Consider the following 72,089-nt stretch of genomic DNA (forward strand, 5'->3'; position numbering starts at 1 on the left):
GGTTGAAAAAGCACAAATGCATATGGAAGCTTAAAAACAATTTAGTGCTTTTACCTTTCACATATTATCAGACTGATAAATGTGAACTCGAACAAAAGAAAGAAAAAAAATGTAACTTACCTCCAATAAATAGAAGAAAAGCTTCGTAAAAACCGCCGTTAGTGTACTTTACACTATATTTCTTTCCTATTTCAAGTTTTTCTCCTTTAAATTTGAAACCTTTTCTCATACAACTGTGTAAGACTTCATCCTCTTCATATTTTACCAAAAAAAAAGGTGGACGTTTTCCGACCTGACAAGTAGAATAAAGTTTTATTTTGCACAGATCCAAGAGAAAGAACTATGAAACCGGGGACTAGAAATGAGATGTGGCAAAAATGCACAAAACTTATTCCTAGTGTTGCTCTTAATGCCTAGATACATTGCCGAATTCACCCCTATTTTTTCTACATTTCCTCATGCATCGCCGCCCATTTGGCAATAATAACAACCCAGTGGAAATTAAAATAGGCTCTCCAGACGAACTCAGGTCGCAATTACTGAATTACAAAATGGCGACAATCAAAACGCAGATAATTATTTCAAATTCTACTAAATAAGATAAGGCCTTCCCGAGTAAAATTTTCCAAACCAAGAGTAACATGCATAAGGTGCCAACTCGTAGGACAAAGAGTTAATTCCATATAAGGATTTTAAAGAAATCGACCGAAAGTAAGACACGGCACTACTCAATAACTTTTGCAATGGGCTTATTAATTTCGAAAATGAAGGAATACTTTAACGATCAAGTCTTAGTATTAACACAATCTCTTAAGAAGTATTTCACAATCCTACACTCTCCCTTAAACCAATACTTCATCCCACTTATTGTGTAGGCCGGTCCCCGAGTAAATACAACTTGATTAGTTAGGAATAAGTTTATTCATCCATCGTCAAACCGAGACTGACTAAGCGAGATTACAGACTTGCTAATATAGATCTTACGTTATCTTTCCAGTTATGTTGACTGTCTATTTTAGGCCTATCTACATGTCATACTATAACACCACTTACAGTCTAGAGCTCCATTAAAACACTACTTCATCTTACCTACACGCTCCCTAAAAACAATAATCACCCCACCTAAACTTTCACCCCACCTATAATATCCCTTCAAACAATACCGCATCCACCTACACTCTTCCTCGAAACAATACCACACCCTACGTCTAAACATCCTTTGATATATTTTGCACTCTCCCTTTAATTTATTCTGCACTCTCCCTCTAATTTATTCTCCACACTCCCTCTAATTTATTCTGCACTCTCCCTTTAATTTATTCTGCACTCTCCCTTTAATTTATTCAGCACTCTCCCTTTAATTTATTCAGCACTCCCTCTAATTTATTCTGCACTCTCCCTCTAATTTATTCTGCACTCTCCCTCTAATTTATTCAGCACTCTCAATTAATTTATTCAGCACTTTCAAATTAATTTATTCTGCACTCTCCCTTTAATTTATTCAGCACTCCCTCTAATTTATCCTGCACTCTCCCTCTAATTTATTCTGCACTCTCCCTCTAATTTATTCAGCACTCTCAAATTAATTTATTCAGCACTCTCAATTTAATTTATTCAGCACTCTCAATTTAATTTATTCAGCACTCTCAATTTAATTTATTCAGCACTCTCAATTTAATTTATTCAGCACTCTCAATTTAATTTATTCTGCACTCTCAATTTCATTTATTCTGCACTCTCCCTCTAATTTATTCTGCACTCTCCCTCTAATTTATTCAGCACTCTCAAATTAATTTATTCAGCACTGTCAAATTAATTTATTCAGCACTCTCAATTTAATTTATTCAGCACTCTCAATTTAATTTATTCAGCACTCTCAATTTAATTTATTCTGCACTCTCAATTTAATTTATTCAGCACTCTCAATTAATTTATTCAGCACTTTCAAATTAATTTATTCTGCACTCTCCCTTTAATTTATTCAGCACTCCCTCTAATTTATTCTGCACTCTCCCTCTAATTTATTCAGCACTCTCAAATTAATTTGTTCAGCACTGTCAAATTAATTTATTCAGCACTCTCAATTTAATTTATTCAGCACTCTCAATTTAATTTATTCAGCACTCTCAATTTAATTTATTCTGCACTCTCAATTTAATTTATTCAGCACTCTCAATTTCATTTATTCTGCACTCTCATTTTAATTTATTCTACACTCTCATTTTAATTTATTCTGCACTCTCATTTTAATTTATTCTACACTCTCATTTTAATTTATTCTGCACTCTCATTTTAATTTATTCTGCACTCTCATTTTAATTTATTCAGCACTCTCATTTTAATTTATTCAGCACTCTCATTTTAATTTATTCAGCACTCTCATTTTAATTTATTCAGCACTCTCATTTTAATTTATTCAGCACTCTCATTTTAATTTATTCAGCACTCTCAATTTCATTTATTCAGCACTCTCAATTTAATTTATTCAGCACTCTCATTTTAATTTATTCAGCACTCTCATTTTAATTTATTCTGCACTCTCATTTTAATTTATTCTGCACTCTCATTTTAATTAATTCTGCACTCTCATTTTAATTAATTCTGCACTCTCATTTTAATTAATTCTGCACTCTCATTTTAATTAATTCTGCACTCTCATTTTAATTAATTCTGCACTCTCAATTTAATTTATTCAGCACTCTCAATTTAATTTATTCAGCACTCTCAATTTAATTTATTCAGCACTCTCAATTTCATTTATTCAGCACTCTCAATTTCATTGATTCAGCACTCTCAATTTAATTGATTTTGCACTCTCATTTTAATTTATTTTGCACTCTCATTTTAATTTATTCTGCACTCTCATTTTAATTTATTCTGCACTCTCATTTTAATTTATTCTGCACTCTCATTTTAATTTATTCTGCACTCTCATTTTATTTTATTCTGCACTCTCATTTTAATTTAATCTGCACTCTCATTTTAATTTAATCTGCACTCTCATTTTAATTTATTCTGCACTCTCATTTTAATTTATTCTGCACTCTCAATTTAATTTATTCTGCACTCTCATTTTAATTTATTCTGCACTCTCATTTTAATTTATTCTGCACTCTCGTTTTACATATGGTTAAACATGTTCCTACATACCAATCTAATAATTACAGAGATAGTTCGGGTATTTACTAAAAGTATCATATGTCCCCTAACTACAGTTCAAAACTAAAACACTGTTTCCCAGGACGAAAGTCCTAGAAACTTTGTTTAAGACGTGATAAATTTATTTGGTAAACTGCTCTCAATACCCCTGAATATGAGAAAACAAAGAGAATATATTTTGATTAATACCTGAATACGAAACCTATTAAATTTTAAATGTTTCTCTTCAAGCCGTGAAAAAAAAGAAAATGTCCTAGAGTGTACTCAAAATTTTAAATTAATTTGTTCAGTTGTGTGCATTAGCTATAAATCTTCCAAATATGAAACCGAATCCTGAACAAGCAAAAAAAACTTCCAATCAAAATTCCCTTTAAAAAATTAGAATTTAAACCAAAAGGGTGCGGTGGCGAAATTAGCCATGGATTATTTTGTCCCCGTTTCCGTGCCTAATTAGGCAACTTTCAAAAGCAGGCTATTTTGGCCAGGAAAGTGGGCCAAACGGTTGCCGCTAAGGCTGCCTGCAAGCAGGGCAAAAATAGTCTATGGCTAATTTCGCCCGGAAACCGGACCTAAATAGACACTTGGTTTTTATTCCCTAAAATATCTTTGAGCTTAAAACAATTGATTTTGACTATACTACGTTATCAAGTAAAACGTACCACTTCCCCTAAGTAACATGAAACACCCACATACCACCTATAACTTAAGTTTCAATTATTCTATTTCCGGTATAATATTTACGAAAAGTTGTCTTTCTATAAGACCTACGCTTAAATGTAAGTGATGAAACGCAGCGACTAATTCACTATCTTTGACTCGCTTTGAAAGAAAAATAATTGTCCTACAGGCTTTAAACGTAAAAAATTAACAACTCACCATTATCTTCATTTGAATTCATAGAATCCATCATTTATCTCTATATCACAAAGAGCAAACCCATTAGAACTGCGCGAAAAAACTTTAAAATATTAGAACTCAATGCATCGACTTATAACTAGAAGCGACACGAATTGAATGGGCATTTTCCCGTTTTTTTCTCTCTCATGCCATAGCCCACTCGTTCACGCGCATCACGACGCAAGCTGCTGCCGCTATAAAAGCAAGCGCGTGGGCTATATACGATATCTAGATAAATCGCATTATTTTCACTAGAAGCAAAAAAACTTGAAAAACCGTTGGCTCAAAGGTCCCCGTAAAGGGTTTAAAAATCCAAAATTAGACACAAAATGGTGTGAATTATAAATTTCAAGTAAAATGTTTTTTTTTTTGAATAATTTTAGACACGACAACCTTCGAAGTTAACTTTTATTCATCCATATGATAGATAGTAAAACAACGTTGGGAATGGGGTCCCCATAGCGGATGTAGTAATTCAAATTTACACACAAAATGTTATTTATTACAAATTTCAATTTAACAGAAAGACATCAAAAACACGAAGATATTTCTACTTCGTTATACGATATCTAGATAAATCGCATTATTTTCACCAAAAGCAAAAAACATGAAAAACCGTTGGCTCAAAGGTCTGTTGGAAGAAATAATATAAAAGTAAGGAATGGAAACTTTTTCTGATCCCTGCCTATCGCAGTATAAAAAAAACACCTGAAGACCCAAAAGGAATCAAGAATTAAGAGTTTTTACCTCTCCGAGTGACGTATGTCACGGAGAGGTTCTAATTTCGACGTGTGTGTCTGTCTGTCTGTCTGTCTGTCTGGCTGTTGTTATTGACTTACACCCCATGGGACCGCGTTCGCAGTTTCCGAATCGAAGCAAATGTGTTCGCTATTTCCGGACCGCATTCACAGTTCCCGGAAAATTCAAAACTTGAGGCTATCCACAATTCAACTGACCACTATTACTTCATCTGACTAGTCAATTGTCCATTCCACATGGACACCAGTCTGTATACACTTGCTTCTAACACCACCATCTTCTGGTCTTTGTTTTTGTCCATCCCGCATGGACACCAGTCTGTACATACTGGCTTCTAATCACCACCATCCTCTGGTCTTCGTCCATTCCACATGGACACCAGTCTGTACATACTGGCTTCTAATCACCACCATCCTCTGGTCTTCGTCCATTCCACATGGACACCAGTCTGTACATACTGGCTTCTAATCACCACCATGTTCTGGTCTTTGTCCATCCCACTTGGACACCAGTCTGTACATACTGGCTTCTAATCACCACCATCTTCTGGTCTTCGTCCATTCCACTTGGACACCAGTCTGTACACCTGGCTTCTACTCCATCGTCATCGTTGGGTTTAAGACATTCGCGGCGATCAGCTAGGGTTACGAGAAACGTCTAGCCTCCCTAAGGTGGGATCACCACCAAAGGTTTTCGCAATTGCGGTTGTTCTTGCTTTTAGCTGTAGTTCGACACCGTTATATACTACCTATTTGAGTGAGGCGAAGCAACCGGCGTATGCTTCATTTCAAACGCCAATATTAGTCAAGTCTCTCAAGAATGTTTAATTGTTCTTTATCAACACGATGTAACGATCAATAAGGCGAATAACTAACGAAGAAAATGTTAAATATTAATTATATTTATTTTAATATTTAAGATAATCTTGTTTCTCAATTCAAAATTAATACGGAAAGAGTTAAAAAGCAGCCTATGTTTTTGTCTGTGTGTGTCCGTCCGTTGTTACAGTAGTGCGCTGCGTTAGAAGTTCGTTTTGTTTTGATGTGTAAAGAAATCCTACAGAACCATAATATTCCCTTTATTCTTAATATAAAGTGAATATGTGGAAATATTTTTCGTAATTATGATGCATTTAGTACTTTTGTAGCTTTAAAGCTCTATTTCATTTTGATATTCCAAAGATTTTTTTAAATATTATTATTTAAAATTGATGTTTATATATTACTTAAGCTATACTAGATCTGTTTATAGGATAATCCTTTCTAAAGTGAATACAAGCACAACGCTACTATGTTGGTCAAATGAACTTTTATTTGTCAATAGGCTTAGTGAACCAAAAAGTAAACGCTTGGTTTTCGTTTCTGTAATGCAGAGACATTAACGGTTCAGAGTGAGCCGAAAGTTAAATACACTTTTAAATAATTAGGCATAAATTTTATAATCATGGTGGAAATCTGGGCCGCGTTCAGCAGAGCCCAGCGCTATGAACAGTGTCCTACATAACGGGATTTTGTTTATGAATTTAGACGTCATGGTGCTCAGCGCTGAGCTAGCGCGGTCTTCAAAGAAAATGGTCGGCATTTTGGATAACGTGACGTAAAACGCGTAGTTCTCAGCTTGGCGAAAAAACCATGGAGGAATTAATACAAATAGCTTGATGATTCTGATGGGACTATAGCTATTTAATTGGCGTGAAATCAGTTGATCACGCGAGAATTTTAAGAGATATTACCTCTCCGAGTGACGTATGTCACGGAGAGGTTCTGTAACGATCGTGTGTGTCTGTTTGTTTGTTTGTTTGTGTGTGTGTTTGTTTGTGTGTGTGTTTGTGTGTCTGTTGTTACACCCACGTGACCGCGTTCGCAATTTCCAAATCGGAGCAAACGTGTTCGCCATTTCCGAACTGCATTCACAGTCACGGAAATAGCTCCTCTACTTGAGTTCTCACACCACCATCTTCTGGTCTTTGTCCATTCAACACGGACACCAAACTGTACATACTGCCTTCTAATCACCATTATCTTCTGGTCCTCGTCCATTCCACTTGGACACCAGTCTGTACATACTAGCTTCTAATCACCACCATCTTTTGGTCTTCGTCCATCCCACATGGACACCGGTCTGTACATACTGGCTTCTAATCACCACCATCTTCTGGTCTTTGTCCATCCCACTTGGACACCAGTCTGTACACCTGGCTTCTACACCACCATCTTCTGGTCTTGGTTTTTGTCCATCCCACATGGACACCAGTCTGTACACCTGGCTTCTACTCCATCGTCATCGTTGGGTTTAAGACATTCGCGGCGATCAGCTAGGGTTACGAGAAACGTCTAGCCTCCCTAGGGTGGGTTGTCCACCAAAGGTTTTCGCAATTGCGGTTGTTCTTGCTTTTAGCTGTAGTTCGACACCCTTATATACCACCTATTTGAGTAAGGCAAAGCAACCGGCGTATGCTTCATTTCAAACGCCAATATTAGTCAAGTCTCTCAAGAATGTTTAATTGTTCTTTTTTAAAACGATGTAACGTTCAATAAGGCGAATAACTAACGAAGAAAATATTAAATAATAATTATATTTATTTTAATATTTAAGATAATCTTGTTTCTCAATTCAAAATTAGTACGAAAAGGGTTGAAAAGCTGTCTATTTGATTGTCTGTGTGTGTCCGTCCGTTGTTACACTAGTGCGCCACGTTAGAAGTTCGTTTTGTTTTGATGTGTAAAGAAATCCTTCAGAACCATAATATTCCCTTTATCCTTAATATAAAGTGAATATGTGGAAATATTTTTCGTAATTATGATGCATTTAGTACTTTTGTAGCTTTAAAGCTCTGTTTCATTTTGATATTCCAAAGATTTATTTTAATAATATTATTTGAAATGGCTGTTTATATATTACTTAAGCTATACTACATCTGTATATAGAATAATTCTTGGTTTAGTGATTTCATGAAGGAAGCTAAGCCTTAAACTCCGGCGGGTATATCTAGCATTACCCTCAATAGGCTTAGTGAACTAAAGAGTAAATAATTGAGGCCTGAAGTGAAGCAAACTTTGGGTTTTGATTTTCGTGTCTGAAAGGAAGAGACAACAACGGTTCAGAGTGAGCCGAAAGTTAAATACACTCTTAAATAATCAGGTTAAGGTTTTATAATAGAAGAGAAGATCATGGTGGCAATTAGATTAGTAGGGCTAAGCTACAGAGCTTTTAATCTCTTTATGGTGCGCATTGACTAGCAGTGCGTCTAGCTACAATTTAGCTTTGGTATTATTTAACGTTAACACTCATGTTGGCAAACTAAGAATATTGTTGAGGTGAGACGAGACGATAGTGTTTACACTGCTAACCAGTTGTGAATGTAGTTATCAGAATATACGGTAAACAGCTGAAGCGTAGGCTTCATTTCCTGTTCTTTTCCCCATTGACTGATTTCCATGTGTCCAAGATTTACTCTTATTGGATGTAAAATGTCGTCTGCTTTACTGTATATTCGCTATGCTTGGAATACTGCTTCAATATTTCATAAATTTTACTTCAAAAAAGAGAAATAATTCCACATATAGGTAAATAACTTTGTAGTAGTAGACCTCTTTCCCAACTTGTGTTAGTTTCTAATTTTAATTATAAAAGGTGTTATCTATCTCTATAAATATGTTATCATAAAATTTTTGTAAAGCCTTGGTACCTTGCACGCTTTATTGCGCTAGCGTCATTTATAAAACGCGGATGACCGGAGAAAAGCTATGACGACAGAGCTCACCGGTAAACATTTCCAAAATCCGCTGTCGTTTTTGGTGAGCTCTGCTGAACGCAGCCCAGACCAGTGAAAGGTCTGATCGTAATCGGATTATAGCTTCGTGTTTTCATGCTTTTTATGATGCGCATTTACTTTCAGTGTGTTTAGCCACAAATAAGCTTTGGTGTTATGTAACGTTAACAATCATGTTGACAAAACTAAGAAAATCGTTGAGGTGAAACGAGAGGATAGTGTTTACATGGCAACCCTGTTGTGAATATGGCTTTGAACATAGAGGGCATACAGTTGAGGAGTAGAAAATTGGGCCTTTACAAACACGTAAAGGTAATATCCCTCCAAAGTTTTATCTCTTCATTTCCCGTTTTTCCCCCATCGGATGATTTTAATGTGTACAAGTATATCATAATTGGATGTAAAATGTCGTCTGATTTAGAGTATATTTGCTATGCTTTGTATACTGCTTTAATATTTCATAAATTTTAACTTAAGAAACATTTCCATATCTGGGTAAATAAGTTTGTAAGTAGTCGTCTTGACTCGGAGAGGTAATATTTTGGTTTTCCCAACTTGTTGGAAACTGTCTTCCAGTAAACAGTTGTTGCTACATTCCTACTGCTTTGTTAGCGCCACGTTTTCTTACTGGAAGTTGTTATCCAAACCAAACCCTGACCTACCGACTCCATTCCTTTCTTTTAACTTCTTTGGTTGGAAACTACGTACTACACATCGTGGGAAATATTTCAGAACAAAGTGATGCCGTTTTCTATTATAGATATACTAAAAACATAAAGCTCCATATTCACAGTGCTGGATTTTGCTTAACGAAAAAATGCGGGACAAATAGCAGCCACCCACTATTTTATGGTGTAGATCAGTATATATTATAATAAGTTTCAGATAATTTAATGACAATCGAAAACTGCATAAAGCCAATGCTACGGTACTTAACGAATATAGACCGATATCAAAAGGGGCGTCAAAGGGGGCCGCAGTCCTCAGTAGAATGATAGAGAGATAGATCCGGTGAGAAAGGGGGTAATACGTCAGCGGAAAGGGGTACACTGTCTGCTTAAACCCCCTTTTTAAATCGGTCTGTGGAAGATAAGTTTAAAACGTCGCGCTTGCGCAGAGAGAAACATAAACGAGCTTCAGTCTCAACTCAGAAGGTCGGGACGGGGGGGCGGAAGGGCTATAAACTCGTCTAGTTTGCTCACCGTAACGCGCGCCAGAGAAAAAATGAATTGTGGAATCTAAAAATTGGGAGTTTTCTCATGCAAAGATAAATATCAATCCAGCTTGAATCCCTTTTCACTCCCGCATTAATATTTAGAATTTTTTTATAGCCAAAAATAGAATTTTTGTGTATATTATATAACATAGCTTAATGGATTGATATCCAGAATCAAATTTGTACAGAACTATTTTTAAAAGAAAGGTTTTTTATGCATTTCCACAATAAAATAGGTTAGAGCACAGGGATTTTCTCTTTATGGTGAATCCGAAATCGTAATTTTAATCACTTTGAAGCTTAACATTACGAGGTGGATAGTTTTTGCGAGTTAGACGTTTTTGTTTTAAAATTTCGAATCATAGTGAATGCTTGAACTACGCAATTAAAACAAATTTGTCGTATTGATTAAACTTATATTCAAATTGTAATACAGTAATAATTTCTAAATTCTGCGCCTTTGTGGGTTTGAAAAAGTGTCGCCAAGGATTGTCTATATGTACAGTTTTTTTAATGACTACGAAGATAAACTCGTTTTTGAATAATATATTTCAATATTTAAAATCTAATACCCTCTAAAGAATGAAAAAGGTTAGATGGATATATTTACGAAAGGCATCGTTAATTAAACTTAAAATAGGGTTTTTAACAACTTGCTCTTATATTAAATTATTCAAAGAGCCCGTTTCAATGGTAATTTTTTACTTCCTTAAGAAAGTGCAAAGTGTTCCAATGGTTTGTTTTTCATATTTTTTTATTTAGGATGTAGCTAGATATTATATATTGCACTTATAAAATCATAAATTTGATAAATACCTGTTTAATTAATATTTAGAGTAAATTCTATTTTTTGTTTCTTTGATTTATTAAATCTATAATATTTTAATTCCAACAATTTTTGACTTATCTTGACTTACACTTTTTGCATCTCCTTAATTTATTCGAATTAAGAATAAATCCAAATCTTCATACCCGAGATGGGCATTGTATTACGTCTTTTTTCTTTTAATGAATATTAAAAACCTTCCGCAACTTAACGCAAAAAAAATGATTAGATATTTTGATATAAACCTGTTTAATAAAATCCCATATTATTGGGGTTTTAAGTAATTGAAAATAAAACTAGTTTAAAATATTACAACGTGATTTATTCAGTTCAACGGTGAGAAGCGAAGTGAGTTTTACAACGTAATTAGACTAAAAAGGTTATCTCGTATTCGGCTTAAAAAATATACATCTGTTTCATTTGCTAAGTGCGATAAAGAACATAGTATTAAAAAATATTGTCGTAAAAAATTCACTTTGTCAGTTCCAACACATATTGTGTCCAATTGTGACTATTTACACTTGTTTTACAGACCCTTCTTCCAATGGATTTTATGTTTTTGCTTTAGATAAAAATTGGATAATTTTCGAAGGTATCGTATTACACATTAAAAGAGCCTCAAAACTTGCAGAGGTTAACGGTAATAGTTAGTATAGGGCGCTGTAGGTTAGCTGTGGCAAAGGGGCTAGCCACCACCCCTCTATGCATTGTAAAGGGACCCACCTGTAAATAAGCCACAGGCTTAGTGTGGAAATCACTTCGTAGACAAAGCTTAGATTACTATTATTATTATCTACCTCTTTTATTGAAATGCATAATACATCTCATTTTTCTTTAACTTTAAACTTTTATTTCCGTCTTCAAACGGTTTTTCATTATTTTTCTTACTGATGAATATTAGTAGTCAGGGCCGGATTAAGGGGGGAGGCTTAGGGGCGAGCGCCCCGGAGTCTACCTATTCAACCGAATACCATTTGAACGAATCCCATTCGTCCGAAAATTTCTAGCCAGTATTTTAAAATCTAGCCCAATGGCGGTTTTCTATTAAATGGGAATATTTTCCCATTCAATCGAATCCTATTGGAACGAATTCCCTTCAACCGAAAGTTCCAAGCTAGTATATTAGTTTAATTTATTTCGAAGTGGTCTGCGTCCCACCGTGGTCTAGTTGTAAAGCGTCGGATCGTCACGCATAAAATCTTCTTTCGAATCTCCATCAGGAAGGTGAGTTTACTAAAATCGATTTACCAGTATAATTCTGAATAATTTATAATAATCGAATTTAATATCCTTGCAGGTGCTGAATTTAGAAGGCGAATTTAAAATTCAGCAGTATTAAGGATTTCTTAACGAGAAATATAGTATTGTTAGGTTGAGTTACACATTGGATGTTATAGCTGGGCTATTTTATTTTCTTTTTTTAGGTTAGGTTGGGTTATGTTAGGTTTGGTTTGGTTAAGTTAGGTTAGAAAAATTTTACAAATCATTTAACAATGTTACCCCTTTTCCAAAATATTGATGTTTAGCTTCATTGGTCTCTCAAATAATATGCCTTTTCCAAAATATTGATGTTTAGCTTCATTGGTTTCTCAAATAATATGCCTTTTCCAAAACATTACTGTTATGTTAGGTTGGGTTAGTAATATTTTATACATCATTTAACAATGTTACGCCTTTTCCAAAATATTGATGTTCAGCTTCATTCACTTCTCAAATAATATGCCTTTTCCCAAACATTACTGTTATGTTAGGATAGGTTAGTAATATTTAATATATAATTTAACAATGGTACGTGTTTACCAAAATATTGTTGTTTAGCTTCATTGACTTCTCAAATAATATGCCTTTTCCTAAACATTACTGTTATGTTAGGTTTTGTTTGGTTAGGAGAACGTCTCTTCCCCTTTGGAGCGGTTATACACTTCAAGTAAGTGTATCCTTTATGGAATGAAAATAAATAAATAAATAAAACCATCAAATTCTACTCTATTTGAGTCTTTTTGGGTATGCATTATATTGGGTTAATTAGAATAGGAGAACTGGAAATTGGGTGTTTTAAATTGGGTGAAATGGGGGGTAACTTTAATTAGTACCCAAAAAGTTATAAGTGTAATATGACCTTTAATTTTTCATATATTTACGTACAAAATATAGAAACATTAATTGGCTAAAACATTTTTATAAGAAGATAACTATAGAGGCTTTTTAGACCAAATTTCTGCAATAATTTAGCGCCAAATTTGACTACAATTCGGTCTAATGGAATTCTGTGGAATGAGTATCGGTCTAATGGGTTTCGGTCGAATGGGCCAGGAGCCTGGCCCCGGGCGCAAAGCTTGTTGGGGGTGCAATGAGTTTAACTATTCCCCCTTAGGGACATTTGCTGTTCCCTTTTTACCGACCCGGGTGCAAAATTGCTTAATCCGGCCCTTTTAGTAGTCTTTGTAAGTAAATAAAATCAATTTTCGATATATCCTTGTTGAATTGTAATTTTAATATCACCCATTTTACACTACTTTTCAGGTAAATAGTGAACTTCGTAAGGTGTCGTATCTAAAATTTTTAATATATACTTTTTTAATTGAAATTTATAATTTACACCATTTTGTGTCTAATTTTGGATTTTCACATCCTTTGTGGGGACCCTTGATCCAACGGTTTTTCATGTTTTTTGCTTTAAATGGAAATAATACCATTCCTTAAGTTTTCGTATAACGCAGTAGCAATAGCTTTGTATTTTTGATGTCTACCTCTTTAATTGAAATTTGTGATAAATAAAATTTGAGTTTAAAATTGACTTACTACATCCGCTGTGGGGACCCTTTTTCCAACGGTCCTTTATTATTTTCCTTGTGGATGAATAATAGTAAACTTCGTAAGGTATGGTGTCTAAAAGTATTGATATATACCTTTTTAATTGAATATTATAATTTACACCATTTTGTGTCTAATTTTGGATTTTAAGCCCTTTACGGGGACCTTTGACCCAACGGTTTTTCATGTTTTTTGACTAAGGTGAAAATAATGCGATTTTTTGAGATATCGTATAACGAAGTTGAAATAGCTTCGTATTTTTGATATCTTCCTGTTTAATTGATATTTGTGAAAAATAAAATTTTCTGTTTAAATTTGACTTACTACATCCGCTATGAGGACCTTTTTTAACGCTTTTTCATTATTTTTCTTTTGGTTGAATAATAGTAAACTTGGTTAGGTGTCGTAACTAAGATTTTTTATATATAATGCATTATATATGAGGACAGTGCGAGCCTTGATTTTTTGGTTTTCGAGCTACATGTTCAAAATCTGGTTTCGGGCTTTTATCGCGCCTTAAATTTCTAAGGCGAGCCTCAACGACTTTCAACTTTAGCTCTTAATTTTCAATGCTACTGTTCTATACATTCAATTACTTTCCTTAGGAAACAACACTATTAAGTCGTAAATATAACAGATAGACTTTTTTGACTATAAATACACTTGAATCCTATTATCACTTATTAAAAGTACTTACGTGAACTGACAGTCGCATTGATAATTCAATTAAATCGCATTTTTCTATACCCAAAACGGGCCAAAAGTAAAAGTAAAAATAAAACTCCAATTATATTAAATTTTTTTCTACGCACGAAAGTAGAAGTAATATTTACACCAGTCAAATGTGGGCTTGCAAAAAGGATACGAGCCTTACCAAAAAAAACCAGAATAGTTTTCTTCTTCGCTGCGCTTGGGCTATCAGGCAGTAATAGTGCAGCAATGAATCCAATATATATAAAAAACTGCAACTCGGTAACCAGCTGGCTAAAATAAAGCAGAATCGGGGTCAGCGCTGCCTCTGCTAATTGTAGTCCAGTTGAAGCCCTCTCACTGACTATTGCCCGTACGAAAATTTTCTATGAAATTTCCATAAAAATATATAAAATTCAATAGAGTGTAGTGCGTAAGGGGCTCTATTCCAATTGATATTTCTATTGACTTATCTATAAACTTTCTATATCTTCATTTTATAGATTTTATATAAAACAAAACCATGCGTTTTTCTGTAAGTGTTATGTTAATATTCTATAAGCATATTTTATTGAAATTTTATAAATTATTTTGACTTATTTTCCACAACTTTCTATACGATTTTTGCTAAGTTTCTATTAAAGTTTTAAGAAAATCTTGTAAAGGCGTTTGAATTGTGAATCTACTGTTTTCTACAATACCTTAATGGAAAGTCTATACAATGTGCATATTGTACAATTTATACAGTTTCTTAACATAAATTTATAATATGATTTACTTTTCTACTTAACGATCGCTCCAGCCCACTTTCAGTTCGCTACACACTGTAGAAACTAGATGTCTATAAATGGTTTCTTCATGGTTTAAACTAAAACATCATACCAGTAATAGTTTAAATTTAGGTGTATTATGGTTTGAAAATCGATTCAGTCAAAATTAACCATAAATGGTTTGTCCATAAAGCTAGATTAAACCAACAATGTTCTGGAATTATGTTCTACTATCAGACCCTTTAACTAATGTTCTGCTTTATAATAGAGGATATATCTCGTTTTGTGTTTTATTTGAATTTTTACGTTCGATGTGGGGATTTCACTTCCTACAGCTTTTTGCGGTCTTTGCTTTAGATGAAAATTATACATAATAATACATATACATACAAAACACGTATTTTTTCGCATCTTCCTAATTCATTAGACTTAAAAATCAATCCAATATGTTTTTGGTGTGAGTTTTTAAATTCGATTTTGGGATCCTTTTTCTTAATGACTTTGGAAGTTTTATGCGTTTGATGAAAACTCTTTTCCAAATGGAGATGTTCAGTTCTCTGCAGAAATTACTCAACAAACATTACTTCCTAGAGTCAATGATCGAAATTATGGAAAATTGGGAAAGAAAAATTGACAATATTACTATTAATGAGGAAGTTTATTGCTTATGTAGATTCCGAGGAACCACTTCAAATTAAGAGTGTAGTCCCACCCGAAGATGTTAAGGGATACATTTCTATCGAAACTTACAAACGCACGTCAAACGAGCCATCAAAGTTATAGGCAATCTCAGAATTGGACAAAAGGCTGACACTATGGTGCCCATTATAAAAATGATGGATGTTTTAAAGGTGACCAAGGACCAGGTTCAACTTAAACCTAAACAATGGGTTCGATTTAAAAGAATTATCTATAGACTCGAGTTTTTGATATATACCTTTATAATTGAAATGTATAATTCATTCCATATTGTATGTAATTTTCAATTTTTACATCTGCTATGTGGCCCCTCGTTCCAACGTTTTTCCATAATTTTTTTCGATTAAAATACGTGAGCTTCGAAAGGTTTAGGGTATCGCAAGTACGTTTAATTTTTGATATCTACCTATTTAATTAAAATTTACAATACATACAATTTTTTGTTTCATTTCGACTTTCTTCATCCGGTATTAGGACCTCTTTTCTAAGGGTTTCTCATTATATTTCTTATTAAGGTGTCGTACATCGCACTAAAATTTACCTATCATTTTTTGATATATACAATTTTCTTTGAAATAAATAGAAAATTCAATTTTGGCTTTTTAAATCCGCAGTGGCAATCTTAGTTCCAAAGATTTTTCATGTTCTTTCAGTTTCTATTATTCTAGATAATTTCTTAAGTTATCAAGTAATGCACTATGTAAGAATCGTAATCCAGATATACATCTGTTTTTCTAAAATGAGAATAAATCACACTTTGTGTTTTATTTTAGTTTTTACATTTGATATGGGAACCTTTTTTCCTACAGGTTTTCGTGGTCTTGCTTTAGATGAATATCACACTTAATCAAGCCAGGTATTTCTTCTATCTTCCAAATTCCTTAGACTTAAAAATCAATCGAAAATGTTTTTGGTGTTGAGGTTTTATATTCGATTTTGGGACCCTTTTCTTCATAATTTTTAAATTTTTTTGGAAAATCATTAAATCTCCTAAGGTACAACGCACTGAAAATAGCCTCGAATTTAATATATAAACATATTAAATTGAAATTTAAAATAATTCCATATGAAATGTTTTTTAGCATTTGGATGAAACTAGATAATTTCTTAAGCTTCTGAATCACGCAGTAAATTAGAATCATAATTTAGATATAATGTTTAATTGAAATCTAGAATAAATCTGGATCTGTTTTTAACTTTGACTTTTTACCTCCAGAATCAACGGTTTTTAGTTTTTTCATAATGCTATGCACAGAAATTTGAAATTTTGTTTCAAAGGTATAAAACATATAATATATTGTCTTGTATTTTCAATATCTTATTTACTTGAAATCCAGAAATGTTCCATCTCGTCTCTAACTGTTTACGTCCGTTATGCTGATCGTTGTTCCAAGGGTTTTCATATGTTTTAAGATTAACTAAATAGATGGCCAATGGTGTACTTAAAATAGGCTAAAATTTTTGATATATACCTCTATTTTTCAAATTGAGAATTAATCCCTTTTTGTGTTTAATTTTGACTGCTTATACGCGTTATGAGGACCCTTGTTATAACGGTTATACAATTTTTCGTCAAAAATTTCACGAGCTATCTCCTATTACACTTAAAACCGCTCGATTTTTTGAGGAATATCTAAAATTATTATTATTATTTATAAATCCAATTTTATGTTTAACAATTTTCATGTGGTTTTTTTCTCTGTTTAAAGGGAATTACAAAAGTGATAATAGGATTCAAGTGTATTTATAGTCTAAAAAGTATATCTGTTATATTTACGACTTAATAGTGTTCTTTCCTAAGGAAAGTAATTGAATGTATAAAACAGTAGCATTGAAAATTAAGAGCTAAAATTGAAAGTCGTTAAGGCTCGCCATAGAAATTTAAGGCGCGTTAAAAGCCCGAAACCAGATTTTGAACATGCAGCTAAAGGCTTGATGCTCGATAAGAAACTCGAGACTCGGCTCGAAGCTCGAAAACCGAAAAAAGAGAGGCGGGAGGCTCGACTCGAAACCAAAAAATCAAGACTCGCACAGCCCTTATATATAGTGCATTATATATCAAAAATCTTAGTTACGACACCTAACCAAGTTTACTATTATTCAACCAAAAGAAAAATAATGAAAAAGCGTTAAAAAAGGTCCTCATAGCGGATGTAGTAAGTCAAATTTAAACAGAAAATTTTATTTATCACAAATATCAATTAAACAGGAAGATATCAAAAATACGAAGCTATTTCAACTTCGTTATACGATATCTCAAGAAATCGCATTATTTTCACCTTAATCAAAAAACATGAAAAACCGTTGGGTCAAAGGTCCCCGTAAAGGGCTTAAAATCCAAAATTAGACACAAAATGGTGTAAATTATAATATTCAATTAAAAAGGTATATATCAAAACTTTTAGACATCATACCTTACGAAGTTTACTATTATTCATCCACAAGGAAAATGACAAAGAACCGTTGGAAAAAGGGTCTCCACAGCGAATGTAGTAAGTCAATTTTAAACTCAAATTTTATTTATCACAAATTTAAATTAAACAGGTAGATATCAAAAGTACAAAGCTCTTGCTACTGCGTTATACGAAACCTTAAGGAATGGTATTATTCCCACCTAAAGTAAAAAACATGAAAAACCGTTGGGTCAAGGGTCCCCACAAAGGCTGTGAAAATCCAAAATGAGACACAAAATGTTGCAAATTATAAATTTCAATTAAAAAAGTATATATTAAAAATTTTAGATACGACACCTTACGAAGTTTACTATTCACCTGAAAAATAATATAAAATGGGTGATATTAAAATTACAATTCAACGGGAATATATCGAAAATTGATTTTATTTACTTACAAAGACTACTAACTAGAAACATAATGAAAAACCGCATGAAAAAGGCTCCCCATGATGGATATAAGAGTTCAAATTGAACAAAAATGAGGTGTATTATGCATTTCAATGAAACAGGACCGGTTGATATCAAATATTCGAGGCTCTTTTAATGTGTTATACGATACCTTCGGAAATTATCCAGTTTTTATCTAAAGCAAAAACACAAAACCCATTGGAAGACGGGTCCATATAACAGGTGTAAATAGTAACAATTAGACACAATACTGGATTTTATTAACATTTCATTTAAACAGGTTTACATCAAAAATTGTAATCTTTTTTCATGCGTTTGGTTGAGGAAGTTTTTTAATATTCATTAAAAGAAAAAAGACGAAAAATCGCCATCTCGGGTATGAAAATTTCACAGTTAAACTCAAGATGAATCATAAATTCTTCAAATTTTCCTTTAAAGCAAAGAAAGTGAAAAATTGTTGTTACAAAAGTATTATAGATGTAATATGTCAAATGAAACACAAAATAGAATTTACTCACAATATCAACTAACTAAAATTTCGAAGAGATCCGTCTAATAGTTTATTTTATAAAAGGTCAAATTGCTAAGGGTGGTTTTCATTAACATAAAATTAATCAGCCTTTTTGGAAAAAACCCCGAAACTTCCCATTGAAATAACCTGGAATTTTTATAAAAAAAAGCCACATTCTGGACCGTATATTCCAAAACTTATAAATTCCTTAGGATTCAAAACGTTTTTAAATGAACATAAGATCTTTTTATTAGGACCTTTTCTACTTTTCATTCAGAAACTTTTATGTTAAGTATATTTAGTTTTAATTTTTCAAAAAATACCTCGATTTACGATTTTTTCAATGATGCCCTGTTTTATTAGAAACTGACAGCACGTTCGAAACTCGCATTTTTTAGCGTTTAGTGGTTGAAAACAATTGGAGTAATTCTATTTAAAGTTTTATGGATGAAATACTCTGTAGAAAGTTAAGTAAGCTTGAATCCAAGCGCTGTCTGTTCGCGAGTCGATAACCTCGGTTGAAATCTAATTAATTTTCTTTAAGAATACAGCTCTGCACAAGTCTATGGCATTAAAGTAACTTAACTAAGGAGTAACATTGATTTCTTACTGTTTAAGACAAACAACGAAATTCTGATCATAGGAACACGAACTGTAACCTCAAAGCCACCACGCTATCGGCAAAGGTAAGACAACCTCTCAAGACACTGGGGAATTTCATACAAATGATAACATCCCCGATCAGAATTATCCTAAACTCAACAAGTTTGATTGATCATATTTATGTAAATCACCCGGAACGAATCACAGATGTCATAGTAAAGGCATGTGGAGCATCTGACCATGACCTAACATGAATCATAAGGAAGAAAATGAGTATAAAACTGCATAAGAAAATTACCTCGAAATTCGTTCAAGAACTCCATACAAAATTAAACAAGGCTAAGGAATCCATTGACAGCCCAGAAAGGGGCCTACAGATGTTACAAAATGAAATAATTGACCGCCTGGACAAACATGCCGCGCTAAGAGAAAATATGTATCTACTAAAAGCGCCCCGTGGCTAACCTCAAATATAAAACATCAAATTCACATAAGAGACAAATTCAAGACAAAGACAAGAACAGTAAACCATGCTCATAAGGAAAAGTACCAAAATATGTACAGGAAACTGACAGACTTGGTCAACGCTCTTATCCATAAAGAGAAGACAAGATACTTCAAAATTAATATTGGAATCGGTAGTAATGAAACGACCAATATTTGGAAAACCATTAAGCCATACCTCAAGCAAAAGAATACCAAACTTATAACGGAGATGGAATACAAGGCCAATAAAAACAAAGATCCAGAAACTGTAGCAAACATGCTTAACGAATGCTTTGTGAACATAGCAGGGGAACTGCTAAACATGAAGAGTGTATCAAGATGATAGCTAAAGCGCAAAAATTGGACTCACTTACAGCTGCCAGCGCAAAAGCTAATATTACATCTCTGCAACATAATTACCACCTAGAAGTGCTGAAATTCATGTACAGAATAAAAATTAGTTATTACCCTGACTTTATTGAAGGATGGTTTCAAACAACAAATAATAACGTAAAAACTCGTGGCACAACAAATAACTTCTATACGGAAAACTTCTCCAGATATAGAAATAAAAGCTTGAAGCATAAGGGTATAGAGCTAGGGAACAGACTCCCAATGCACATCAAACAAAAACAATCTTATAAACTTGTTATAGATAAGATAAACAATTATATGAACAATCTTACTAGTCTTGAGTAATAGCAGAAAAATTAGAGCTTTTCTCTCTTTAATTTTAAAATCTTAACTTAAAAGCAGGACACTTTTGTAAATAAGAAAATTCTTAAAGGTAAATCCTAAATAAAAGCCTATTATTATTAATATTATTATTATTATCATTAAACTAGATTACTGATTAAAGGAAGTTAAGCTAGATTACCGATTGTAGAAAATCAAGCTAGATTACCGATGGCGGGTAATTAAGCTCGATTGCCGATTCGTAATAATTTCCAGTTAGTGTTTAAATTTCACTAACCACATCTGCTATGAGGATCCATTTTCCGACGTTTTTTTATAATCTTTCATATGGATGAATAATAGTAAACTTCGAAGGTTGTCGTGTCTGAAATTATTTAAAAAACCTTTGTAATTGAAATTTATAACTCACACCATTTTCCATCTAATTTTGTATTTTTAAATCCTTTACGTGGACCTTTGAGGCAACGGTTTTTCATGTTTTTTGCTTTTGGTGAAAATAATGCGATTAACCAAATAGAAAAATCTTCGTGTTTTTGATGTCTTTCTTTTAAATTGAAATTTATAATAAATCACATTTTGTGTTTAAATTTGAATTACTACATCCGCTATGGGGACCCCATTCCCAATGTTGTTTTATTATCTATCATATGGATGAATAAAAGTTAAGTTAACTTCGAAGGTTGTCGTGTATATTATTATTTAAAAAAAACCTTTTACTTGAAATTTATAATTTACACCATTCTGTGTCTAATTTTGGACTTTTAAACCCTTTACGGGGACCTTTGAGCCAACGGTTTTTCATGTTTTTTGCTTTTGGTGAAAATAATGCGATTTAATTACATATCGTATAACGAAGTAGAAATATCTTCGTGTTATTGATTTCTTTCTGTTAAATTGAAATCTGTAGTAAATCACATTTTGTGTTGAAATTTGAATTAATACATAAGTTATGGGGACCCCATTCCCAACATTTTTTATTATCATTCATATGGATGAATAAAAGTTAACTTCGAAGGTTTTCGTGTTTATTTAAAAAAAAACTTTTACTTGAAATTTATAATTTACACCATTTTGTGTCTAATTTTGGATTTTTAAATCCTTTACGGGGACCTTTGAGCCAACGGTTTTTCATGTTTTTTGCTTTTAGTGAAAATAATTCGATTTATCTAGATATTGTATAACGAAGTAGAAATATCTTCGTGTTTTTGATGTTTTACTGTTAAATTGAAATTTGTAATAAATCACATTTTGTGTTTAAATTTGAATTACTACATCCGCTATGGGGACCCCATTCCCAACGTTTTTTTATTATCTTTCAAAGAGATGAATAAAAGTTAACTTCGAAGGTTGTCGTGTATAAAATTATTTTAAAAAAACCTTTTTCTTGAAATTTATAATTTAAACCATTTTGTGTGTAATTTTGGATTTTTAAATCCTTTATGGGGACCTTTGAGCCAACGGTTTTTCATGTTTTTTGCTTTTGGTGAAAATAATGCGATTTAATTACATATCGTATAACGAAGTAGAAATATCTTCGTGTTTTTGATGTCTTTCTGTTAAATTGAAATTTGTAATAAATCACATTTTGTGTTTAAATTTGAATTATTACATCCGCTATGGGGACCCTTTTCTTAACCTTGAATTATTATTTTTCATATAAATGAATAATAGTAAACTTCGTAAGTTGTCGTATCTAATATTGTTTAGTCGTTTTATATAAGAGCTAGTTAAGATAGCAAGTATTCATGTGCTTATCTTCTCAAAATAAAGAAAACGGTGCGTTTGTGTTTAATTTTTATGATCATTGTTAAAATACCGCTTTTATGGGGCCTTCACTCATACCGGAAGTAGTAGTGTGTGCTTTTTAGTTCTTGCGAGGACCGATAAGGGGGCGCTATTATCAGTCCGTGTGTGACACAAAATCGGCAATGTGTAATTTACCACCTTTGTGGGGACCACTTTAAAAACTAATTTTAAGCAATTAAAATCAAAAAATAATTAATTTGAGCATATGTTTTTTTTGGGTTTAATGGGGACCGGGGTGTGCGTCCCCATAAGTGACTACGGTCCCCACAGGATTGGTGTGTTTTCTCGTCGCGGTCCTCATAAGTATAGTAATGTAAACGCAGACACGGTCAGTGTATTACCTCTCCGTGACGTCATCGTCACTCGGACAGGTAAAAATGAAAGCGTTAGCCAAAGAAGAAATAAAACTTGAAATGCTAAAACAAAAACAACGCCGTATTGTGATATAGATATTTAATGATTCTAAATACGTAATGTTCCTATAATACGTAATGTTTCTATAATACGTAATGTTCCTATAATACGTAATGTTTCTATAATACGTAATGTTCCTATAATACGTAATGTTTCTATAATACGTAATGTTCCTAAAATACTAATGCAATAAAGCTTCTGTGATTGTTTTAAAATGTTTTCTCGTGAAATGTCTCGCTTTCCTGAGTATTGGAACCCTCCATTGATTAAGTATTAATTTCCCTTCTTGCAGCGTTCGTAATGTTTGAGAACATCTTGAAAATAAATAAGAGTTAGGGCTTTGTCCTGCCTTGCACGATTGCCGAACCTTGCTTAATAGTTGTTCCAGTGGGTCTTGGTTGAAGTGAGCCGTTAAAACGAATGCTGCTCCCTTTTTATGAAGGAATGGGATTATTTCCAAAACACATTTGGCTATATTTAACAAGAAATTTTTTGTTAATAACATGTACCATTTATTTTACCAGTTCTAACTTTGAACTTACTTGTTTGGCGTAGTCCGGAAAGAGTCTCTTGGGAGAGTATCACTTTTTTCTTAATTGCTTTACTGAAAGGTTGAATTTGAACATACTCTTCCCATTCGTTGATATAAGGGAGGAAAACCCCTTCAAACCAATCTAGTCTTGGGTCAGTTGCGTCTCTGAAGGGATAGAGATTAGGATTGCAGGAATGGTAACCCTTAAGAAGATGGCCCACATTCATGATATCGAACCACTTGTTAAAATTTTCAATAAAGCGAATAGTCTCAGTGTATTCCCCAGGAAATTCGACTATTATGGGGTTTGCAACTGATTGACAAAGGATTTGAGTCGCTAATTACACTTTCATTCGATTCTCCAAATTAATGTGATCAGATGAAAATTTATGTAATTTCCTCAAGTTAGTAGCCTTTTCCATATCTCTCTTATAGACCGCCCTTATAGTATTCCAGGTTAACTTCTCCCCATGAATTTGCATCAACCGATATTTGCACCCTTCTGTACTGTTCGCAAGACAATTTCGTACAGTCTTTATTAGATGTGGTACGTCAAAGAGAAAATAAAGCGGGGTGACATCTGAGCTAAACGGATTATCTCGCTTGTATCCACCTTCTTCCGAGTTCATCTTAAAACATTTTCGGTTAGTAGTTGCACCGTCTCCTACCACAGCAATAATCTTAAATCCACACGCCTCAAGCTTAGCAATTCCTTCAAAAATTAACGAATCCAAAGTTTCAGCTGTAAGTGATGCTGTTCCGAAGTGTGCGAATGAATATTTAAATCACGTTATTAGTCCTCTGATCATGAACTGAAGCGCATGAGTGGCGATTGGCTTTGCTTTGTATGTAACAATTTTTATCTTTTCAATTTTTTCGAGATAGTTATTTAAACGTGTGTAACCGATAACATTTCCAGTTTCAACCCTATATACCAGATCTTCTTCGATTTTAATTTCATCTAACACAAGTACAAAATGTTCTGGCGGCCGAACCTGAGTTGGGTCTGCATTCTTAATTTTATTAAATTCATCTCGCCTTTTTTCAAATTGGCGTCCATGAAATCCCGGGCTTGTTCCAATATTTAAAGAATGACGTTTAAGGGTTGATTTTGAAGGCAGTTGCAAGATTTTGGATTTATGCAAAACAGCATACAAAAATCCTACCTTCCCATGCATGTACAGACACCATTGAACTATAACTGGATGCCACCTAATTCGGTTTGGGTGTTTGTTTTTGAGCATTTTTAGCTGTGTTTTCAAGAAGAGGGCCGGGAAATCTCTTATTTTATTTTCTATGTCTAAATTAACCTTCTTTTCTAATATATCCATCAGTTCTCCATGGTCATCAACGTCGACACTTATTCCTTCTTTCTTGATTAATTTCAGAAGTCTAAATTCTAGACGTTTCACTTTCGTCTTGAGTGTTGATTGAATTTTTTTGGTTTTTCTTAGACTAGCAATTAAAGTAGGCTTACTCAAGTTCTTAAAATGAGAAGTGTTAAACGCATTTTTCTTTCTTTCCTTGTACAATATAGTACGGAAACTAGCCCTCTGTTTGACACAGTAAAAACAGCGTAATTTTAGGACATTAGCTGGAATTATTAAACAACACTTTTCACTGTGAGCTGCCTTTGATATTGGATCTTGAAAACCAGTCGCAATCTGATGGTTTGTATATACATCTACAAAGTCTTTATCAGGATTTCCTTTACAAACTTGAAAATTATCCTCTATTTTTTTCAGGCATTTTTCTAGTGAATCTTGATCATATATATGTCGAGGTAATTTTGACAAAATAGAGCTTTCCGTAACAGATATCCCAAAAATTTCGAAGCATACGTTAAAAGAATTATCAATAATTACGCTTATCAGCACACAACCAACTTCTTCATCCATCTTTCGAACTTTCAAACAGTCATCTAGAATGGTTAAAGACCAACGGGATGAACACACGTTGAAGATGGTTTTAAAATTTTTTCTCGAGCTATTGTTAATATATCCTACTTGTGTTGAAGACGGGATGCTATCATTAGGAGGATTTATTTCTGTAATGTTGGATTGCAAATCAGTAGCTTGAAAAATATCTTGGGTATCCATTATTGCCGTAGCTGGAGCCTCAACGATATCCATTATTGGCGTAGCTGGAGCCTCAACAATATCCATTATTGGCGTAGCTGCATCTAGAGTGATATCTTGGGTATCCATTATTTATGTAGCTCCATCTAGAGTGATATCTTGGGTATCTATTATTGATGTAGCTGGAGCCTGATTCATAGCTTGCGAATCAATAGTATGTGTAGCTGGAGTGCCAATTGATTTTAGAATAGAAACATACTCCTGAAAAATATCCAAATTTAGTAAATACTTCATATTAACATACTTCTAACCTCGGAATTATACTTACTTTAGGACTGTGAATTGGGTTCGGGTATCGCGCAATTGGACCATGACCTCCAACAAAATGCTTTGCGCATAGATAGGTGTTTTTATTTACCCTTTCAATTGGGTAGTCTTTCCTATCTAACCATTCTATCCATTGTTTACACTTTTCGTAAGTACGCTTTGGCTTGGGAAAAACAATGAAATCAACACATTTCATGTATTCTTTATGTGCTTGTCGATTGTCACTTCTACAACCCTTATACACACATATCTTGTGTCTCACCATATTTATAAGAAACCTATTTGCGCATTAATCGCCCTATATTCTATAATAGTCAGATAATTATGAAATATCTGATTCCACAATAACTGTAAGTAGAAGTAAATGTCGATAACCTTATCTTAGCAGACGAACTTTAAGTCCAAGTCCAAGGCCAAGGTCCGTTAAATTAGTTTGAAAATGTTGTAGTAGGTGGCGCCGACAGCCTAATTTCTTTCCGTTTTGACTCACCAAATTCTTGTCGGGGGTCGGCTAAAATAAGGGGGAGTTGTCAACGAACGTTCTTCAGAGGCGATAATGTAAACTCTATGGCTGCGAACCGTCCCTAGCGTTAGTTGGTTCCATGTTAGAAAGAAATTAAAATACCGTTTTTTTTTAGAAAATTTGTGGCAATAAACAAGATAGTTAGCAATAATCAGGGGTAAAAACAAAGACAATTTTGGTAAAATTTTGGAAGAGGGGAAATAAAGTCAGTTGATAAAACTTGATAATTCCAAAAACAGATGAACATTTAGCCGCTCATAACAACCTAGCCTAACATAAGCTTAACCCTGTTTCTAAACCTTACATGATCTATCACATCATAAATCAAATGGGTCTTAGATTGCCTATTTATACTCTTGATGATCTATAAATATTCTTGATTATTATAATAATTTGCCCTAAATTGTTAAAGTTACAGTTTTGGAGACTTGGGAGACCACAAAAATCCGAAATTGCGTTCTAACATATGAATGCTCACTGAGAATAGCCAAAATAAAATTAATATATAATTAAAAAATAATGAAACCCTGTATACCTCATATGGAAGTGTTGAATTAATTGCGCTTACGTAAACACCACTGTCTTAACTGCCAAAGCGAAAACACATTAAACTTTTTGTCATCTTTCCGGTAGTATTTTAAAGTGTAAAAACCCAGCGGCAGGAACTTAGGATATGTTTCTAGCATGAAACGAAGCAGACTATATCAAATTCCAAAACGGAGCAGGAAATCAGCTTTTTTTATAATCTTAAAGGACGAAAGACGTTATAAAGAGTATTATTACACAGACTTACCAAAATTCAACTTAAGCCTTGGCCAAAACGAACGTCGAAAAATTACTTCAAAAGATATTAAAACCTCTATTAACTGTAATTATTTACCTGAATTACTTTTTAGACGAAAATTGGACCTGATAACAAAGTAGTGGTTATTAAGGGCGTTATACTTCATTATAAAATCCAAATAATGGTGTTCAAGCTCGGATGAAATATCAAAAAATTAATTAGCGTCGACGGCAGTAAGGCATCGCTAATTTAGCGATGCCTTACTGTCGTCTGCTTTGAAATAATCTTTCTTACTGTCGTCTGCTATGAAATAATCTTTCTTTCTGTCGTCTGCAATGAAATAGGGAATTCAAGGCATAATTAATTAGTTAAATTACAAAAATTAGACTTCATTTATTTAAAAACTAAACAGGTAAGTTTCTCATTTAGTAAATGCTTGTTAATTTGAAAGTATTCCGAAAACTAACTTCGCTGTAGTTTTTCCGTATCGCCTATGACAATTTCCCTAAAAAACCGGGTAAAATGTAATGCTTTTTCTACAGGACGCTAACCCTAAAAAGGTGATTTTTTCGTTTAGCATTACAAACGGGTATCAAGTCATATCTACAAGGGCCTACCGTTCCTGTAGAATTGAGTGTTTTCCGGGTATAGTTAAAGGATTTTTACACTGTATTGTTGGAGACAATTTAGGGTCCCACGGTGTTGGCGGCTTTAATGAAAGCTTTAAGAATGGATATTTGTGTCGATTTTGTGAAATATGTGTGCCAGATAATAATTTGTCAGAAATTAGCCAGCTTCGTACAAAAGAAACATGAAATTTCAGTTACTAGGCTTCAATTAGCCGCGAAAGTTAGCGATAAAGTGAAACATGCTTCAGTACATCAAAAAGCTTAACTGAAAAAAGGTGGTTCACATATCCACAAATAAAAGCGCTCTGTAACAAATTTATTCTCTATAGAGTAGATGCCACAAGCACACCTGCTCCATTTAAAGAAAATTCCATTAAACTGTCAGGAAACGCATCTCAAAATTGGTGTTTTATGCGACTTTTTACGGTTGTGGTTCATGATTATATCAAAAATGTTAACGACGAAGTTTGGACCTTAATACTTGCTCTTAAAGAGATATGTGAGTTAATATTTGCACCTATCATTTCTGAGGATCAGATTGCTATCTTAAATCATAAGATTTCTGATTATTTAGCCTTAAGAGTAGAACTATATAAGGACGTTTCATTAAGACCTAAGCACCACCAAATTTTGGAACATGGACCATTGATATGGCTATGGACTTTACGATTTGAAAGTTTTCATTTATATTTTAAGATAATAGCTAGAAAAACTGGTAATTCTAGAAATATTACGAAAAGTATGGCGACGCTACACCAATTGCTACAAGCTTATTATAGTACTGGTAACTTATTTGGAGAAGACATTAAAGTGGCCAATAACCATTGTTTTGATCCAAAAGGTTTAGGCTCTGAAATCCAGAAGTGTTTTAAAAAAATTTATAACTATGAAAGAGGAATGCCTACCTTTACCACAAAAATATCTATCAAGGGCACCAAATACGAGTAAGATCAGTTTCTTTTTATAAATGAAGATTATAATATTGGAATCTTTAACGTAGGTCAAATCCCTTTTGCTATTGTGTTAGACTCAAATGTGTATTTTGTTATGAAATTATTGAAGGCGACTCATATCCCCTATATTCATGCTAATGAGCTTACTGCTAATGTTGAGGTAGAATTTTGTTGCCTGGAATATAGAGAACTTCCTGATTACTACCCTCTTATTTCCTACAGAGCTGGGAAAATGATTGTGCTTAATTTAAAGCATTCAATTGCTTTTGTCTCATAAATAAAAATATCGGTAACGTTATTTTCTGGGTCTTTTTTGTTATTTATCTTTCCACATTCTCTGTTCTGTGTAATTACATGTTTAACGGATTGAGATCAATTGAGCCGACAATTGCACCTTTATTTCTGTTTTCCCTTTTCGTATCATCTATTATTTAAACTGGTTTACGTGTAATTTATTTTAGGCACTGAGTTATACAATGGAAGAACTTACCATAGAGGAGCACATCAAAAAAGTGTTACCAAATTATAGTGGGGACTTAGATGGCCTTCAGAACCTAGGAGTTGACTCACTCCATGATCTGAAAACTGAGGTTGTAGGATCGGATTTGAAAGAAATAATGAAGCCGATACACGCTCGAAAGCTCCTTTCAAGCTTAAAGAAACGTAATCATAGTGGCATTTTACAAAATATTTGAACTATTTTTAACTTTGAATGAGTGTTTCTCAAATACCATTTTTTGAAGCATGTTTACCTCCAAATACATTTGTTTACTTTAGAAGATAACAAGGCTGGAAATGCGGAATCTATGCAAAATTTGGATACGTCGATTTCATCAGACCAAAATAGAGACCATGAAAGCTACACTTCTCTCGTAACCTCGGGTTTGTCTTCGGCTTTTAAAGTTGGCGTAAAGTCTTCTAATGGCTCGAATATTGCAACATAAAACTTGGATTTATTGCAACTTCCTGTTGAAGTACAAAATGCCCTTCACCAGAAGATTTTTTTGAAAAACCAGAAAGATGTGCTCTAGTAAAGCACGTAGTCGAGAGAGTTATGAACATTTTGCCAAGACCACTGAGGGCCGATTTAAAATTCGTTGCTCAGAAAATAGTTTGCCAATATCCACATTCCCTTCGAGATGGAGCTGGTGATAAAGTGATCGGATCTGGATATGGAAGTTTTTTGAACCAATTAATTAATCGCACTGAAAATACTCTTAGAAGCATGAAATCAAGAGTTAGGCGTGTTGCAAAGTCATCTAGTGCTGTTACGAAACACATGGATGCTGATACCTCCGGGGTAACTATTCAAGTCAAACGTAGTGTTTCAACCCCCGACAGCTATGGATGTGTGGATTTTGCACCTACCTTTTCAATTCCTCAAAAAGAAGTTATGGTCGAAGACAATAAATTATTGAAAAGAATGTTCCGAGAGACTGCCTACAACGATGAAGTCTCCAAACTATTTAAGAAGAATTACGCTTTGCAGCGTCTTGATATTAACGATGGCAAAGGAACACTGTACTTGAACGATGAGCATCTCTATCTTTTCAAAGAGCAAGGGTTTTTTGAGCACGCCGAAGGACTTCTTGGATTCAATATTAAGCATCAACTAGTTGCCTCCTTGGAGAAGGAACTAGAAACCCACATTTCTTTCTTCAAGCAACAGAAAAAATCTACTTCGTTGAAAAATATTATAACTTTATTGTCTCAATCTTCAGATGTTGAATCTGAAACTAGAATTCTCTTTTGTTTCATCGTTGAGTATTTCAAGGAAGATTTTTCCAAGCTATTTCTCATAATCCCGGTGAGTAAATAAAACATTAATATGACTTCTAGATTGTTAAATGCAAGGTAAAGAAATCGCTGAGAAAGAAGGGTCCAAAATGGGTTATTCTTGATCAGGCTCAAAGCAGTTAAATTGGAAAATAATATTTTGTGACATTTTTAATGAAAGTCATATTTCCTAGGCTAAGGAGAGTTTTGCTGATATCGACAGTAGAGCGGAATTTCGAAGTCACCCATGCGTTGTCGCTTTTGGTATGTACCTTTTAACATTTGGAAATTGCTATAGGGCGTGTAAGCAAGAAACTCATTGACGAACAACGTTACATGAATATTATAAATTGTAGTAATTTATGGATATTTATGTGAATTTTATTTTCTGGATATTCCCTTTTAACCGCTACAGAATTTGCTATTGCAATTGATAGCAGAGTGCTTTTTATTGGTTTGACGAGTTTTTGTCTGCTATTGCTTTAATATTTGGGGTTTTTTACGTTTTTAACATCCAGTATCCAGATAAATTGTCTGTGTCCTTGGAATACATCCAGAGGTGTGTAACTGTTCATATATTTTGGTGTGCTGACTGAGCATGGTCTGATATTGCATCGTGAATATTGAAAAATAAATATTTGAACTAAATTTTCGGAGGCTAATGTTAATTGACCCAATTAATGGAACTAAAGGAAAGAAAAATGGTGTCAACCGAAAAATCTTGACGTTGGCTAACTTGATTGCTGCTTCTCAGAGAAATCGGGACAGCAATGATTAAGAACAGTAAGTACACATTTCAAAAGAATATATCTGGATTACATCCCTTTGTTAATGTGCGATTTTACACACTGTATCACTTGGTCGTAGGTGGATATATATTTATCTAGGACCGATAAAATTACTATTAATATTATATAATTCACTATTTGCTCCGAGATTGCTAGTACTTTAAAAACTTTTATGATTAAACATATTAGAATTAATTTATGTCTTATTGTCGGTAACCTGTAACATATTGAAACCAGGTGTATAATTTCAATGACCACTCATCCCCTTGCTTAATTAAATGTGCCTTTATCTCATCGATAGGTAACATTTAATTTTGAAAATACAAATCTGTGAGGTATGTGATCTGGAAATTAGACACCTAGTTGCTGCAATGGAAAATTTAATTTCTTCTCTAGACTTTTTACGTCGTATTACAAGATGCTGTGCGTCGAACAAAATTGCCATTGATTTTCAAGAAAACAGGACCCAAAATGAAGGGTTTATTATTTTCAATTGCATAATAATTATGTAATAGCCAAATTTTTATAAATAAAAATTTTTGCAATATGTCGTTGCAAATTATTCGTTCAAGAACAACGGGAAGAATAAGTTTAAGAACCCACTAAAACTAAATGACCTCTAATAAACTTGTTAGTGTAAAATTTGAAACACTCAAAATTGAATTTATGTAGGGGAATTACATCGTATTTACACTTTTTTTCATGCGATTGAAAGTAAAGTATTTTATCTATTGGTTAAAAATTACATGTGGTAGTTTTTCCGTGAAATCAATTTTTACTTGTTATGTTAATTAAAGTACTTCACCTATTTTCGAATTGCTTAAAATGTATGCTGTGATGTGGCAGGATCTGCGACTACTATTTTTACAGATTTATTAAATGAATATTGACGTTAAAACATGATAATTTCTGTTGCTGAACAGAAAATTCGTCCGTTACATTACATTAAATTTTGCGGTACCAATGACAAATAAAAGTGGCAAAGACGTGAATTCTACGGCCACTTTTCACTATCATTTTCGGCAAAACTGGAAAACGCATGTCGCATTACCGCAATTGATACGGTCTAGTAGCATTACCTTTTACGGTAGCAATGGCAAATAAAAGTGGCAAATACGTGATTTTGCGGCTAGGTTTCATTAACATTTGCGGTAAAACTGGAAAACGCATGTCGCATTACCGTAATTTATACGGTATAATAGAATGAAAATTTGTCCGACACTAAAAAAACAAATACATACATTTAAGAGCCCGGAAGACGTACATTTTACGAAATGTCATTCAAAAAGTTTCCAAACGACATTAATATACTATTTTCAAATACTGTTTATTTGACGCCATTTACTTAGTGTTAATCATGGCGCTGTTGCTGTATAGTTTACTATAATTCCAGCAAATCTTGGTTTTTTCTTTAGCATTACATTAAAGTTGAGTGTGAAATTGACATTTTGTCAATTCACTGGCAGCAGCCTGCCGGTAATTTGATAGTAAAATTTACGGTAATTTCTTACAGTGTGCATACGATCTATACAGGGTGATTCTAAAATGGTGGTATAACCGAACTACTGCGGGTTCTATGAGCGATTTTAAGTCGAAAATGTTCTATGGCATTTTGTCATCCAGGCCACCGTTTAAAAGATATGATAAGAATCATTTACGGATGACCCCTTAAAATTAATTAAATTAAACAAAAGCCCAGCGGGTTGAATACATTTTTTAAGGGAACTCACGTGTTTAGTAATCGCGCTCGCGATTTACTTCCCCGTGAACTCCATAAAGAAGTCCTCCACCAATGTAAGCTTGAAAATGGGTTCAATGGGAAGATTCATACCGAGTTGAGAAAAACCTAACCCAATGGGGAAATGCATTGAAAATTTAATAAAAAAGGACCAAATGGGAAGATTCTTGCCGGATTGAGAAAAACCTAACAAACAATCAACAAAGGTTTAATGTTCTGAGAACCGCAAAAAGAAGTGAAGCTTTTCAAGCAAAATTGTTTAAAGCGGATCAAAACTTAATTTTAACAATTTGATCGTCAATGGAGTTAGAAGTTACGGAACACATGGGCTCTACTGCAATGTAACGTAAAAATTGTAAAGTCAGAAGCCAAATTAAGAAATCAACTAAATGTCAGTTTTTGGCGGTGTACCGTGTTTTGCCTCATGGAATGAGAGTCTGACTAGATGTTCTCACATTCGATTCTCAAAACTTGATGAATCGCTGGCTTTTGTTTGCTTTCTTGGCCGGATTGCAACTAACTGTAAAGTCAGTTGGAATTTGGAAGGGTATTAAAGCTGCAAAACGCGCAAGAGTTCAAATTGTAGTGGTTTTCTTTCATCTTTGGCGGTAATTTGGAAACGTTTATGAATTTGGAAAGTTTATGACGAGTGGACGTAATAACCCGCCAATGTTTTTCTGTGGTGAATCCAAGAGTAAAAGTAGCACCGCAACGACCTTGACGACAAGTGGCCATTATCAGTTTAGTTTTTGATTAAGCGTTGCAATTAGTGGAGGGCCATACCAGCGCCCTCGAATCGCTTTCTACTCTCTGTCCATCGGGCGCAATACAGCAGTCTCATATGGTTCCAGTAATGTAACCGCGGCAGTCAGAAGTAATTCAGGAAGCTACGAATGAACCAAAGCATTTCCTAGGCGAGGGCGAAGTGGTCTCGCGTTCTAGGCTCAAAAAGCGTTTAACTAAAACTTGGTTTTTAAAAAGGCGGGTTGGTTTCGTTCACTGTCTGCGCTGTTCAAAATCCCATTTGAAATTAGGCTTAAGAATTGTTGGGAAGATCGTAGTCACGAGACTTTAGCACAGTAAAAGGCTGCACGTGCCATTACAAAATTTTTAAATGTTGGCGCGCTTTTGTTTTAGAATTTAATTAATTTCAAGGGGTCATCCGTAAATGATCCTTATCATAACTTTTAAACGGTGGCCTGGATGACAAAATGCCATAGAATATTTTCGACTTAAAATCGCTCATAGAACCCGCAGTAGTTAGGTTATACCACCATTTTAGAATCACCCTGTATAAGAAAAGTGGTATGGAAATGCAAGGAATCCCTAACCGCTTGAGGGCACATCTGCAAATTTGTGATCAAGAAATTGAAGCCACTGCATTAACTTCAAGTACCATCGTTGAAACTGAAAGTGAACCCAAGTCGGCTGTTTCACTTTCAAAGTCGAAAATGGCTCGCGATTCTGCAATAATCTCAACTTCCATCCAGTACTAAAAAAATTGATGAACAAATTTCTAGATATTTTTACGCTACAAATACACCATTCAACCGCATTGAAACCATCGAATTCATCAAAATGTGCCAAAAACTAGGACCAGATTACATTCCCCCACCATGGAAGGTAATGGGAAGTCGATTACTGGATCAAGTTCATAATAAAGTATTAACAGATACGCAGAAAGAATTTGAAGGTCGCGCAGTAACAATGGTATTAGATGATTGGCCCAATATACATAAGAGCCTATTGTTTGCGTCATAATTACCGACATTTTTCTATGTGAAATTGTCAATTGAATAAATTAACGTTATTGTCAACAGACACTAAATCATAAAACGGTTATGTCAATCATAACAGTCAGTCATTTCGGTTGATAATAAATATCAGGAAAACATCGAAAATAACCGATAATTATCAAAATATCTGATATTTTGATATTTATGAAAATATCATGATAATTTCCAACCCAATCTTATCTGATTAAAAATCAACCATTTTCTACCTTGCTCGACCTTCCCCAAAAAATACCCCAAAGAAAAATATCTACCCATGCGTCATGGAAAATTGAGAATACCAGTGACGATGGCCATTGAAAACCCCAAAGCTTAAAAATACACCCCTTCATTTATTGGTCACATAAAAGGATTAAAAAACTTCACAAGGAGTTTCTTGTATATAAAATCGCCTTTAACCGGGCAATTGCCTTTGGATCTCTGAGGAGAGAACACCAAAACTCGTCTTAAAAAAATTTTACTTTTGAAAACTTAGATGAATTTAGTCTTCACCTTTGAAAATTTTAGAAGAATTCAGTCTTCACCTTTGAAAATTTTAGAAGAATTCAGTCTTCACCTTTGAAAATTTTAGAAGAATTCAGTCTTCACCTTTGAAAATTTTAGAAGAATTCAGTCTTCATTTTGGAAAACTTAGATAATTTAAAACGTGACCTAAGAATTAGCTTAGGACTTAGAAAACTTAAACGTAACCTTAGGAATAGCTAAGGAAAAAATAAAATTTGAAATCCATCAACTGAAAAACTCCTTAAAAATCTTCAAAATCGCGGTATTTTTCAGTCGGTTTCGCGATTAATAAAAAAAACAACTGCACCGCTCACCCAAAAAAAAAAATAAATATTTCGCTTTAGAGGGAGGTTTTAGTTTCTTCATTTAAAATTTTAATAGCATTAGCTTCTGAGGAATCCAATGTAATATTATTCATTTCTTCTTCATTATTGCAATGGAGAATAGCAGAAGCTAACCAATTCAACCACTCCATCACACTTGGAATTTACGTATTTCACTATTATTTCTATAATTTTCTTATCACAGTAACTGACTGTTCACTTTCCATTTTAAGTGCCTGCGCTATCACCAATGTTCTCCAATTTTGCTTTGCATTTAAGAAACTCCCGTAGTACCCAATTTTGTCAATAGTTCCTTGCTTATAAACATCCTTAAGGTACTTAAATTTGGTTATCATAATTTTATGTAACTCGTCCAAATCGCCGCTATTTTTAAGTCTTTCGAAGATCTCATGCCCTTTTGAAAACAGAGATATGGCTTTAAATTCCTCCCTAGCATAAGCAGAAATGTTTTTCGTATTCATTTTGACATCTAAATTAAGAAAAAAAACATTTTTATTAACATTTTTTTTTTACATTTTTATTATAAAAAGCCAGGGAAACTTACAAAAATCCGACAGTTCTACTCTGATAAAAATTAAAGCAGACGAACCCTGAAAAAAAATTAGTTCCATGTATTCATCCGCGGTTTCGCGCCAAAACGGCCTATATTCAGAGGCGCGAAAAATTCCGTTAAGTGACGCCTCGCAAAACGGCAACGCATACCTACTTCCCCCTATTTACTTCTGGTATTAGCTTATCGTGTGGTTTAATAGATGGCGCTGGTGGATAGTCACGTGGTACTGGCGAGTGAGCCCGAGTAGGAAAGAGCTAGATTTATTCATTACACAATGTGCTCCTGACTGGTTAACATTAAACTAATTTAGACTGTATAAAGAGTTAATTTATTAATCACAACAGTTACTAAATTCATGAGTGTGTAAGGTTCCTTAGAGTGAGATTTAACTGTTCCCATGTTGATGAATTTACTCTGTTTAGTTATTGTTGAGCACATATAGTCGTCAGCGAATGGGATTTAAGCACCCCTAACATGTCCTTCTAGCTACCTTCAACCAAACATTGGGCTATGTGCATTTAAAGATGTTTACACATTGAAGAAATGATATTAACTTCTCGTTCTACTTAAATCTTTGGGGCTGATTCCGGCATGTGGTTTCATGTGCCTAAGTATCACTCTCCGCCTTCATAAATATACAGCGAAGGAGACTATATTTTTCATCAAATGTTTTGTTTAGAAGGCAATTAGCCAATGCGCAAAAACCTGATATGAAAGGTTATAAATTTTCGTGAGATAATCCCTTGTGCATAGGCAAAGGCTAAAAATCTCTGCTCCTCATCTGTATATTGTCAACTCTCTCAATTAGTAGGCACGTACTAAGGATAAGGAAGATATTTTCCAGTCTGCGACCATCTTGGAAAATGGCGGCAAAAACAGAAATAAAAACCTTCTTTATGGAAAACCGTCCGCGTTTCATCCGAATTCAGAAAGATTTAGTATTATAAAGCCAGACTAGAATATAGACTGGCTTTTATGGCTTTTGGGGTTGCTGAAATCATTTAAAATTGTGGCTCAAAATTTATAAAGTGAATGGGTGACGCCGGGTGCCCTTGTTGCTACTTTTGAAGTAAAAGTGTTCCTAAAGAACAGGCTTAGATTATATAAGGAAATTTTGAACTTGGAATTTGAAGTGCATCTCTCTAATCGATTTGAAGCTTTTAGCAATTAGATATATCGGTAGGGTGAAAGAGTGTGAGATTATATGAAGCCTGCACTTCCATTTGCACACACCATAAGTAACATAACAGGAAGAAGTAAGCTCCCCTAAACTTCTTCGATTCATTCATCAATTCATCTTTTCAACCAAAATTTACAAAGAAAAATCTTTCGAACTTTTAGCATACAAAATTGAAGTGTGGTTCTTCTCGATCTCGGGTGCTGTCTGGCAATGATCCCCTCCCAAAAAATGGCGAAAGAACTGTCTTTTTCGCCACGGCCGCCTTCTTTTCTCTAGACACCCTTGATTGTTTTACGAGCATTTTTTTTCCTTTTTTCCCATATCCAATAATTTTAACGTTAAGAACAGGAATGGGATATCAATGGTAATGGTTTCCGCGTTTACGAATGGAACGTTACACACTTAATAAAACTGTCTTTCCCAACAAAACATTTTTTCCAGCAAAACATTCGTAATATTGGTGTGGTTAAACCCATAGTTTTAAACTGCAATGAATAAAATGGTTTTAGGACTTGCTCAAAACTTCCCAAATACCATTTTCACCCAAAATCTTTATTGATAATGTGAAAACGAGTTTTGCTTATGAAACTGAGCATTACTGAAACGCAAAGAGCCATATTTGTTGTCATTATGCTACTTATTACACATTTGCAGCTTAAAAAAACTTGAACGAAATAGAGAAGACTAAGCAGGCTAAAAGCAAGGGGCAAAAACAAAAACTAAACTCAATTTCGGCCTACAATTAAGGCCTATTTAGATGATTCTTCTTTTTGATTTATTAGATGATTCAACACAAATAAATTCCTTAGACTAGTTAAGAGGTGTGTATAGAATTAAAATTGAATGCGATGACTCACGTTTCAAAGACATGGTGATAAAAACTTTGATCAGGGATCCATTTTTCTACTCATATAGTTAAGTCAAAACGCATGGTCTGAATGGGGCTGTAGTTAAAAAAGTACACATTTTTCTAGCGCCTCGTAACTTTCACATATTGACTAAAATAACGTACTGTACACTTCATTATTTATTCATACCAACGTTTTTCAAGTAGAAAAGTCGTTTTATTAAATTAGCTTTAGCTGTTAGTTTCCAGGAACAATCCATTTACATACACTCGTATTTCAATGTTTACTCGCTTAGACATTTATTTCATCAGATACTGAATATTTTACTATATCGAAAAGGTTTCAGATGTCGTCTTAGCACATTAAAAGGACAAAAAAGGGGAGACAGCTGATAAAAAATGGTAGGTAACTTACCGTTCTTCTCGAAGTCACAATGATGTGTAGCGGCGTACGTACTGAAACGTTCATTTTATAAATCTTATTTTGAAGAGAAATTTTGATAAAGAGTTTTTGGTAGACGATATTACCTAGAAAACCTCGCGATTCGGTAAAAGCGTGACTAATGCTGCCACGTTGGGGAAATTTTCGGAATTGGTTTCTCATTTCATTTACTCGAGAAATAGCATAAATTTCGAATAAATCGGGGCGTTTGAATCGACCCTACCGAAAGTTTGAAGATGATTGAAATACTTCGGACTCAAAGTTATAGGAATGGAGATTTTCTCTTCATATAACACTCTCCTACAAAATATAATTACAATTGATGGGTTTCTTTTGCTGAAAGCAGCCAAAAGCGTCCTTCAAAATCCGTTTGAATCTTCAAATAACCGAGTCTGAGGCATTTGGTTTGTGTGTTTTGTTGTTTTCATATAACAAAAAAATTTAATCTCAAACAAACTGCAGTAATGTAATCCAAGGAAATATTTATCAACGGGATCTAAACTTTGTGTTTTAATCGTGTTTAATAAAGGGTTTATCAAAGTGCTAAGCAAGTATTAGATAAATAAGTAATGTGTCCCAATTTGGTAGCTATGCTTTGTATATGCTACAGCTTTTATTTCCCACAAACGTTATATGTCGAAATGTGAATTTTGAGATGAAGAACATACGAGTGGTATTTGGCGAGCCACTTACATGAGCAACAGGCTCGGAAATGGACGACGATTACAGCGCAATTGATCTGAATATTTCTTACACAACGACTCCCAGATCCAACTTCTATAAATGGAAGTAAGATAATTTCATATCATATATATAATATTGCTACATTTGCATAATGTTCGTTAAACATGAGACATTGTTTCTTAAGAAAAGCTTCGAACCTATTGGTCATTATCACACCTCGTATTTCATTAGTTACCTTAGAGAAAGATAAGTTATGGTATCTTTCATGTCTTCGTCAAAATTATTATAACAAACCTGAGTTCTCAGGGTAGGGAGACCTGACTTATTTCGGCTCTACGCATGCATGTCGCTTTTGAAAACCTGTAGCGATTTTTGTTAGTCTCCTTAAAGCTAAAAGAAATAGACGTTGTGTTAACTAACAGCTACAAGTTAAATGCCCGTAAACTCGCGTCAATTTCACTATTGGGTTGAGCGAGAAAAATATTATAAAATGTTGTCTATAGGGTTTTGTGTATAAGCTTAAACTAGTAAAAGGGTCCGAATTGAATTGCCAATGAAGCATAATATTTAATACCGACAAATAACATAAAACAATGCAAGCACAAAAATAATGTTAAGCGCGCAAAACTTCCATGGAAGAAACCATTAAAAATATATTCATGCGTTTCAATCCAAATAAGGATTTTAAATATTTTGTTTCAACAAATTTACTGATTAGCCCCAATAAAGGTGTAACGGATTAATTATAAAACAAAGCCGTGCTTCAGATAGAGATAAATGTCGCTAAATGTGTCCAACAGGTCATCCCCTCTCAGTACACAAGTAAAAGCTTAGTTATCGAGCATGGATCGAAGTACTGGAAAACTTGGCGACACATATATCATGTTTGACAGCTGAAGCCCGAATTTAAAATAAACGTGTGAGATCTGGAGCTATTTCAAAACTTAGAATTTAATTTCATTTCTTATATTTTCTCAAAATAATTATATGCTCAACTATTTTTATTAGGGCTGTGCGAATACTCCAATTTTCGAATAGTATTCGTTTAATTCGAATCGATTATTCGATTCGACGAATCGAATTTGCCATTTGGAGAAAATCGAGTATTCGAATTACAAAACGGTTATTCGAAAAGAAATTCGAATAACCGTTTTAAAAACGAATACAGTTTCCTTAACCGAGTAATCGTTTCCAAGCTATTAAATTTGAATAATAAACGAGTATTCGATTGAAAATGCAAGAGACTAGTATGGTCACATGAAATGTGTAAATCAGTTTTTTTGGAATTTCAACACCATTGCGCAGTTCCCGGTGTTCTGTTTTGTCTCACGAAATACTCAGTCTTAGCACGGAGGTGTATTGTAGAAGGAGTAGGGACTGGGGCTCTAGAGAATAGACATAAGCCTACTAGTCATCCTTGCATAATTTTCGCGCATACCGAGCATATTTAAACAATCTCTGACGTCATTTCTCCAATCTCCTAGTGAACTCGTGATTTAAAGAAGGCGTCGTTTTCTTCTTTCCCGGCTTAACAATATGAACATTTTCCATATTATAGTTAATATAAAAAGACATAATAGTAAAGGTATAAATTTAAATAAGATTTACAAATGCATGACTCGGACTCTATATGTATACTAGGGATGTCAAAAACCGCCCGGTTTAACCGAAACCTGTCTTTTACACTTCGAAGTACCATTTTTTTATTCTTCGGGTTTAATCGTTTTTTTTTGAAATGAAAACCGAAATTAGAATCAGTTTTTGTTTAATTCACAAAATGAAAAGTTTTAGTTTTTCTTCACTTGTCACTTGGCTTAGGTTAACTCGTTGCCTACGTTAATCAAGGCCTGTTCGCGGCACCGACTTAGATTTTTCGTTTGGCAATTTAAGTTTAAAAATTCTCTCACCTGAGACACTATAATCTGGACCTAAATAATTTGAAATGTTCTTTTTCACGCGCTTAGAATTTTAAATACTAATTTTCGCGTGCGTTTCGACCCTGCTATCAATGAAATCTCGCGGTAAAATATGGAGAAAATAAGAAGCCGCGTTTCGTAATAGTCGCCCCCCTTCGAAACTTTCGCGCACAGGCCTTGATTAACGTTTTACGGTTGAAAACGGTTTACTGCTAGCAATCTACCACCATGGAGACGTATCAAAGGAGACATAGATGCGTGTAATGCAATTTTAAAGGAACTTTTGTTCTCACTCCAAGAAAATTACTTTGAAAAACCGGTTTTTTTGTCCAGTTTTATGGAACGGTTAAACCGGCAATTTAAATTAATCGGTTAACCGAAAACCAGTTGTTTTCGGCAAGTTGGCATCCGTACGATACACAAAAGGCCGAGGCTTAGCAGTCCTAAACGTCATGTGGCATACGGACGCGAAAATAGCTTTTGGGAGAGCTGAATTTATTTGAGTAGTCGATCGCGTTAGCGGACTGAAAACACTAAGGCGATTTAATGGTGGAGATTTAGATTACTCACGTGGTTGGCACGTTTTTTACTCGCAAATAAGAAAAGGCGGTTTTTTTTGTTAATTAAAATCTCCAAAAAATTACTTTATTTTCACTTAAAAAATTACTGCTAAATTTGACTCGCACATTGAGTTTCTTTTCTACAAAGTTTTAAAGATTTCTTAGTGGCGCACTTTGCCTTTCAAAAAACTAACTTTTGTTGTTAACTTGTTCCCGCGCTTTGGGTCTCACATAAAGGATTTTTCGTTTAAACTCGCACCTTGAGTATTTTTCTCCCGCTGGTGGTCTCTATGTGCACTGATAGACCTTCTCGTTCAAAAGTTCTGAAGGGAGTCTTTTTTGTCCTGGTCAAGCCCAGTTTTTATAGAAAATAGCGTGCTTCAAACGCTCAAATTCTGTCCAATGACCTTTCTACTTTTTTAGCCAATGATCATTCTTGTTCGCTTTTACTTTAAAAAAAAATACTCTCACTTTCTTGTTTGTTAGATTCAAAAAAATACCCAAGCGAGGAGTTCGTCAACAACGTAAATGGAAAAAACCTAGTGCGTCACTGACCGAAACAAATATCTTTACAAAAAAAGGGTGTCGAACTCAAAAAATAAGGGGGTTTACCTAAAGTTCTATATACAATAAATTTAACAAAACAGTTTTACATATTTAGATTGAACATTTTACAAAAAATATTACTCGATTAATTAATTAATTGATTATGAATTAAAATAAATATTAACATTTGAAAATTAACACTTAAAAATTTGATTTGTTCAAAATTAAATTTCAAGGGGATAGAGCAACTGTACAGGTCTTCTTAACCTGTTACCGTTCGGTAAGCGAACCATGCACGACCTAACGACTCCATCCCTGCCCATCATTGTTTCCTCTATAACCGCTATTCTCCACATCAAACGCGGGGTCTTGTTTTCTTCTATCAATACTACATCATTCACCTTTTAGAGGTTCACTTGGGGTGCAACTGGGTTTATGATGCGCGGACCGCAGGTCTAATAAGTAATTAGTTTTCCATCTTTTCCAGAAAGAGTCCAAAAGAGTCTGTTGATATTTTAACCTTTTCGTCAAGGCTTCTCGCGTTGCGTTCATGACTTCGTCGTTCGCGAATACCCGTGAAGGAAGTGACGTCAGCCGTTTTCCCGTCAAAAAATGCGCGGGGGTCAAAGGAGCCGGTTCTCCTGCCCCTTCGTACACGTAACTTATAGGGCGCGAATTTACGGTGGCCTCTATTTCAATTAGAATTGTTTCTAGCTCTTCGTAGGTCAATCTGGCCTTTCCAAGGGTTTTTCGGAGAGAGGATTTAACCGAACGGACCATCCGCTCCCAAAACCCTCCCCACCAAGCCGCTCTGTCCGCTATGTACCTCCATTGTATTCTTAATGATCCAAAGTAATTAGCGACTTCGGGGTGTCTTAAATTCTGGATTAGCTCGTTCAAATCGATTTCTGCTCTTTTAAATGTTTTGGCATTATCACTGTATATGATTCTCGAAATTCCGCCACGCGCAATAAATCTTCGGAACGATAATAAAAACTTCTCGGTAGTCAGGTCCGAAACGACCTCTAAATGAACCGCACGCGTTACCGCACAGGTGTATAACGCGATACAGCACTTTTGTCCATCCTTTGTAAAAAGTGGACCGGCAAAGTCAATACCACAAACCGAAAAAGGAGGTGATGGGTTTATTCTCGCTTCAGGCAGGGGAGCCGTTTCAGTTATAGTTGCTCTTGCCCGAAATCTTTTGCACCTTGTGCACCCTTGCACTTTGCTCTTAATTGCACGTCTGAGCTTATTAACCCAAAATTTTTCTCTAATTTCTACTAAAATATCATCTACACCAGCGTGTTTAAGTTTCACATGACAATCAACAATAATCAATTCAGTTAACAAGTTTTTGTGTGATAATATCCAAGGATGTCTTTCTTCGTAACTAATGTTTGCGGCTTCTAGACGACCGCCTAACCTTAACAGACCATCCTTATCAAGAGTAGGGGACAATGACAATATTTTTGAATTTTTGGAAATTCCAACGCCTGCTTTCAAGCTATTTATCTCCTCAGCGAAATGTTCTTCTTGCGCTAATTTTACCCAGTATTTCTCAGCATTATTAATCTCATCAGTTAATAAAGGACCACTAATTTCTGTACTTTTTCTTTGTTTTCTTTTCAAATTCTCCACAAAACGCAAAACCCAAGCAGTCACCCGAAACACTTTCATTGCTGAACTATACTTTTCTAGCTTAATTATTGGTTGTAACGTGTTTACTGGAATTGCTAAAATTACTTGTTCTTTCCCCCTTTTTTCTACTTTAATTGCTGGGCTTTCTTCGTCAACCTCTACCAAATCTGTCATTTGCTCGTCTTTTGATAGCCAAGTTGGCCCATGAAGCCAAAGATCCGACTTAACGAATTCTTCCATGTTTCCACCACGCGAGGGCAAGTCAGCTGGGTTATCCCTTCCCGCTACATGATTCCAACAAGAGGGATCTATCATTCCTTGAATTTCCTTAACCCGATTAGAAACAAAGGGTTTCCATCTAGCTTCATTATCCCTAATCCAGTGCAATACTATCGTGGAATCAGCGAGGGGCTAGTCACTTGAGTAATCAGGTGTACAAAACCGCCGAAATCGATTACTTGATTTCTAGAATTCTAAGAAAATCATAAGTAATCATAATCAATTTTGTGAGTAATCAGAAATCTCCGATAATCACTGGAAATCACATGGAATATTGAGAGAATCAGAAATAATCACATGATTTCCTAGTAATGTTTTGTAATCATCTCGGTAATCACATATTTCGTCAAATAATCACGCATAATCAATCGAGGAATTCGAAAATCCAAAATAAAAATCGTAATCAGTTGAAATGGAGTAATCAGTGGAATTCAAATAGTAATCACGAGTAATCAGTGGAATTCAAATAGTAATCACGAGTAATCAGTGGAATTCAAATAGTAATCACGAGTAATCAGTGGAATTCAAATAGTAATCACGAGTAATCAGTGGAATTCAAATAGTAATCACGAGTAATCAGTGGAATTCAAATAGTAATCACGAGTAATCAGTGGAATTCAAATAGTAATCACGAGTAATCAGTGGAATTCAAAAAGTAATCACGAGTAATCAGTGGAATTCAAGTAGTAATCTCGAGTAATCTGCGGCAATAACGGGAAATCATTGTAAAGATTATGGAAATCACCTAAAATAATCGTAATCACGGAAATCAAGAAATTCATTCAGTAATCAACGGAATTCACATAAAAATTCAGAAATCAGGAATCGGGTGTACAAAATTTTGGAGAATGACTAACCCCTCGGGAATCAGTCCACATTCTAATTAACCGTGGTGAATATCCTAACGTTTGAACTAAACTTTTCATTAACCTTGCACCTAAGAGTCCACCCATTAATTCTAAACGAGGTAATGATAAAGCTTGTATGGGTGCCACTCTCGCTTTTGCTGCCACCATAGAGGTATGCACTTCACCATTAGCATAAACACCCCTAAGATAGACAACAGCCGCGTAGGCTTTTTGGCTAGCGTCAACGAAACCATGCATTTCTATTTCCGGTTCTTCATTTCCCGGCTCATTCGAGAAATAGTACCGTGGGATTGATATTGTTACTAAATGGGAGAGTTCCGCGCACCATGCGTCAAACTCTTCCGCTATTTCTCCTGTCAATGGGGTATCCCAATCTAGCCCTTTCTTCCACATTTCTTGGAAAATCAGTTTGGCACGTATTGTGAAAGGGGACAACAACCCTAGGGGGTCAAAAACTCTAGCTACCGCCCTTAAAACCCAACGTTTGGTATTTTCCCTTTTCAATAAAAACTTTAGGAGCTCGCTAACGTCATAATGGAAAGTATCCTTGAATTCATTCCATGTCATTCCCAAAACTTGCGTCACCTTTTCTGTTTCTCTCGCACTAATATCACTTTCCCTTTCAACTTGAGTGACGTCACCCCATTTTTTCCTAATTTCTCTAGAATTACTATGGAATTTTCTTAAATTCATTCCCGCTTTTCTCAATATCTCGGATGCTTGTTTGATGGTTTGATTGGCTTTTCTAGTACTACCTTCCCCTGAAACCAAATCGTCTACATATAGGTCCTTAGACAAAACTTCGCTAGCCCTAGGGTGGGATTCCATGCACTTTTTTGCGTGATACTTTATGGTAGCCGCTAACAAAAACGGGCTAGCCGTACAACCAAAAGGAACTCTAGTTATTCTATAAGTTACTAGTTCTCTCCTTGCAGCGCCCACCAAACCCTTAACCCAAAAGAACCTTAAAGCATCTCTATCTCTTTCAACTATACTGATTTGGTGAAATGCTTTTTCGATGTCTCCTGTAAAGGCTACTCTATGTTTACGAAATCCAATTAATATCTTGAAAAGTTCTAGGACCAAATTGGGTCCTGCCTCAACGCACTCATTGAGTGAGGGAGAATTTTTCGCATGGGAGGACGCGTCATACACTATCCTTAATTTTGTAGTTTCCCTACTTTCTCTGACAACACCACGGTGAGGGATATAGTAGCACGTGTTCACCTCGTGGTTGTCATTACTGTCATCAACCCTTTCTACTATTCCCGATTTTAGCTGCTCTTCTATTATCTCATTGTACTTTTTCATTTCTTCGGGTTTTGATTCCAATTTACTAACTAAATTAATTGTTCTTCTCTTGGCTACTTCTAAATTATCCCCCATTAGCTCTTTGTTGGGTTTCCAAGGGAGCGCTACCTGATAGCGTCCTTCTTTAAAGCTTATATTCTCTTCGAAATTGCTTAACATGGTTTCTCTTTCGTTTGACCTTTCTTCTATCTGATCTTGGATTCCCAACGATTCTAAATTCCAAAAAGCGCGCAATTGGTCTGACACCAAGGTCTCCTCTCTTTCGATCGCCACGTGGTTGACCGCTATTGTTTTCACCTCGGTATTATACTCTTCCCCTTCCGTTCTACCCTGTACTGTCCAGCCCAATACAGTGTTAATGGCCATTAAATCTGGAGAGAGACGTTCAAATTGCCCATTGGCCACTCTCCAAAAATAATCAGCGCCAACTAGGACCTCTATTGGGGAGCTATTTTCCTCGTTTTCCTGCCCAAACAAATCTGACAATTGTAAATTCTTTTCCCTCATTTGTTCTCTAACACTTTTCCCCGGAACTGCAAATACTGCCCCATTAATAGAGGGTGTTTCTAACGCAATAATCGTGACTTCCTCCCCTGTATATATGTTTCTTAACCCAACTTTGACTTTCCTGCGATTTGACCTGATGGGAACTTGACTCTCAAAAGGGAAAAGGCTAATAACTTCATTGCCTACAACTTCCAGATTTAGCTTTCGGGAAACGTCTTCCTTTATAAAGCTCCTGTGACTAGCTCCATCTAGTACGCACCTAACTCTTAAATTTCGCCCAAAACTATCTCTTATATCGGCCCTAGCGGTTTGTAATAGAATCACGCTGGATTCATCTGACCCTGTGTTTAGAGTGACTGAGTTTTGACCTTCAGAGCGCGCATTTCTCCGTTCACTTTGTACTGGTGGTTTACTAATCGTATTTTCACAAATAATTTGGTGATGTTTACGGTGACAAATTCTACAATTTTGAATTCTACCTCTACACTTATGAGCTGGGTGCCCAGGTTTAAAACATAAGAAACATAATTTTTTCTGGCTAACTATAGCTCTGCGCTCAGGGATTGAAATTTCCTTACAACAGTTATAATATGGGTGTTCCGTACTTTCACAAAAAATACACTTTCTTAAATCACTAACATAGTTATTGGTTATACCCGTATTTAAAGCTGCCGCTGAAAACGGCTTAAAGGGGGGTTCACTCTTATTGTTTTGATAATTTTTTACAACTGGTTTTTCAGTATGGTTGCTGTTGGCTTTTAATTGCTGCTGTCTGGATTTATGCACGGCTAATGCCCTTTCTCTGCACTGTATTTCGTCATTTAAGAAACCCAATAAGTCCTTAATTTTCCAGAGAGTTTCTTCATCTCTACCCCGAGTGTACTGTTCTAGCAATTCTAACGGTATAAATCCGCCAACAATATGAGCCAACAGTTCCCCATAGCTATCTGTTAGGTGTCCTAACGCTGCTAAATTCCTAACTTCATTACACAAGAATCATGCAATTTTCTTAGACCCGCAATGTCTGTGGATTTAAGTACGGGACTCATTTGCAAAAAATTTCCAAGCCTAGTGCTCACTTGCATCCCTTTATTTCCAAATCTATTTATTAAATCTGCTATGGCGCTCTCATAATTTTCCTGAGTAAAAGTTAAACCATCTACGGACGTCCAAGCGTCACCCTCCAAATATGATTTTAAATAATTGAACTTATCTGCGCTGCTCAGATTAGGGTTGTCGTGAATGGCTCCTTTAAACTGGGTCCAGAAGGCTTGCCACTTGTCCGGGTTCCCGTCGTACTTCCGGATTTCTAACTTCGGTAGGCGTACTGTCGCCGTAGTTTCTCGTCCCATGGCGGATGATCGGTTGGATGCTACTTCTATGTTATCCACGTCCTCGTTGCGGCCGTGTCCGACGCTCGATGCCGGCGAATTTTTTCCCGAAAGCCATCTTTTTGCGCGTCCTCTCCAGTGTACTAGGCGCTCGTTGTATTTCTCGATCTCTTCCAGTTCTTTGTCCTGCTCATCGTCTTTTAGAAGAACCAGGATCTTATTGCTTATCGTCTCTAGCTTTGGTTCCTTTGCATCAAGCTGGTTGATACAGTCACTTAAAGTTTTTTCTGAAGTTACCGCGGCTTTTTCTAATTCGTCCTTTATAATGTTACATGCCCGTGTAACACCTGCCCGCAGAGCCGTTCTCTGTTTTTCTAATAATTTTAAATCTACCGCCATTGTTCCATTTAATTCTTATCTAATTGTCTTATCGCGAGTTAATTCCCGGGTTTCGAGTGCACCAAAATAATGTGGCATACGGACGCGAAAATAGCTTTTGGGAGAGCTGAATTTATTTGAGTAGTCGATCGCGTTAGCGGACTGAAAACACTAAGGCTATTTAATGGTGGAGATTTAGATTACTCACGTGGTTGGCACGTTTTTTACTCGCAAATAAGAAAAGGCGGTTTTTTTTGTTAATTGAAATCTCCAAAAAATTACTTTATTTTCACTTAAAAAATTACTGCTAAATTTGACTCGCACATTGAGTTTCTTTTCTACAAAGTTTTAAAGATTTCTTAGTGGCGCACTTTGCCTTTCAAAAAACTAACTTTTGTTGTTAACTTGTTCCCGCGCTTTGGGTCTCACATAAAGGATTTTTCGTTTAAACTCGCACCTTGAGTATTTTTCTCCCGCTGGTGGTCTCTATGTGCACTGATAGACCTTCTCGTTCAAAAGTTCTGAAGGGAGTCTTTTTTTGTCCTGGTCAAGCCCGGTTTTTATAGAAAATAGCGTGCTTTAAACGCTCAAATTCTGTCCAATGACCTTTCTACTTTTTTAGCCAATGATCATTCTTGTTCGCTTTTACTTTAAAAAAAAATACTCTCACTTTCTTGTTTGTTAGATTCAAAAAAATACCCAAGCGAGGAGTTCGTCAACAACGTAAATGGAAAAAAACCTAGTGCGTCACTGACCGAAACAAATATCTTTACAAAAAAAGGGTGTCGAACTCAAAAAATAAGGGGGTTTACCTAAAGTTCTATATACAATAAATTTAACAAAACAGTTTTACATATTTAGATTGAACATTTTACAAAAAATATTACTCGATTAATTAATTAATTGATTATGAATTAAACTAAATATTAACACTTGAATATTAACACTTAAAAATTTGATTTTTAATACGTCAGTAGCTCGCGGCCATCTTTCATGTTTTCAAGGTTTCGTCTAGTTTCGGAGGGAGGTGCAATATTCAAACCACTTTTCATGGACAAATAAGGTCTAGATTTTTTTAGTAGAGGCGAAGCTACGAGTCTCTACTTTTTCTGCAATACACATCCGTGGTCTTAGCATAGGAACAAGAGAATGGAAAAATTTCATTCTACGCGGGAAATGCAATATATTGTAGAATTCTATGTGTAATTACAAAAGTTTTAAACGTTCGGAAAACGAAGTGTCTATTTTGGCCCGGTTTCCGGGCGTAATTAGGTATAAACTATTTCGGCCCGGTTTCCGGGCCAAAATAGCTGGCATTAAAAAGATTGCTATTTTGGCCCGGATACCGGGCCAAAATAGCGGGCGATTGAGAGTCAGCTATTTTGGCCCGGTTTTCGGGCGTCAAATTTTCCAGGCCATAATAGCCGTGGTTCGAGCTACGACTATTTAGGCCCGAAAAACGGGCCTACGTTTTTCCAGGCCTAAATAGACTCGGCCGCGCTGGGCCAACTATTTTGGCCCGGTTTTCAGGTCCAATAGTAGTTTGGCCCGCTTTCCGGGCCTAAATAGCTGGCCATTGTAAAGATTGCTATTTTGGCCCGGAAACCAGGCCGAAATAGCTGACGATTAAGAGTCAGCTATTTAGGCCCGGTTTTCGGGCGTCATATTTTCCAGGCCATAATAGTCGTGGTTCGAGCTACGACTATTTAGGCCCGAAAAACGGGCCTACCTTTTTCCAGGCCTAAATAGACTCGGCCGCGCGGGGCCAACTATTTTGGCCTGGTTTCCAGGCTTAAACAGTCTCTGTGATAGAAGCCCTATTTTAGCTAGGTTTCTGGGCCAAAATAGCTTCCAAATGCCTGGGCCCGCTATTTTGGCCCGGTTTTCAGGCCCTTTAGCCACCACATTTTCGGCCCCGGTTTCCGGGCTTAAATAGTTCCCCTTCAAAAAGAGAGTTAATTTTACCCGAAAACCGGGCTAAAATAACTATTAAATGCCTAAAAGCTATTTTGGCCCGTTTTCCGGGCCTAATTAGCTCTTATTCAAAAAGAGAGCTAATTTGGCCTGGAAACCAGTGTTAAATAGCTATTAAATGCCTGAAAACTATTTTTGCCCAGTTTCCGGGCTTAGCAGTCCTAGTTCAAAAGGTAGTTTATTCTGGCCCGGAAACCAGCCTAAAATATCCATTAAGTACCATCCTTCTATAATAAAAATATTTGGTCAAGAGTGTCGGGATTTGAGATTTTGGTAAGGCTCTTATCATAGCCCATTTAATCACGCGCCACAATCGCGCTCCAGTTCGTAAAATCGGCCTTCGATTATCGGCGGGGAATTCAAAGGAGCAGAAACTCGAAATGTTCTTTTGAAGGAGCTAAAATAATTTTGGCCAACATATCTCTTTCTATTGATGCAATTATGCAAATGATCTGAAGATTTTATGAGATATGCATCTTTAGAGGCTCACATTATGGCCGACATTTCTCTGAGAGAGTGCGCCATTCCCCACTGTATTCAATTTCTGCTGCTTATTTTATGCGTAAAATTTCTACGTTCGTCTGGTATTATAGAATGGCGCGATCATTTGATCTTCAAGTATACATAAACCTGACAACCAATGACTTATTTCAATTTCGTCCCACTATTCTCAGTTTAATAATATACAGTGTGGAAAAGATCAGACCAACACCTCCCTTTGTGCACGGCCCCCATTATTGCCTTCGGATGACGTCAACATACGACAAATTAGACCACTTATACAGGGTGCAAATAAATGAAGTTCATTGTAAGAATTTGAGATGGTAATAATAAAGAATGCGCTTGAAGCAAATAGTGTTCACGCTTAGAGGATATGCAGCTCCCTATCTCGAGCGACAGAATACTCGATATATATCACGTTGCAGCGTTGCTCTATAATGCTAAGCTTCGCCAGGTTTCCAGCGCTGGTTCTCAGGTGGCGCTACTGTAATTTTTCAAGTTCCGTTGTCAGTACGAACAAAGCTGCTTTATAGTTTATCTTTATTATGATACGAGATAGGGGACCTAGCTTCGCGCGTGCTAACAACCAACGCTTTAACGTGGACCACGTTACTTGGTAGATATTCTAGAGGGCCGGTAGGCCCTTCTAGATAAGATCCCACACCCTCCCGTAATGTTAAATGAAAATTCACAGATTTTCGCCGATTTTCCCGTAGGAATAACATGGGGTTTTTGGTGCTCCTGTACATCGAATCATTTAAAAACTAAAGCGAAGTTACGTTTCGGAATACTTTCAAATTAACAAGTAACTATTCAAGGTGTGCCTTTTTCAAGTTTCATGAAAATTAATTAAGTCTAAGTATGTTAATTTAATTAAAAATGTAAGTACCTCAAAAGATTATTCTACAGCAGACGACGCTAATTGTTCATTACTCTACAGTAGACGACGCTAATTTGCCATTTCACCGCCTTGAAACTTTAACTTGATATTTTTCAATAACTATAACACTATATTTATTAAAAATTTCTCTGGCGGGTCTAATTTTCGTTTAATTATGTGTCTCGGTTGAAATTCTATACTTAAGATACCTTTTTAATTTATATTTTAGATGTTAGTTTCGACCAAGGCTTAAGTTGCCTTACTTAGGCCATGGATTTATAATGGAAGCTTACGCTTCATGGATATTTCACTGTAGCCTTCAGTAAGGCATAAGGATAGATGGATCAGTGTTGGAAATAAGTATTTTTTTAAAACTGGACCTGTGGCCTAGGTATTTTAATTAAAATAACTGGCCACGGTGCCACTCACTGTAAACGTACAAGGGCAGTGAACGCAATGCCATGGATAATTGTAATCGTAGAGTGGACTGTAAAAGATACGGATTTGATAGTTTAAAAATCGTGGCCGGATGAGGTCCATCAAGTTGGCCCCTCCACCCACCCGCAGGAGGAAATAAATGTCTGCAAACGATTGCGCTCTTCGTGCGCTGCATTGCGCCACCATTTATTTTCCTTGCGCCACTATAGTTTACACACAAGTTGGAAAATAAATTGGGGGTGCCAAATTAACGAACAGCCCCACCACCCAACGGTGGGAGGAAGGTAATATATGCAAACGATTGCGCTCTTTGTGCGCTGCAGTGCGCCACCATTTATTTTACTTGCGCCACTATAGTTTACACACAAGTTGGAAAATAAATTGGGAGTGCCAAATTAACGAACAGCCCCATCACCCAAAGGTGGAAGGAAGGTAATGTATGCAAACGATTGCGCTCTTCGTGCGCTGCAGTGCGCCACCATTTATTTTACTTGCGCCACTATAGTTTACACACAAGTTGAAAAATAAATTAGAGGTGGGGGGCCAAATTAACGAACAGCCCCACCACCCAAAGGTGGAAGGAAGGTAATGTATGCAAACGATTGCGCTCTTCGTGCGCTGCAGTGCGCCACCATTTATTTTACTTGCGCCACTATAGTTTACACACAAGTTGAAAAATAAATTAGAGGTGGTGGGGGGGGGGGCAAATTAACGAACAGCCCCACCACCCCAAGGTGGAAGGAAGGTAGTGTATGCAAACGATTGCGCTCTTCATGCGCTGCAGTGCGCCACCATTTATTTTACTTGCGCCACTATAGTTTACACACAAGTTGAAAAATAAATTGGGGGGGGGGGCAAATTAACGAACAGCCCCATCACCCAAAGGTGGAAGGAAGGTAATGTATGCAAACGATTTCGCTCTTCGTGCGCTGCAGTGCGCCACCATTTATTTTACTTGCGCCACTATAGTTTACACACAAGTTGAAAAATAAATTGGGGGGGGGGGCAAATTAACGAACAGCCCCATCACCCAAAGGTGGAAGGAAGGTAATGTATGCAAACGATTGCGCTCTTCGTGCGCTGCAGTGCGCCACCATTTATTTTACTTGCGCCACTATAGTTTACACACAAGTTGAAAAATAAATTAGAGGTGGGGGGCCAAATTAACGAACAGCCCCACCACCCAAAGGTGGAAGGAAGGTAATGTATGCAAACGATTGCGCTCTTCGTGCGCTGCAGTGCGCCACCATTTGTTCTACTTGCGCCAGTACGGTTTAAACACAAGTTCAAAAAGAAGATGGGGGCCCAGCTAACGAGCAGCTCCTTCACCCATCGGTAGAAGGAAGATAAAATATGCAAAAGTTTGCGGTCTTCATGCGCTACAGTGCGGCACCATTTTTTCTACATGCGCCACTATATTTTAGAAAATAGATAAGGGATAAGTTTATGAGCTTCCTGCACATAGTTTGCTAGAAAGTAGAAAATCATTAAAAAGTAGGTTAAAAATTTATTGAAGGTAAAACAAAATGTAATTTTTTGGGTTTTTTAATTTCACCGGTTTGCAATTCCTAATTTCAGTGTTAAACGTAAAACATCAATGTTCTGTCGTTGACTAAGGAATTTGAGTGGAACTATCGAAAATTCTTTGAACGGGCTTCTAAAGCGCTAGCAGTGGCGTGATCGAGTGGGCTGTGGTTCAAGAGTCAAGCCACGGCCCACTTGGACTCTCACTAAAGCTCGCCATTAAGGCGCGCCAACTTTGCCCGCCCTCTATGTTAAAGCGCGTACCAGCAAGAATTCGAAATACATACCAGGCCGGAACAAAAATTGACGAGCTAAAACTCGTTTTTAATGCATATTCCTATGGGAAATGATTTTGAAAATGAGTTGTGTCCGTAATTGTGTTGAGTTTTTCAAATGTTTCCGATTTCTATCAACTCTGACCTTTTTATGAGACGTGAAGTAAGTTTTGAGCTTCATTTTGAGCCTAAACTTATAATTTTGCATCCATTATTTCGCTCTCAATAAATTTTTAAACTTAAAATTTCAACTTCAAGGCGGAGATGAAGCCAAGGCTTAGGATTCGGACTTCGTAATTTTTCCGCCTTGAAGTTGAAATTTCAACTTTAAAAATTTATTGAGAGCAAAATAATGGATGAAAAATGGTACGCGCTTTAACATAGAGGGCGGCCAAAGTTGGCGGGCCTTATGGCAAGTCATGGCCAACTTAGATAAACCTTCCTTCGGCGGTATTAAGGCCTGGCAGCTTTGACCGAGCCCCATATGTTAAAAAACGACTAGCAAAATCGCCCCTAGTTCCGACTTTCACCGTTGGGTGCGCTACCAACCCAGTTTTCCTCCAAATGCTTTTTCAACGGAGAAAATATTTCGGAAGTAGACTCGGTTTCGGGGCATATTTAATACATGTATCTAATCTAATATTTTCGTGGCTGAATTTTAAACGAAAAGTCAAGTAAGTTCCAATTTACATTTTGAGACCTAGTTCGTAATTTTCCGTCCGTTATTTGGCGAATAATCAACTTGCGAAGTTTGAGTTGTTTTTAAGGTGAAGAAATTGAATTATACCGCGGATTCTAAGCCTTGGCCAACTTTCAATAGTAAAGCCCGTAGAGCATCAAATTCAAAGTGCAGATTCAATTTCTTCGCCTTAAAAACAACTCCAACTTCACAAGTTGATTATTCGCCAAATAATGGACGGAAAATTATGAACTAGGTCTCAAAATGTAAATTGGAACTTACTTGACTTTTCATATGAAATTCAGCCACGAACATATTAGATACATGTATTAAATATGCCCCGAAACCGAGTCCACTTCCGAAATATTTTTTTGCTTTGAAAAAGCATTAGGAAGAAACTGGGTTTGATATCGCACCTAACGGCGAGAGTCGGAACTAGGGGCGATTTTGCTAGTCGTTTTTTAACATAGGACTCGGTCAAAGCTGCCAGGCCTTAATATCGCCAAAGAAAGGTTTATCTAAGTTGGCCATTGGCGAGTTTAGTGCAATCCAAGTGGGCCGTGGTCCAGCGGAAATAAAATCCCGAAAAGTGTAAAAGTCGTCTGCGTGAGTTTCCAATCGAATCAAGAGCAGTTATAGAGGACTTTAATTAAGTCGAAATATCAAGATTTAGTTTAAGTAATAGAATTGTTTAGCCCTCGGACATTATTGTGAGCATTAAAAAATGGAAATTGGTAAAGAAAAGTTTGAAGGTGACACTGGTAAGAGAAGAAAGAAATCGGAAAAGGAGGTTGCTGAAATAATATCCAAGTTAAAGAAACACCAATCGGATATTGTTAAAAACGGTCATGTTGTTGGGAAAAATAAAGAAGTTTGGAAGAACATAAGTTTGGAACTAGACCATAACATGACGCCTAACGGTTTGTACACTTTTGTCATAAAGAACTACCATAATGCTTCACATGTTTTGGGGTTAAAGTCTGCTACAGATAGTGACAAAAATGATGATCACATTTACTCCGAGTCCAATGATAGTAGTATATTAACTTCGAATTCCAGTCATACATCAGATGACACAGCAAGTCAAATGAAATTTAGTATTTCCATAACACCTGAAGATTATAATAAAATGGCGCCGCATGACGTATTGTACAACAGAACTGAGAAAAATAAGCCAAGTTATAGAAGCTACAGGATATTTAAACCAGGATCGTGGACCCATATTGTTAGCAATTATGTGTATGAGGCAACAAAGCTACCATGTGCATTAGCGTTCAAAAGGGCTAAAGTTCAGAAAGCGGGTAGTTTTTTTGCTAAAATCCAAGGAAGATGCGTTGAGTGTAAAAGCAGTTTTGCTGGAATAGTAAAAGCGGAACCAAGTTTGAACCAAGAGGTTACGATTGAGTGTACTCTACATGGACAATTTAAAATGAATCATGAGAAAAACTTAAAACGGAATCTTTCCGGAATTGCCAGAAAAGAAGCAATTGCACAGATGACCGAGAGAAATTTATGAGCAAGCATGTTAAGACAACTCCAAGCTCACGAGACTTTGTCATTTGGCGACTTTGAACCACCTAATTTACCATCCGCAAACGTTCTGCGAGTTGCAAAAAACGAAGGTCTCAAAGACAACCGAATCTCCAAGAATCCCTTGGAATCTCTTTGCAAAATGATGATTTTACCAGAGTTCGAAGGGATCATAAAAGAAATATGTATTTTCAAGTTTTGTGTCAAATACTGGACCCCTACACAGATGCAAGTTTATCGTTCATATATTCAAAATAACAACAAAAGTTCCAAACTATCTATTGATGCAACCGGATCGGTAGTGAAAAGGCTAGACCGACCTTCAGGAAAGAGTGGCAACATTTTTTTATATGAGCTAACAGTTAATGAGAAAGCCCAGAATAAACAATACGCAGTTTGTCAAATGCTCTCAGAGGCACACGATTCGTTATCTATATATTATTGGCTTGCTTTCTGGCTGAAATCAGGAGCAGTTCCACCAAAAGAAGCCGTAAGCGACATGTCACTCGCACTTTTAATCGCAATCGCCAAGGCTTTTGGTAATTGCTTATCACTTAACGATTACCTCGGACGATGCCCAAAAATTTTAATTGACAAAAAACCAACTACATGCTTACCAACTTGCTACATAAGATGCGATGTAGCCCACGTGATGAAACGTATTTCTGACTGGCCAAGCCTTAAGGGCCAAATTAAACGAACTCGTAAATTCTATCTCCACGCTATGGGGGAGGTAATTCAAAGCGAAGACATGGAAGACTTAAGGAAACTGCTAACCGCAATTGTCACAGTCTCAATGTGCGAAACAGAGGGACAGAGCCTTGTTACTGGACTGGATACTATATGTGAAATCCGGAAGAAGTGGATTATAAAAAGAATCTCATCTGTTGAAGATCAGCAATCACTAGAAGAGTTAATTCGAAATTCTGATATTGTCGCAGAATGTGTAGATAACGAGGAAGATACAGAAGAATCTCTAACAGGAGATCGATTTGAAAAATGGATAAAAAGTATCATTGAAAGCTGCAAATTCGAACTTCTAAATGTAAATGAAGAAGGTGGTCGCTGAAACCAGCAAATGGTTCTCAATTTCACCAAGGATCTTTTAAAGCTAGCGAAATTACTTCCGCTTTGGACTGGAATAATGAGACCGATTTTTAAAATAGGAAGTAAGGTAGCTAGCAGTGCTGGTGTCGAAAGTAACTTCAATCACTTGAAGAATCGGATCTTTGCCCATCGTTCCTTACCGTTGCGTGTGGATGATTTTCTCCAAATTCACATTAAAGCTCTAGACGGTACTATGAAACTGGTTGCTGCCGACAAACGAAAAACAGACGTATCGAGTAAGATGTATTTTTTAATTAATAATTATGGACGCTCGGTCGGAGCACCACAGCGAGATCACTTGGTGGATCTGATCAGCTACATTACGAAGTTTGGTTGGTGTAGGGGTTATGGTTTTCTCCTTGCAAATAAGAGGTCCCGGGTTCTACATGGATCCCGTATTTCGGCCCGGTTGAATAAAAACCCCTTCTTTGTGGAATTTGCAAGCTATCTGCCCACTTATTAGTTGAGTTACCCGGTTTCTCCTTTCCATCAGAAGAACTTGCTGAGGTTAATGGTGATACTTAGGATAGGGTCCCGTCGGTTACCTGTAGCATACGGGCTAGCAAACCACTCCTAAAAAAGTGTTTTAAACTGTTTTTGAAAAGTCCTGTACTTTGGAACAAACCAAGGAAGATCTAGTGAAAAGGTCGTGTAACGTTATAACTACGGTCGGCCGAAAATCTCCGTTTTCGGCGCCGATATGCAACTGCGCACTTTTCTCGTGCATCGTTCTGATTCTTCTATCTCTTTTTTGGGAGCCTCTATTGGCGGTACAACGGTCCGATCATGCGCAATTAAAATTATCGCCGAAAAAAGACGCAAGACTTACTACGTTTCTCGAAGAGAGATTCCTATACTGGCCAGGCTTCCTCTTCTTAGATCTTCCTTGATCAAAGTGATGTACGAAGTTTTGTTTTCAGATATTGAACTACAAACATAAAATAGCCATAAAATAACAAATATTGAAATTGAAATAAAGATTCAACATCGAAGCAGCTTGTTTAGAATCATTGCACAAGAAATAGACTTCGATATCAGAAAGTTTTTCACTATTTAACGAGCAGAAATGCATTAAATGGGTAGAAGTATAAGACTGCATTGAAATTTGCTTTTGCTTTGCATTACCCATTTTAAGGCGTTTCCCCTAACTCTCTTTGATAGAAGGCTATTGATATTTTCGCATGATTCTAAACACGCTGCTGATGTGGAATCATTATTCCTATACATTTCGGGTTAATTTATGTGTCAATTTACGTGTCTTTAGGGCTATTGTTTGGTGTTCCATATCACCGTAACAAAACATTCTAAATCGAATGTTCTTTGACGTTTTCCAGTAAGTTTGACCAAAGAGCCCTCACCTTTATGATGCACTTAAAAAACACCCTGTATAAATGACCAACCTATAAATAAACAACAGGCTTAGTTTCTATTTCGTGGACAATTTTTAAATTTTAAGTTCCTGATTGGACCGGCCGCGGTGCTCTTATTACATTTTGAAACTTAATTTTCTTTTCAAATGTATTATCCAATAAAGACGACCCAGGCCGAAATAGCGTGCCTGAAGTAGAAGATAAACATCACTGCCAAGAAAAAAAAACATTTATAATGTGGGGTCAAATTCCTCGGATTATTCAACTCAGAATCCTCCTCAAATTATGACACAAAGTTCTGTGGATGAAAGTAAGAGTAAAAGTGAACCTTCATCCATAGCAGACAATCAAGCTTTTATCATTGAAACTTGTCACTTTTGCGACGTAATACTTCAAATCTAGTTTTTCGTTAGATTCAGTGTTAAGATTTGCTTTTTTAACAGAGAGCATTAGATACGAAATACAATCGTCTTGTCAACAAATCAAATATTCATATATATTCTTGTTTGCAATGTTCAAAAGTCATAAGAAATTTGCAAAGAGATGATAGTAGTCCTGGTAATTTATAATAAATTTTTGACATTTTAATTGTCATATTAGCAACATTAAAGGGATGGTGAATAGGAAAATACCTCACTGGATAGAGAGAAATATCCAAGAAATTTATTCAAACGATTTTAAAAATTAAAATAGATTCAGACTTCATCGATTAATAAAACGCCGTGCCTCCTACCAATCGGGTAATGCCCTGCCTTCCGGCTATAAAATTTTCCATGACACGCTCTTTTCCGCGCCAAGGTTATCACACCGCGCACATTGTTTATCAAACCTCGAGCTGAGAGTTTGCTTAACGTAACGCGTGAAAAGTATATTTTGTTAACTGGAAAGCGGGGCTTTAAACGATTGGTCGGAAGTGCGGTGTTTAGTTAATTGATGGAATAAGAATATGTTTTAAATTTTAAAATCATTCATGGACGCAGATAGGTCTTTATTTGTCGAATCCATAAAAAATTACTTTATTTTCTTCTTCGCCCCCTTTTAAGGACTTGCCCATCTTGTAGGGTCGTAAAACTTACTTTACTATACTATACTTCTTGCAGTTTGGCGTTTCGAATCGGATTCATGTAATACTGTAACTAAAAAATGTTCAGCATGCGAAAATGGAGACTATCCAACTGGGTTACATAAGTGCATAAACTGCAAGGTATTATATTCTTGAAATAATTTCCTATTATATTACTAATTATGGGTATCCGCAATGGTGAAAACAGGTTAGTATTCACATTCTTCCTGGATGTTCAATATCATTGAAAGGCGAAGAAGAGGGTTGCGGAGAAAGGCGTATTTGTATTATATGTTCTAACAAAACCACTACTCAAAAAGAACTGGATAAAGAAAATTCAGAGTTTGAAAATTGGAGAAATATGGGTGCAGCTGCTCCTAAAAGCAGAAAACGGGAGTCGTATCTTTTCCATTTGCCCGAGCTGGCTCGAACAGATTTTTCTTCTCATATCCCTAATATACCAATTGGATTTTTAAAAAATGCAAACGTGCTACAGATTATAAAAATTAAAAACATTAAATACTCTCTATCTAATACATGTGCATTTGACACCCTATGTCAAGCTATGTGTATTAGTTATTGCGATTCCTTGGAGATGAAAAATTTGTTCGACACATCTGACGACGTGAAAGTATTTCAAATCGTGAAACACCTGATGGTCACTGGGGTACGCCCTACGACATATCGCGATAGGGCAACAATTCTGATTGATTTATTCAACGCTGAAGACTTAGTGGAGGGTATTAAATCCGTCAAGTGCGAATGTCCAGTTTCTGCTCTGATTAAGAAACTAGTCTATCATGATTCTTGCTGTTTAGAAGAGAATTTCTGTCTCTCAAAGCTGTTCGACGAAAACCAGAGATATTAGAAAAGCGATCACTTCTATAGAATGCCCCCCTTGTGAAATAAAAAATATTGAAGAGCTCCTCCAACATCACTTTCAACGTGTTGAAACCGCTGAATGTACCTGTGGAAGTATACGTGAAATAAGGCAAATTCAGTCATCTTATTACATTTTCCTCGAATTTACATATCTAACTCACCAGTTGGACTGCGAAACTAGCATGGTTATAAAATTAGGAGAATTACCAAAGTCTGTAAAGGTAAATGATACCATCTACCTTTTACGCGCTGTGATCGGTTTTGAAGGGTTTAACAAGCCAGACGTTATCGGTCATTACGTATGCTATGGCTTAAGGCAAAATGATAGATGGGAAGTTTATGATGACACCAAAGGTAAAAAAGGGAAATGCACAGAAAATAAATGTATTATTGCTCATGCAGTTTATTATACTGTTTAAGTTTTCAATAAGTAAGAAGTTATATTTCTTTGTGTGTATTTTCCCTAAAAATAAAGTATACATAAATAAATGGGGCTTGTAAGATTTGTTTCTATCTAAACTTTAGTGGCGCAAGTGGAATAATAGGTGGCGCTGTGTAGCGCATGAACAGCACAATCGTTTGCATACATTATCTTCCTTCTACCAATGGGTGGGGGCTGCTCGTTAACTCCCCCCATCTTCTTTTTCATCTAGTGTCAAAACCGTAGTGGTGCAATTAGAACAAATGGTGGCGCACTGCAGCGCATGAAGAGCGCAATCGTTTGCATACATTACCTTCCTCCCACCTTTGGGTGGTGGGGCTGTTCGTTAATTTGGCCCCCCACCTTTAATTTATTTTTCAACTTGTGTGTAAATTATAGTGGCGCAAGTAGAACAAATGGTGGCGCACTGCAGCGCATGAAGAGCGCAATCGTTTGCATACATTACCTTCCTTCCACCTTTGGGTGGTGGGGCTGTTCGTTAATTTGGCCCCCCACCTCTAATTTATTTTTCAACTTGTGTGTAAACTATAGTGGCGCAAGTAAAATAAATGGTGGCGCACTGCAGCGCACGAAGAGCGCAATCGTTTGCATACATTACCTTCCTTCCACCTTTGGGTGGTGGGGCTGTTCGTTAATTTGGCCCTCCCAATTTATTTTTCAACTTGTGTGTAAACTATAGTGGCGCAAGTAAAATAAATGGTGGCGCACTGCAGCGCACGAAGAGCGCAATCGTTTGCATACATTACCTTCCTCCCACCGTTGGGTGGTGGGGCTGTTCGTTAATTTGGCCCCCCCAATTTATTTTCCAACTTGTGTGTAAACTATAGTAGCGCAAGTAAAATAAATGGTGGCGCACTGCAGCGCAAGAAGAGCGCAATCGTTCGCCAACATTATCTTCCTCCTATCTCTGGGTAGAGGGGCCAACTTAATGGACCCGGCAGGATGTCCGTTTTGAAGTTGACTATTAAGCTCGGGTTCTAAAACGAATTGTGAGCCGTATCTTATAAGAATTAGTAGAAGTGAAAAAGCATTTTTAACCTCGTCCTAGAAGTGAAAAATTTCGCATTTCAGGCAAAAAATTGTTTTATAATAGATTAATACAAATGCAGACTGAAGGAACAGATATTATATAAAAAAGGACTTGGTTTGCCCAAGCCTGAAAAACAAAACGATAAGAGTTTTTTCCAGTTGACTGAAGCGCGGATATTTTATTTTTCTACATAATTTTAAAGACAATCCGTATTGAACTACTCTTTAGAATTTAATTTAATCTCCTGATTTTACTGCTAATGGATTTATTTCCTACACTACTTCAGTTCTAAAACCTTTTTTGGAAATCCTTCATATAGGAGAGCTGCAAAATGTTCCTTCTTACACTCTTATTATTAGTCCGTAAATTCAGTGTTTGAAGAAGAAAAATTTTGAAGGTGAATACTGTTAAGTATCAATTCTCGATTCGTTCTCGAACTAGAGATTTAGTTAGTCTCTAGCATTAGGAAGGGTCATACTTATGGAACATATCTTATATACTTATGTTTTAACATAAAACCAAAACTGAGAATTTCAGATAATGAAAGGAGAGTTCGGCTACAGAAAGGGAAACGAAAACAAAAATTAACACTATAGAGCCTATTAAAAAGAGGGGATACAAGGAGTGAAGGTCAATAGGAGAGCGAAGGCTTTGAACTATGATAAAGGAGCCGCTGGGGTTACAGTGACGGGTGAAATCGGAAATAAGGGGACGCTTTTAGCAAAGCAATAAAAGTTAAAACGGGATGGAAAACAAAAGGGGAACTGACACGAAAGGAAAGGGTCTGTGACACGGTTTCAATCGTTATACTCGTCCGCTTCTCGAAGTATCATCTTTACACAATGGAACCGGTGATAGTCATATCCCCTGGGTAGCATATTTCCCCGGGCTAAATAAAAATAACCTGACTTTTACTGTTGCGCTGATCCTCTTTAAAAACTTAGCCGATGTTAATGGGGAATAAGTTTGTCCTACTGGTTACTGAGAGCTTGTCATAGGTGAAAAGTCATAGATTCTCGTAAATCAACGTACGCCTGTTGATACGATGTCAAAGACTTGGTACAGAACAAATAGGAATTGACAGATTGGGAAACCATCCGCGTGTAGTATCAATTCTGGCATCATTCTTGAACTAGATACTCTCGGTAAGTCAGTAGCATTACGAAATATAGGAAGTGTCATACTTATGGAACATATCTTATAAACTTATGGTAGCTAATAGATGATAAATATGACTTTTCGGACTCATGGCACCGCGGTTAAAACGTCATGGCTAGCAGACCTTTTCTTACTCGTGTCAAGTGAGGAACGATCCCTGTAGCTAAAAGTCAGAACAATTCTAAAAAGTTTTTTGACCATTTCTATTTATATTAGAGTATATTGTGTGAAATTCGTCCACAATTTTTACTATTTAACCTTTAGCGCTATTGTTGCAATTTCTGGGCCGAAGCCCGTCTCGTTTTAAATATATTATTTTCCGGCACTTATTCATTGGTTCTCTTTGGGTGTCATCATCCTTCTCAGACTCAGTAGGTGAGACGGCTGAGAAAATATTATTATGGAGTTAAAATTAAAACAACAATTTGAAGACCGGATTTCTTGCGAAAAAAACCATTATGATTACTGTAATAAGAACTTTTCACCAATATTAAGTGAATATAAACATGCCACATCCGTTGAAAGTCACAACAAAACTGCTTGTAAAAAAGCGGAAAAAGGAGTTTATACGCCATTGGAAGAAAAACTCAAGTACTCTAAAGTAAAAATGGTTTGTGTACATTATGGCCAGTATGAGACCAAAGTGAAAGGGCACCGAAAATCGTCAACATTTGCCAATTCTTGCCCTGCCCATGTGACATATTCAGCAAATGCTAAAGTTCAAGCCCTGTACATGTCCTCTATCGAGCTAAATCATAATCATGACATCGGACCCGAGCTTTACGAAAAGTATCCAGCTAACAGAGCACTACGCCAGGCAAATTTGGAACAAAAAGCTAAAGTTTTAGATTTCGTTAGAGTTAGAGGTGATAACAAGCTCGTTCTTGATGAAATTAGAAAAACAACCGAGAGGTACGAAATACCGAAATCATTACAAACTTTAAAACAACAGTCGCTCAAAAGCGGGGATAGAGCAGTTGTAGACTCAGCACAGGGACTAATTTTAAAATTACAAAAAGACCAAAAGGATGACTCTCAAATGGTAAATTTGATCCTTAAATTATTATTCACTTTCGTAAGCAGTTTATATAATCATAAGATTATATGATATGTTCCATAATTATGATTCTTCCTATAGTACGTCATTCTAGAGACTTACTGAGAGCTAGTTAGAGAACGACAAGCGATACTATACGTAGAGGGATTTGCAGTTCATCTTCCTATTTATTCTGACAGCGCCTCACCAGGCGTACGTGGTTTTACGAGAATCTATGACGTTTCAAATACGCTTATCACTTCACAACAGTGACAAACTTATGGAACATATCTTATGAACTTATTATTATATACATTACCATAAGAACATATTATATAGCTACCTATAAGTATGAAACGTAGTACATTTTCACACCACAACGTTTCCTTCCGAATTTGGAGCGCTCACGTGGGAGTTATTTTGGCTCTACCAGAAGTGACGTAACCCATAATTATGGGTTACATTACTTCTGCCTATACGGATAAAGGGGGGGGGGGGCGAAAGGCTAGACTTCTCCTACCCTCTGATTTTAGTGTAGAGACCAGTGGGTTTGGGCATTTAAAAACCTATAATTATTATATATTAACAACTTCAAGATGCTGAACGATTTAATTGCAATTTCAAATTTTTCTATTTAAAACGCATAGTATTATAACATCTCTTTTTAAATTAAACTAGAAACTATCTGTAAATTTCGATGGATGAAAATGTTGTTTATATGGTTTCATTTTCATACTTATAGGGAGCTATATATTATTTTCTTATGACACTACTTAAGAGTGTTGGACCTTATCACCCTAAAGGGGTGGTCCGTAACATTGTTCACCTTCGTATTTTTTCTTGTTCAAACACTGAATTTACGGACTAATAATAAGGGTGTAAGAAGGAACATTTTGCGGCTCTCCTATATGAAAGATTTCCATAAAAGCTGGTGTTAGAACTGCAGTAGTGTGGTTACACTGGCTATTTTCAGTTGAAAATATGCTATCAAATTTTATTTTCCTACCCAAAGCTTCGGGGTTATGACTTAAGTGATTTACAGATGACCCAAATGAAACTCAAAAGAAAGTATACAGACTAAAAACTTTTGAAAGTCCAGCATAAAATACTGTAGAATATGATATTCATAGCACAAGCCCCCCCCCCCAAACAATAAATGCATTATCTTTCAATATGTTACTTTCAATGTAAACCACTTTATTCAAAACTTGAAAAAATTGGCCCGAAAAGAAAAGCAAAACGTCGTAGCGCCTTTTCGACTCAGAACACATCACACTAGTCCGGTCCTACCATGATTTTTGAGATATTCTGTATAACTAGCAAAGAGTATGAGTTTTTAGTTTAGTCTTCCGGCTTTAACCAATACAATATATCACATGATTAGTCAGAACTCGCTAAGGCTTTGCTTTTGAAATACCCCGACAAGGTTAGCACAGAGGAGGCATGGAAACGTCAGGGAACTTCAAAATGGCTGAAAGAGGTCAGGGAAAGTGAGGGAATCTAGGACAAGTCGAGTTAATAACATATGATTAGAACGAAACTGGTTACTTAACCAGACATCGAAATTTAGGAGCTCTCCTCGCTCGTTTAGGAAAGTTTAGAAAGTGAAAACGTTCCATTAACTTTAACGTTAAAGTTTAGGGTTCAAAACGTAAGGGAAAGGGCCAGGGAAAACTTGGAATAGTCCGGGAGTTTGAATGTGAAAACTTCATAGCAAACATGCTCGATTCTTAACGGTTGCATGTCATACGAAGGTGAATACGGTTGGTCCGACGAAAGGAACAAGGAGTTTATGAACATATATAGAGATTCTTATGTTCTTTGCATATAGGTGGTCGATGTATCTACAGATGCTTCGACCAAGTGCTTAGAATTCGTATTTTGGAAAACCGGTCGCATGAGAGAAATATTTGAAAAATATCCTGAGCACTTGCTTTGTGACGCGACGTTTTGCTTAAATCGATGTGGCATGCCGTTAAACATAATAATGGCTGTAGATGGCAATCTCCAAAGTGAAATAGTTGGCTTATGCTTAACAAAAAATGGAAAAAAAGAGTACGTCGAAAAGCTCTTCCAGACTTTTTAGACCTACAATGAAAACTGGAAAGGCACAAAAACGGTCATTGTAGATAAAGATTTAGGCGAGATATCCGTGCTCCAACAACTTTTCCCTGAAGCTGACGTTGAAATTTGCTTGTTTCACGTCTTAAAGGCCATGAAGTCAAAAATATCATCTCTTCACGCTCAACAACTGGCATATTCTTTCACAATAAATACCTTTAAAGAAAATGTTGAAGCAATGCTGGCCGACGAGAAACTAGCTAGTTACCCCGAATTTATAAAATATATGCTTGATAACTGGATATCAATCAAAGAGATGTGGGTGGCAGCCTATCGCCGTCAACATTTCAATTTAGGTGAAGCAACGAACAACCGCTTGGAATCATACAATCAAAAAATAAAAGGTATATGCAGACGAAACGCTGCCTTAGACGATTTCTACAGGGACATGAAAGTTCTTTGTGCCTATATTGAGAACCTAAATGATCATGAAAAATTTAAGGCGAAAACTAAAAAGGCATTCAGTGTTACCACATTTGATGATGATGATTTACGAGATGCGGCTCAGAGTATTTACGATAAAGTTGTCCCAGCCTATGCTGAACTGATTACTCAAAATCTCTCGAAAGCAGTGTCCTGTAAAAGTATTTCCAGCCCAGTCGACAACTGTGACTCTATTATCGTCAAAATTGACAAGTTTCCGGATGCAATCACAAATGGCATTACTTGCTCTTGTTCCACTTTTGTCACTAAAGGAATCCCGTGCCCCCATATCTTTATCTCAAGGAGATATTTGGAAAAGGATATTTTCACAGAGGAAATTATTTCAAAAAGAATATCCAAAGATTTTTGGATGGAAGGGTTTAAATCAAAAAGTGTTAATCAAAAGCGAAAGGCTTTTCATAATCGGCACCCTCCGAGACCAAATAAATGTAAGACATCACAGGAAAAATATAGCGAGGCAATGCCAGCGCTCCAAGCTCTTGGAAATGTTTTGTCTTGCTGTGGCCAAAAGACGTTTCAAAGGAGATTGAAAATGATAAATAAAATATGCAAAACTTGGGCGGAAAGAAAAGATTTCAAAATTGTTATTGATAATGTAGATTATGATCCTGACGAAAACACTGACGATGACGAGACCAAAGATAGAAAAGCAAGAGAAAATCAAGACGGAAATAAGAGTGAAGATGAAGACCAAGATAAAGACGAAAATAAGACTGAAGATGAAGACGAAAGGATGAGTACTGACGAAGATGAGACTGATGATAGGGACGAAGAGGAGAATGAAGATAGGGACGAAGAGGAGACTGAAGATAGGGACGAAGAGGAGAATGAAGATAGGGACGAAGAGGAGAATGAAGATAGGGACGAAGAGGAGAATGAAGATAGGGACGAAGAGGAGAATGAAGATAGGGACGAAGAGGAGAATGAAGATAGGGACGAAGAGGAGAATGAAGATAGGGACGAAGAGGAGAATGAAGATAGGGACGAAGAGGAGAATGAAGATAGGGACGAAGAGGAGAATGAAGATAGGGACGAAGAGGAGAATGAAGATAGAGACGAAGAGGAGAGTGAAGATAGGGACGAAGAGGAGAGGATAGAGAAAAGTCACAAAAGAAACCAGAGCCACGGAAGAAAACGAAAACTAGACCCTAACGAGATTAAGAGGAATCTAACAGAAGATTTCACTAAAACTGAAAAGAAAGGTAAAATCACACTCCCCAGAAAAGAACATCAAAAAGATGACTATGTAAAAGAGGGCTTCAAATTGCCTGAAGTTAAAGAAACTATGAAACTTAGTGTCGTGGGAAGGCCTAAGGGAATTTTTCAAACAGTTATTGGTCTGAAAAGAAATAGGCTAAGAAGAGTCCCGTCAATTAAAGAAAAAAGTCCTGTGAGAGTAAAAAGCAACAGACATTCTCTCTCGCCAGTTAAGATAAAAGATGAAGATTATCCTGACGATGAGGAAACAATTAAAGAAGCAAAAATATGGCTTAAAAAACCGATAATTTTAACTGAAGAGCACAGAGCAGCATTGATTTCCAGATCATATATGCACAATGAGATTCTAGATGCTGCGCAATTAATTCTTAAATCTCAATTCAAGAACGTTACTGCCGGTTTAAACTCTTTATTTAAGACCAATGTCGATTTTGGAAAATATCGCATACCTTTCATTCAAAACACGGTGCAAAACGAATGATATTTTGTCCAAATTTATAACATTTCTTCCCATTTCATTTGCGCAGCGGGATTTTACAAAGACGAAGTGGCTACGATTTCCATATATGATTCTTTGAAATATCTATCCTTAAGTCACAGAATCTCGAGATTACCACAACTTGTATCGCTATTAAGCGCACAATTTAAAAATACACTCGTTGAAAGCTTGGAGATCAAATTCATCGAAGTCTCCGAGCAAGTAGAGGTAGAATGCGGGGCGCACGCTGTAGCTAATGCTCTTAATGCGTGCTTACATGCTGAGCCCGGCTGCATTCAATACGATACGGCAAATGATGTTATGAGGAAACATCTCTATGATTGCCTGGAAAAGAAGTATTCATCGCCATTCCCGATTCGAGCGAAGCACCCAAGTTCCTTAAAGGTGTGCCACGAAAGCAAACACAGTCTTGTTTAATGTGTTTGCAGAAAACCATACACCGGAGACCGAATGATCCAATGTGGCAGATGCTCCGAATGGTTTCATGAAGCATGCGTTAGCACTTCGAAAAAACAAGTTGGGAAAACCAAAATATTACCTCTCCGAGTCAAGAGGTCTACTACTACAAACTTATTTACCTAGATATGGAATTATTTCTCTTTTTTGAAGTAAAATTTACGAAATATTGAAGCAGTATTCCAAGCATAGCGAATATACAGTAAAGCAGACGACATTTTACATCCAAAAAGGATAAATCTTGGACACATGGAAATCAGTCAATGGGGAAAAGCACAGGAAATGAAGTCTACACTTCAGCTGTTTACCGTATATTCACTTTATATTATGGAATAAGAATGAAAACTTCAAAGCTATGATCCGATAACGATTAGCCCTTTCACTGATCTAATTGCTACCATGATGCTTTCTTCTATTATAAAATCTAAATCTAATTATTTAAACGTGTATATAACTTTCGGCTCACTCTGAACCGTTAATGTCCCTTCATTACAGACACGATTATCAAAACCCAGAGTTTACTCCACCTCAGGTCTCAATAATTTACTCTTTGGTTCACTAAGCCTATTGCGGATCAAACTTGATTTACCCCACAGAATCCAGGCCATAGCTTTCGTCATGAAATAATTAAAGCAAGGATTATTCTATATACAGATGTAGTATAGCTTAAGTAATATATAAACAGCCATTTCAAATAATAATATTAAAAAACATCCTTGGAATATCAAAATGAAACAGAGCTTTAAAGCTACAAAAGTAGTAAATGCATCGTAATTACGAAAAAGATTTCCACATATTCACTTTATATTATGGAAAAGGTGAATATTAAGGTTCTGTAGGATTTCTTAACACATCAAAACATAGCGAACTGCTAACTCGGCGCACTAGTGTGATAACGGACAGACACAAACAGACAAAAAAATAGACTGCTTTTTAACTCTTTCGTATTAATTTTGAATTGAGAAAAGAGATTATCTTAAATATTAAAATAAATATAATTAATATTTAATATTTTCTTCGTTAGTTGTTCGCCTTATTGAGCGTTACATCGTTTTAAAAAAGAATAATTAAACAACCTTCAGAGACTTGACTAATATTGACGTTTGAATTGAAGGATATGACTGTTGTTTTGCCTTACTCAAATAGGTAGTATATAAAGGATTCGAATCGCAGCTGTAGATAAGAACATCGCAATTGCGTGAACCTTGGAGGAAGACCCCTCCATTGGAAGGCTAGACGTTTCTCGTAACCCTAGCCGATCGCCGCGTATGTCTTAACCTTAAGGATGATGGTGGTGTTAGAAGCCAGGTGTACAGACTGGTGTCCATGTGGGATGGACAAAAACAAAGACCAGAAGATGGTGGTGTTAGAAGCCAGGTGTACAGACTGGTGTCCATGTGGGATGGACAAAAACAAAGACCAGAAGATGGTGGTGTTAGAAGCCAGGTGTACAGACTGGTGTCCATGGGGGATGGACAAAAACAAAGACCAGAAGATGGTGGTGTTAGAAGCCAGGTGTACAGACTGGTGTCCATGTGGAATGGACAAAGACGAGAAGGTGGTGGTGTTTAGAAGCCAGTAAGTACTGACTGGTGTCTATGTGGAATGGGCGAAAGACTAGGAGATGGTGGTGTTTAGAAGCTAGTAAGTTCAAACTGGTGTCTATGTGGGGTGGACAAATGAACAGAGTTGTTAGACAGGCAATGGAGTAATAGCCTGTAAGTGGAATACAATTTCCGGGACTGTAAATTCGGTCTGGAAATTGAATACACGTTTGCTCCGATTTGCAAACTGCGAACGCGGTCACGTGGGTGTAACAACGGACAGACAGACAGACAGACAGACAGACAGACAGACAGACAGACACGTCGAAATTAGAACCTCTCCGTGACATACGTCACTCGGAGAGGTAAAAACCCATGAAGGGCTACGAATGGTATTGCGAATTCCGCTGTGATACTGAAACGGTTGAATTGAATTAATTCATCAATAAGATAAAATTATCATGTCCTTTTCAATTTCTGTAAAAACTGAAAATAAATATATTTAGTCACTACACTAACATATTAACTGAAGGATTTAGTCTTATTGGTACAAGATGTAACGCTCGAACAAACTAATGAACGAAGTTTACAAATGAACACTTTTTTTTAATTTACGATTTGTGGCGTCTCTGACGGTCATTCTTTTAGTTTCACAATATTCCAATTCCATAAAATACTCTAGTACGGCACTTCGTACTAATTAAGGTTAGGTTAGGTTAGGTTTGGTTACAATGGGTTGGCCAAGAATTATAAACCTTTTTGGGCCAATTTGCTAAATTTTACAAGAAGAGCATTTAGACACCTTCCTACCTCCTCAGAGCCCTTGGGCACGTTCAAGAAGTAAATGTATCACAGAGATCCTTTTGTCATACAAGGGAGCAAAGGGAGAATAATCCTTAATATTATAGCCAAAGTCACGATAAAATGATTTAAAAATATTGTAGGCCTTTTCAGAAGCCGATGTTTTCATTATTAAACGTTATACAGTGAGGAAAAGATCAGACCACACACCTCCCTTTGTGCACGGCCCCCAATATTGAATTTGGATGACGTCAACATACGAAAAATTAGACCACTTATACAGGGTGTAAATAAATGAAGTTCATTGTAAGAAATTTAGATGT

At 36.0% G+C, this 72,089-nt stretch overlaps 1 protein-coding gene and 1 long non-coding RNA gene across 2 annotated transcripts; both read right to left on the reverse strand.

The window, feature by feature from the left end:
• Positions 1–18,779: 18,779 nt before the first annotated feature.
• On the reverse strand, positions 18,780–20,634 carry LOC149683483 (uncharacterized). The gene is made up of 3 exons (XR_016384210.1): positions 20,534–20,634; positions 19,878–19,950; positions 18,780–18,895 (listed from the first exon to the last, which is right to left on the reverse strand). It is a non-coding gene; the product is annotated as an uncharacterized LOC149683483 (long non-coding RNA).
• Positions 20,635–42,871: 22,237 nt separating this feature from the next.
• Positions 42,872–48,815, reverse strand: LOC149683484 (uncharacterized). Its single transcript, XM_089871288.1, has 3 exons — positions 48,165–48,815; positions 45,329–47,892; positions 42,872–44,492 (listed from the first exon to the last, which is right to left on the reverse strand). Exons 1-3 carry the CDS (start codon positions 48,813–48,815, stop codon positions 42,872–42,874), a joined length of 4,836 nt encoding a protein of 1,611 aa, XP_089727414.1.
• Between the last annotated feature and the right edge of the window lie 23,274 nt (positions 48,816–72,089).

This window comes from Phalangium opilio, unplaced genomic scaffold, assembly GCF_054372755.1.
Source record: "Phalangium opilio isolate 3A_F unplaced genomic scaffold, DU_Popi_V2 ptg000037l_1, whole genome shotgun sequence".
In the NCBI taxonomy this organism is placed as follows: Eukaryota; Metazoa; Arthropoda; class Arachnida; order Opiliones; family Phalangiidae; genus Phalangium; species Phalangium opilio.

Bases quoted from the DNA above. Each gene is read 5' to 3' on its own strand.
- LOC149683484 (XM_089871288.1), bottom strand. From the start codon at position 48,815: ATGGCGGTAGATTTAAAATTATTAGAAAAACAGAGAACGGCTCTGCGG. The intron at 47,893-48,164 runs GTGAGCACTAGG...GACGAAATACAG, and splicing joins TTGGAAATAAAGGGATGCAA to TGCAGAGAAAGGGCATTAGC. The intron at 44,493-45,328 runs GTTAATGAAAAG...GCACTGGATTAG, and splicing joins GGTGGACTCTTAGGTGCAAG to GGATAATGAAGCTAGATGGA.